Source organism: Lolium perenne, chromosome 2 (genome assembly GCF_019359855.2).
Source record: "Lolium perenne isolate Kyuss_39 chromosome 2, Kyuss_2.0, whole genome shotgun sequence".
NCBI classification, from domain to species: Eukaryota; Viridiplantae; Streptophyta; class Magnoliopsida; order Poales; family Poaceae; genus Lolium; species Lolium perenne.
This window is the reverse complement of record NC_067245.2, coordinates 115420955-115493043: the sequence shown is the minus strand read 5'-3', so window position 1 is coordinate 115493043 and position 72089 is coordinate 115420955. Positions and strand designations below refer to the sequence as shown.

The following is a 72089-nucleotide window of genomic DNA, read 5'->3' as shown; positions in this document are numbered from 1 at the left end:
TATCACCTGTGATTTGTGTCAATGTTTTATAGCTCATGAGGAAGTATGTGGTGTTTAGCTTTCAACCTTGTCATTTACTTTTGACGGACTCTCATATGGACTAGTGGCACATCCGCTTATCCAATAATTTTGCAAAAAGAGCTGGCAATGGGATTCCCAGTCCCAAATTAATTAACCAAAATAGACACTCCTCCATGGTATGTGATTGTTGGACGGCACCCGAAGGATTCGGTTAGCCATGGCTTGTGTAAGCAAAGGATGGGAGGAGTGTCATCATAATAAAACTAAAATAAAAAGGCACTCCTTCATGGTATGAGATTGTTGGCAGGCACCCGAGGATTCGGTTAGCCATGGTTTGTGTAAGAAAGGTTGGAAGGAGTGCCACATAAACAAGCAAATAATTCATGGGAGCCGCTCTTGAAAGTCCGGTTGGCGAGGTAGTTAGTGTACCCATTACCATTCGTTGACAACAACAAACACCTCTCAAAATTTTACTTTTTATGCTCTCTATATGTTTTCAAAACCAAAGCTCTAGCACAAATATAGCAATCGATGCTTTCCTCTTTGAAGGACCATTCTTTTACTTTATGTTGAGTCAGTATACCTACTTCCTTCCATCTTAGAAGCAAACACTTGTGTCAACTGTGCATTGATTCTTACATACTTGCATATTTGCATTCATCATATTACTCTATGTTGACAATATCCATGAGATATACATGTTGAAAGTTGAAAGCAACCGCTGAAACTTAAATCTTCCTTTGTGTTGCTTCGATGCCTTTACTTTGAATTTATTGCTTTATGAGTTAACTCTTGTGCAAGACTTTTGATGCTTGTCTTGAAAGTATTATTCATGAAAAGTTTTGCTATATGTTATCTATTTGTTAGCAACTATAGATCATTGCCTTGAGTCACTTCATTCATTTCATATGCTTTGTAATAGTATGATCAAGGTTATGTAAGTAGCATGTCACTACAGAAATTATTCTTTTTATTGTTTACCTGCTCGGGACGAGCAGGAACTAAGCTTGGGGATGCTGATACGTCCCCGACGTATCCATAATTTCTGTTGTTCCATGCTTATTTTATGACAATACTTACATGTTTTGCTTGCACTTTATGATGATTTCATGCGTTTTCCGGAACTAACCTATTAACAAGATGCCACGGTGCAGGTTCTGTTTCTGCTGTTTTTGGTTCCGAGAAGGCTGTTTGGGCAATATTCTCGGAATTGGACGAAATCAACGCCAAACCTCCTATTTTTCCCCGGAAGGCTCGAACACCGAAGAAGAGTCGGAGAGGGGCCGAGGGCCACCAGACCATAGGGCGGCGCGGCACGGCACAGGCTGTGCCACCCTATGGTGTGGAGCCCCCAGGTGCCCCCCTGCGCCGCCTCTTCGCCTATAAAATCCCTTTCGACCTAAAAACGCAATACCAATTGACGAAACTCCAGAAAGACTCCAGGGGCGCCGCCGCCATCGCGAAACTCCAATTCGGGGGACAGAACTCTGTTCCGGCACCCTGCCGGAACGGGGAAGTGCCCCCGGAAGCCATCTCCATCGACGCCACCGCCTCCGCCATGCTCCGTGAGTAGTTCCCCCATGGACTACGGGTTCTAGCAGTAGCTATGTCGGTATACTCTCCCCCATGTACTTCAATACAATTGTCTCATGAGCTGCCTTACATGATTGAGATTCATCTGATGTAATCGGTGTTGTGTTTGTTGGGATGCGATGGATGATACATTATGATTAGTCTATCTATAAAGTTTGTGAAGTTATTGTTGCTGCAATCTTGTTATTCTTAATGCTTGTCACTAGGGCCCGAGTGGCATGATCTTAGATTTAAGCTCTATATTGTTGCTTAGATTGTATCTACAAGTTGTATGCACATGTCACTGTCCGGAACCAAAGGCCCCGAAGTGACAGAAATCGGGACAACCGGAGGGGATGGTAGTGATGTGAGGATCACATGTTTTCATGGAGTGTTAATGCTTTGCTCCGGTACTCTATTAAAAGGAGTACCTTAATATCCAGTAGTTTCCCTTGAGGCCCGGCTGCCACCGGCTGGTAGGACAAAAGATGTTGTGCAAGTTTCTCATTACGAGCACGTACGACTATATACGGAAAACATGCCTACATAATTAATAAGCCTGATGTTCTTTCTTAATGCTTTAATTCCTATCAATTGCCCAACTGTAATTTGTTCACCCAACACTTGTTATTGGAGAGTTACCACTAGTGTAGATCGCTGGGAACCCCGGTCCATATCTCATCATAATATACTTGTTCTACATGTCATTGGAAGTAGTATCAACTATTTTCTGGTGCCATCGCTCTCATATTGCTATTCTTTGCCGTGTTACTGTTACTACTGCTCTCATATTACTGCTACTTTCACATCACCCCTGTTACTAGTGCTTTTCCAGGTGCAGCTGAATTGACAACTCAGTTGTTAAGGCTTATAAGTATTCTTTACCTCCCCTTGTGTCGAATCAATAAATTTGGGTTATACTACCCTCGAAGACTGCCGCGATCCCCTATACTTGTGGGTCATCAAGCCTCTACTAGCAACGGAGAGCATGCAAGATCATAAACAACACATAGATAGATTGATAATCAACATAGCATAGTATTCATTATTTATCGGATCCCAACAAACGCACATGTAGCATTACAGATTGATGATCTTGATCATGTTAGGCAGCTCACAAGATCTAACAATGATAGCACAATGAGGAGAAGACAACCATCTAGCTACTGCTATGGACCCATAGTCCAGGGGTGAACTACTCACACATCAATCCGGAGGCGACCATGGCGGTGTAGAGTCCTCCGGGAGATGATTCCCCTCTCCGGCAGGGTGCCGGAGGCGATCTCCTGAATCCCCCGAGATGGGATTGGCGGCGGCGGCATCTCTGGAAGGTTTTCAGTATCGTGGCTCTCGGTACTGGGGCTATTATCGACGAAGGCTTAAGTAGGCGAAGAGGTAGGTCAGGGGGGCTCACGAGGGCCCCACACCACAGGCCGACGCGGCCAGGGCCTGGGCCGCGCCGCCCTGGTGTCTGGCCACCTCGTGGCCCCACTTTGTATCTCCTCCGGCGTTCTGGAAGCTTCGTGGAAAAATAGGACCCTGGGCGTTGATTTCGTCCAATTCCGAGAATATTTCCTTACTAGGATTTCTGAAACCAAAAGCAATGAACAAAGAATCGGCTCTTCGGCATCTCGTTAATAGGTTAGTGCCGGAAAATGCATAATAATGACATATAATGTGTATAAAACATGTGAGTATCATCATAAAAGTAGCATGGAACATAAGAAATTATAGATACGTTTGAGACGTATCAAGCATCCCCAAGCTTAGTTCCTACTCGTCCCGAGTAGGTAAACGATAACAAAGATAATTTCTTAAGTGACATGCTATCATAATCTTGATCAATACTATTGTAAGCACATGTAATGAATGCAGCGATTCGAAGCAATGGTTAATGTAATGAGTAAACAACTGAATCATATAGCAAAGACTTTTCATGAATAGTACTTTCAAGACAAGCATCAATAAGTCTTGCATAAGAGTTAACTCATAAAGCAATAAATTCATAGTAAAAGCATTGAAGCAACACAAAGGAAGATTAAGTTTCAGCAGATGCTTTCAACTTGTAACATGTATATCTCATGGATATTGTCAACATAAAGTAATATAATAAGTGCAATATGCAAGTATGTAGGAATCAATGCACAGTTAACACAAGTGTTTGCTTCTTGAGATAGAAGGAAATGGGTAAACTGACTCAACAATGAAAGTAGAAGAAAGGCCCTTCGCAGAGGGAAGCATGGATTGCTATATTTGTGCTAGAGCTTTTGTTTTGAAAACAAGAAACAATTTTGTCAACGGTACTAATAAAGCATATGTATCATGTAAATTATATCCTACAAGTTGCAAGCCTCATGCATAGTATACCAATAGTGCCCGCACCTTGTCCTAATTAGCTCGGATTACCTGGATTATCATCGCAATACATATGTTTTAACCAAGTGTCACAATGGGGTACCTCTATGCCGCATGTACAAAGGCCTAAGGAGAAAGTTCGCATTGGATTTCTCGCTATTGATTATTCTCAACTTAGACATCCATACCGGGACAACATAGACAACAGATAATGGACTCCTCTTTAATGCATAAGCATTTAGCAACAAATAAAATTCTCATATGAGGTTGAGGATATTTGTCCAAAACTGAAACTTCCACCATGAATCATGGCTTTAATTAGCGGCTCAATGTTCTTCTCTAACAATATGCATACTCAAACCATTCAACTCATGGTAAATCGCCCTTACTTCAGACAAGACGAACATGCATAGCAACTCACATGATATTCAACAAAGAAATAGTTGATGGCGTCCCCAGGAACATGGTTATCGCACAACAAGCAACTTATAAGAAATAAGATACATAAGTACATATTCAATACCACAATAGTTTTTAGGCTATTTGTCCCATGAGCTATATATTGCAAAGATAAAGAATGGAAATTTTAAAGGTAGCACTCAACCAATTTACTTTGGAATGGCGGAGAAATACCATGTAGTAGGTAGGTATGGTGGACACAAGTGGCATAGTGTTTGGCTCAAGGATTTTGGATGCATGAAAAGTATTCCCTCTCGACACAAGGTTTAGGCTAGCAAGGTTGTTTAAAGCAAACACAAGTATGAACCGGTACAGCAAAACTCACATAAAAGACATATTGTAAGCATTATAAGACTCTATACCGTCTTCCTTGTTGTTCGACCTTTACTAGAAAATATCTAGACCTTAGAGAGACCAATTATGCAAACCAAATTTTAGCAAGCTCTATGTATTTCTTCATTAATAGGTGCAAAGTATATGATGCAAGAGCTTAAACATGAGCACAACAATTGCCAAGTGATACGCGTACAGCACGCGTCCGTTGGGAACCCCAAGTGGAAGGTGTGATGCGTACAGCAGCAAGTTTCCCTCAGTAAGAAACCAAGGTTTATCGAACCAGTAGGAGTCAAGAAGCACGTTGAAGGTTGATGGCGGCGAGATGTAGTGCGGCGCAACACCAGGAATTCCGGCGCCAACGTGGAACCTGCACAACACAACCAAAGTACTTTGCCCCAACGAAACAGTGAGGTTGTCAATCTCACCGGCTTGCTGTAACAAAGGATTAGATGTATAGTGTGGATGATGATTGTTTGCAGAAAACAGTAGAACAAGTATTGCAGTAGATTGTATTCGATGTAAAAGAATGGACCGGGGTCCACAGTTCACTAGAGGTGTCTCTCCCATAAGATAAATAGCATGTTGGGTGAACAAATTACAGTTGGGCAATTGACAAATAGAGAGGGCATGACAATGCACATACATGATATGATGAGTATGGTGAGATTCAATTGGGCATTACGACAAAGTACATAGACCGCTATCCAGCATGCATCTATGCCTAAAAAGTCCACTTTCAGGTTATCATCCGAACCCCTTCCGGTATTAAGTTGCAAGCAACAGACAATTGCATTAAGTATGGTGCGTAATGTAATCAATAACTATATCCTCGGACATAGCATCAATGTTTTATCCCTAGTGGCAACAGCACATCCACAACCTTAGAACTTTCTGTCACTGTCCCAGATTTAATGGAGGCATGAACCCACTATCGAGCATAAATACTCCCTCTTGGAGTTACTAGCAAAAACTTGGCCAGAGCCTCTACTAACAACGGAGAGCATGCAAGATCATAAACAACACATAGGTAATAGATTGATAATCAACATAACATAGTATTCTCTATCCATCGGATCCCAACAAACACAACATATAGCATTACAGATAGATGATCTTGATCATGTTAGGCAGCTCACAAGATCCGACAATGAAGCACATGAGGAGAAGACAACCATCTAGCTACTGCTATGGACCCATAGTCCAGGGGTGAACTACTCACTCATCAATCCGGAGGCGACCATGGCGGTGTAGAGTCCTCCGGGAGATGAATCCCCTCTCCGGCAGGGTGCCGGAGGCGATCTCCAGAATCCCCCGAGATGGGATTGGCGGCGGCGGCGTCTCAGTAAGGTTTTCCGTATCGTGGCTCTCGGTACTGGGGGTTTCGCGACGAAGGCTATTTGTAGGCGGAAGGGCAGGTAAAGGGGCGTCACGAGGGGCCCACACCACAGGCCGGCGCGGCCAGGGCTTGGGCCGCGCCGCCCTGGTGTGTCGCCACCTCGTGGCCCCACTTCGTCTCTCCCTCGTACTTCTGGAAGCTTCGTGTGAAAATAGGCCCCTGGGCGTTGATTTCGTCCAATTCCGAGAATATTTCCTTACTAGGATTTCTGAAACCAAAAACAGCAGAAAACAGCAACTGGCTCTTCGGCATCTCGTTAATAGGTTAGTACCGGAAAATGCATAATAATGACATATAATGTGTATAAAACATGTGAGTATCATCATAAAAGTAGCATGGAACATAAGAAATTATAGATACGTTTGAGACGTATCAAGCATCCCCAAGCTTAGTTCCTACTCGTCCCGAGTAGGTAAACAATAACAAAGATAATTTCTTAGTGACAATGCGACCAACATAATCTTGATCAATACTATTGTAAGAACATGTAATGAATGCAGCGATTTGAAACAATGGTAAATGACATGAGTAAACAATTGAATCATAAAGCAAAGACTTTTCATGAATAGTACTTAAAGACAAGCATCAATAAGTCTTGCATAAGAGTTAACTCATAAAGCAATAATTCAAAGTAAAGGTATTGGAGCAACACAAAGGAAGATAAAGTTTCAGCGGTTGCTTTCAACTTGTAATATGTATATCTCATGGATATTGTCAATGTAAAGTAATATAACAAGTGCAATATGCAAGTATGTAGGAATCAATGCACAGTTCACACAAGCGTTTGCTTCTTGAGGTGGAGAGAAATAGGTGAACTGACTCAACAATAAAAGTAAAAGAAAGGTCCTTCAAAGAGGAAAGCATCGATTGCTATATTTTTGCTAGAGCTTTGGTTTTGAAAACAAGAAACAATTTTGTCAACGGTAGTAATAAAGCATATGTATCATGTAAATTATATCCTACAAGTTGCAAGATTCATGCATAGTATACTAATAGTGCCCGCACCTTGTCCTAATTAGCTTGGATTACCGGGATTATCATCGCAATACACATGTTTTAACCAAGTGTCACAAAGGGGTACCTCTATGCCGCCTGTACAAAGGTCTAAGGAGAAAATTCGCATTGGATTTCTCGCTTTTGATTATTCTCAACTTAGACATCCATACCGGGACAACATAGACAACAGATAATGGACTCCTCTTTAATGCATAAGCATGTAGCAACAATTAATGTTCTCATATGAGATTGAGGATATATGTCCAAAACTGAAACTTCCACCATGATTCATGGCTTTAGTTAGCGGCCCAATGTTCTTCTCTAACATTATGCATGCTCTAACCATTAAATGAGTGGTAAATCTCCCTTACTTCAGACAAGACGGACATGCATAGCAACTCACATGATATTCAACAAAGAGTAGTTGATGGCGTCCCCAGAAACATGGTTATCGCTCAACAAGCAACTTAATAAGAGATAAAGTGCATTAGTACATATTCAATACCACAATAGTTTTTAAGCTATTTGTCCCATGAGCTATATATTGTAAAGGTAAAGAATGGAAATTTTAAAGGTAGCACTCAAGCAATTTACTTTGGAATGGCGGAGAAATACCATGTGGTAGGTAGGTATGGTGGACACAAATGGCATAGTGGTTGGCTCAAGGATTTTGGATGCATGAGAAGTATTCCCTCTCGATACAAGGTTTAGGCTAGCAAGGTTATTTGAAACAAACACAAGGATGAAGCGGTGCAGCAAAACTCACATAAAAGACATATTGTAAACATTATAAGACTCTATACCGTCTTCCTTGTTGTTCAAACTCAATACTAGAAATTATCTAGACCTTAGAGAAACCAAACATGCAAATCAGATTTTAGCATGCTCTATGTATTTCTTCATTAATAAGTGCAAAGTATAGGATGCAAGAGCTTAAACATGAGTACAACAATTGCCAAGTATCACATTATCCAAGACATTTTAGCAATTACTACATGTATCATTTCCCGTTTCCAACCATATAACAATTAACGAAGCAGTTTCAACCTTCGCCATGAAAATTAAAAGCTAAGAACACATGTGTTCATATGAACCAGCGGAGCGTGTCTCTCTCCCACACAAGCATTTATTCAAACAAAAACAAAAAATAAAAACAAACAGACGCTCCAAGTAAAGTACATAAGATGTGACTGAATAAAAATATAGTTTCAGGAGAGGAACCTGATAATGTTGTCGATGAAGAAGGGGATGCCTTGGGCATCCCCAAGCTTAGATGCTTGAGTCTTCTTGAAATATGCAGGGATGAACCACCGGGGCATCCCCAAGCTTAGACCTTTCACTCTTCTTGATCATAGTATATCATCCTCCTCTCTCGACCCTTGAAAACTTCCTTCACACCAAACTCGAAACAAACTCATTAGAGGGTTAGTGCTTAATCAAAAACTCACATGTTCAGAGGTGACACAATCATTCTTAACACTTCTGGACATTGCTCAAAGCTACTGGAAGTCAATGGAACAAAGAAATCCATCCCACATAGCAAAAGAAGCAATGCGAAATAAAAGGCAGAATCTGTCAAAACAGAACAGTCCGTAAAGACGAATTTTATTGAGGCACCCGACTTGCTCAAATGAAAATCCTCAAATTGAATGAAAGTTGCGTACATATCTGAGGATCACTCACATAAATTGGCATAATTTTCTGAGTTACCTACAGAGAATTTTGCCCAGATTCGTGACAGCAAAGAAATCTGTTTCTGCGCAGTAATCCAAATCTTATATGAACCTTACTATCAACGACTTTACTTGGCACAACAAAACACAAAACTAAGATAAGGAGAGGTTGCTACAGTAGTAAACAACTTCCAAGACACAAATATAAAACAAAGTGCTGTAGCAAAATAACACATGGGTTATCTCCCAAGAAGTTCTTTCTTTATAGCCATTAAGATGGGCTCAGCAGTTTTAATGATGCACTCATAAGAAATAGTATTTGAAGAAAAAGAGAGCATCAAGAGGCAAATTCAAAACAAATTTAAGCCTAACATGCTTCATATGAAAAGGAATCTTGTAAGTAAACAAATTCATGAAGCATAATGCAACAAGCATAGAGAGATAAAACAAGTGCAGCTTCAAGATTTTCAGCAAAAAGAGAGGTGTTTTAGTAACAGTAAAACTTCTACAACCATATTTTCCTCTCCCATAATAATATCCAGTGGCATCATGAGCAAACTCAACAATATAACTATCAAATGAAACATTCTTATCATGAGTCTCATGCATAAAATTATTACTACCCACATAAGCATAATTAATTTTATTAGATGTAGTGGGAGCAAATTCAACAAAGTAGCTATCAAATATAGGAGGCATATTGTAATCATAATCAAATTCATCCTCCATAACAGGCGGCACCAAAAGACCACTATCATTATAATCATCATAAATAGGAGGCAAAGTATCATCAAAGTGAATTTTCTCCTCAATGCTTGCGGGACTAAAAAGATCATGGTCATCAAAACCAGCTTCTCCAAGCTTAGAATTTTCCATATCATTAGCAACAATGGTGTTCAAAGTATTCATGCTAACATGTTCCATGGGTTTTTTAATTTTCGGATCAAACCATCCATGTTTTAAATCAGGAAATAGAATAAGAAGCTCATTGTTGTCCATTATGCCAAACTAGTGTAAACAAGAAACAAAAAGATGCAATTGCAGGATCTAAAGGAAATAGCTTCGAGCACAAACACAATGGCGCTGAGAAAATGCGTTACCTGGAACCGTAGTATGAGTGCCTTTTACCTTTCCTCCCCGGCAACGGCGCCAGAAAAGTGCTTAGTTGCCGGGGTTGCCGGTGTGTGAGTGCCGTTTACCTTTCCTCCCCGGCAACGGCGCCAGAAATTTAGCTTGATACGCGTACAACACGTGTCCGTTGGGAACCCCAAGTGGAAGGTGTGATGCGTACAGCAGCAAGTTTCCCTCAGTAAGAAACCAAGGTTTATCGAACCAGTAGGAGTCAAGAAGCACGTTGAAGGTTGATGGCGGCGAGATGTAGTGCGGCGCAACACCAGGGATTCCGGTGCCAACGTGGAACCTGCACAACACAACCAAAGTACTTTGCCCCAACGAAACAGTGAGGTTGTCAATCTCACCGGCTTGCTGTAACAAAGGATTAGATGTATAGTGTGGATGATGATTGTTTGCAGAAAACAGTAGAACAAGTATTGCAGTAGATTGTATTCGATGTAAAAGAATGGACCGGGGTCCACAGTTCACTAGAGGTGTCTCTCCCATAAGATAAATAGCATGTTGGGTGAACAAATTACAGTTGGGCAATTGACAAATAGAGAGGGCATGACAATGCACATACATGATATGATGAGTATGGTGAGATTCAATTGGGCATTACGACAAAGTACATAGACCGCTATCCAGCATGCATATATGCCTAAAAAGTCCACTTTCAGGTTATCATCCGAACCCCTTCCGGTATTAAGTTGCAAGCAACAGACAATTGCATTAAGTATGGTGCGTAATGTAATCAATAACTATATCCTCGGACATAGCATCAATGTTTTATCCCTAGTGGAAACAGCACATCCACAACCTTAGAACTTTCTGTCACTGTCCCAGATTTAATGGAGGCATGAACCCACTATCGAGCATAAATACTCCCTCTTGGAGTTACTAGCAAAAACTTGGCCAGAGCCTCTACTAACAACGGAGAGCATGCAAGATCATAAACAACACATAGGTAATAGATTGATAATCAACATAACATAGTATTCTCTATCCATCGGATCCCAACAAACACAACATATAGCATTACAGACAGATGATCTTGATCATGTTAGGCAGCTCACAAGATCCGACAATGAAGCACATGAGGAGAAGACAACCATCTAGCTACTGCTATGGACCCATAGTCCAGGGGTGAACTACTCACTCATCAATCCGGAGGCGACCATGGCGGTGTAGAGTCCTCCGGGAGATGAATCCCCTCTCCGGCAGGGTGCCGGAGGCGATCTCTTGAATCCCCCGAGATGGGATTGGCGGCGGCGGCGTCTCAGTAAGGTTTTCCGTATCGTGGCTCTCGGTACTGGGGGTTTCGCGACGAAGGCTATTTGTAGGCGGAAGGGCAGGTAAAGGGGCGTCACGAGGGGCCCACACCACAGGCCGGCGCGGCCAGGGCTTGGGCCGCGCCGCCCTGGTGTGTCGCCACCTCGTGGCCCCACTTCGTCTCTCCCTCGTACTTCTGGAAGCTTCGTGTGAAAATAGGCTCCTGGACGTTGATTTTGTCCGATTCCGAGAATATTTCCTTACTAGGATTTCTGAAACCAAAAACAGCAGAAAACAACAACTGGCTCTTCGGCATCTCGTTAATAGGTTAGTGCCGGAAAATGCATAATAATGACATATAATGTGTATAAAACATGTGAGTATCTTCATAAAAGTAGCATGGAACATAAGAAATTATAGATACGTTTGAGACGTATCACCAAGTATCACATTATTCATGATGTTATACCAATTACCACATGTAGCATTTCCCGTTTCCAACCATATAACAATTTAACGAAGCAGTTCAACCTTCGCCATGAATATTATGAGTAAAGCCTAAGGACATATGTGTCCATATGCAACAGCGGAGCGTGTCTCTCTCCCACACAATGAATGCTAGGATCCAACTTTATTCAAACAAAACAAAAACAAGAACATAAAGACGCTCCAAGTAAAGCACATAAGATGTGATGGAATAAAAATATAGTTTCACTAGAGAAACCTGATAATGTTGTCGATGAAGAAGGGGATGCCTTGGGCATCCCCAAGCTTAGACACTTGAGTCTTCTTGAAATATGCAGGGATGAACCACCGGGGCATCCCCAAGCTTAGAGCTTTCACTCTTCTTCATCATATTGTATCATCCTCCTCTCTTGATCCTTGAAAACTTCCTCCACACCAAACTCGAAACAAACTCATTAGAGGGTTAGTGCATAACCAAAAATTCACATGTTCAGAGGTGAAACAATCATTCTTAACACTTCTGGACATTGCACAAAGCTACTGAAAGTTAATGGAACAAATAAATCCATCAAACATAGCAAAACAGGCAATGCGAAATAAAAGGCAGAATCTGTCAAAACAGAACAGTCCGTAAAGACGTATTTTTCTGGGGCACCAGACTTGCTCAAATGAGAAAACTCAAAACTAATGAAAGTTGCGTACGTATCTGAGGATCACGCTCGTAAATTGGCATAATTTTCTGAGTTACCTACAGATACTACTGTTCAAATTTGTGACAGCAAGAAATCTGTTACTGCGCAGTAATCCAAATCTAGTTTCAACTTTATCATTAAAGACTTTACTTGGCATAACAATGCAATAAAACTAAGATAAGGAGAGGTTGCTACAGTAGTAACAACTTCCAAGACTCAAATATAAAACAAAAGTACTGTAGTAAAATAATGGGTTGTCTCCCATAAGCGCTTTTCTTTAACGCCTTTCAGCTAGGCGCAGAAAGTGTGTATCAAGTGTTATCAAGAGACGAAGCATCAACATCATAATTTGTTCTAATGATAGAATCAAAAGGTAACTTCATTCTCTTTCTAGGGAAGTGTTCCATACCTTTCTTGAGAGGAAATTGATATTTAATATTACCTTCCTTCATATCAATGGTAGCACCAACAGTTCGAAGAAAAGGTCTTCCCAATATGATGGGACAAGATGCATTGCATTCAATATCCAAGACAACAAAATCAACGGGGACAAGGTTATTGTTAACCATAATACAAACATTATCAATCCTCCCCAAAGGTTTCTTTATAGCATTATCAGCAAGATTAACATCCAAAAAACAATTTTTCAATGGTGGCAAGTCAAGCATATCATAAATTTTCTTAGGCATAACAGAAATACTTGCACCAAGATCACACAAAGCATTACAATTAAAATCATTGACCCTCATCTTAATGATGGGCTCCCAACCATCTTCTAACTTCCTAGGAATAGAAGTTTCAAGTTTTAGTTTTTCTTCTCTAGCTTTTATGAGAGCATTTGTAATATGTTTTGTAAAGGCCAAATTTATAGCACTAGCGTTGGGACTCTTAGCAAGTTTTTGTAAGAACTTTATAACTTCAGAGATGTGGCAATCATCAAAATCTAAACCATTATGATCTAAAGCAATGGGATCATTGTTCCCAATGTTGGAAAAAAATTCAGCAGTTTTATCACAGGCAGTTTCAGCAGTTTTAGCAGTTTCCGGCAATTTTGCAAGCTTTGCATTAGGAGTAAAAACATTGCCAACACCAATTATTTTACCATTGATAGTAGGAGGTGCAGCAACATGTGGAGCATTAGCATTACTAGTGGTGGTAATAGTCCAAACTTTAGCTATATTATCTTCTTTAGCTAGTTTTTCATTTTCTTCTCTTTCCCACCTAGCATGCAATTCAACCATTAATCTTATATTCTCATTAATTCTAACTTGGATGGCATTTGCTGTAGTAACAATTTTATTTTCATTATCCTTATTAGGCATAACTTTCAATTTCAAAAGATCAACATCAGCAGCAAGACTATCAACTTTAGAAGCAAGTATATCCATTTTCCCAAGCTTTTCTTCAACAGATTTGTTAAAAGCAGTTTGTGTACAAATAAATTCTTTAAGCATGGCTTCAAGTACAGGGGGTGTATTCCTATTATTGTTGTAAGAATTCCCATAAGAATTACCATAGCCGTTACCATTATTAAAAGGATATGGCCTATAGTTGTTACTAGAATTGTTCCGATAAGCGTTGTTGTTGAAATTATTATTTTTAATGCAGTTCACATCAACATGTTCTTCTTGAGCAACCAATGAAGCTAAAGGAACATTATTAGGATCAACATTAGTCCTACCACTCACAAGCATAGACATAATAGCATCAATCTTATCACTCAAGGAAGAGGTTTCTTCGACATAATTTACCTTCTTACCTTGTGGAGCTCTTTTCGTGTGCCATTCAGAGTAATTTATCATCATATCATCAAGAAGCTTTGTTGCTGCCCCCAAAGTGATGGACATAAAGGTACCTCCAGCAGCTGAATCCAATAGGTTCCGTGAAGAAAAATTCAATCCTGCATAAAAGGTTTGGATGATCATCCAAGTAGTCAGTCCATGGGTTGGGCAATTTTTAACCAAAGACTTCATTCTTTCCCATGCTTGTGCAACATGCTCAGTGTCTAATTGCTTAAAATTCATTATGCTACTTCTCAAAGAGATAATTTTAGCAGGAGGATAATATCTACCAATGAAAGCATCCTTACATTTAGTCCATGAATCAATACTATTCTTAGGCAGAGATAGCAACCAATCTTTAGCTCTTCCTCTTAATGAGAAAGGAAACAATTTTAACTTTATAATGTCACCATCCACATCCTTATACTTTTGCATTTCACATAGTTCAACAAAATTATTAAGATGGGCAGCAGCATCATCAGAACTAACACCAGAAAATTGCTCTCTCATAACAAGATTTAGTAAAGCAGGTTTAATTTCAAAGAATTCTGCTGTAGTAGCAGGTGGAGCAATAGGTGTGCATAAGAAATCATTATTATTTGTGTTTGTGAAGTCACACAACTTAGTATTTTCAGGAGTATTCATTTTAGCAATAGTAAATAAAGTAAACTAGATAAAGTAAATGCAAGTAACTAATTTTTTTGTGTTTTTAATAGAGAATGCAAACAAGATAGTAAATAAAGTAAAACTAGCAACTAATTTTTTTGTGTTTTGTTTTAGTGCAGCAAACAAAGTAGTAAATAAAAGTAAAGCAAAGCAAGACAAAAACAAAGTAAAGAGATTGGAAGTGGAGACTCCCCTTGCAGCGTGTCTTGATCTCCCCGGCAACGGCGCCAGAAAATATGCTGCTGACGTGGGAGTTGGATTGCAACGTCGCCAGAAAGTAGCTTCCTTGTGACGGTAAAGCACACGTCCGTTGGGAACCCCAAGAGGAAGGTGTGATGCGTACAGCGGCAAGTTTTCCCTCAGTAAGAAACCAAGGTTTATCGAACCAGTAGGAGTCAAGAAGCACGTTGAATGTTGATGGCGGCGGAGTGTAGTGCGGCGCAACACCAGGGATTCCGGCGCCAACGTGGAACGTGCACAACACAACCCAATTACTTTGCCCCAACTTGACAGTGAGGTTGTCAATCTCACCGGCATGCTGTAACAAAGGATTAGATGTATAGTGTGGAAGATGATGTTTGCATAAAACAGTCAAACGAGTATTGCAGTAGATTGTATTCGATGTAAAAGAATGGACCGGGGTCCACAGTTCACTAGAGGTGTCTCTCCCATAAGAAATAGCATATTGGGTGAACAAATTACAGTTGGGAAATTGACAAATAAAGAGAGCATAACAATGCACATACATGTTATGATGAGTAGTGTGAGATTTAATTGGGCATTACGACAAAGTACATAGACCGCTATCCAGCATGCATCTATGCCTAAAAAGTCCACCTTCAGGTTATCATCCGAACCCCCTCCAGTATTAAGTTGCAAACAACAGACAATTGCATTAAGTATGGTGCGTAATGTAATCAACAAATACATCCTTAGATATAGAATTGATGTTTTATCCCTAATGGCAACAACACATCCACAACCTTAGAGGTTGATGTCACTCCCCCAGATTTAATGGAGACATGAACCCACTATCAAGCATAATTACTCCCTCTTGGAGTTACAAGCAATGACTTGGCCAGAGCCTCTACTAGCAACGGAGAGCATGCAAGATCATAAACAACACATAGATAGATTGATAATCAACATAGCATAGTATTCATTATTTATCGGATCCCAACAAACGCACATGTAGCATTACAGATAGATGATCTTGATCATGTTAGGCAGCTCACAAGATCTAACAATGATAGCACAATGAGGAGAAGACAACCATCTAGCTACTGCTATGGACCCATAGTCCAGGGGTGAACTACTCACACATCAATCCGGAGGCGACCATGGCGGTGTAGAGTCCTCCGGGAGATGATTCCCCTCTCCGGCAGGGTGCCGGAGGCGATCTCCTGAATCCCCCGAGATGGGATTGGTGGCAGCGGCGTCTCTGGAAGGTTTTCCGTATCGTGGCTCTCGGTACTGGGGCTATTATCGACGAAGGCTTAAGTAGGCGAAGAGGTAGGTCAGGGGGGCTCACGAGGGCCCCACACCACAGGCCGGTGCGGCCAGGGCCTGGGCCGCGCCGCCCTGGTGTCTGGCCACCTCGTGGCCCCACTTCGTATCTCCTCCGGTGTTCTGGAAGCTTCGTGGAAAAATAGGACCCTGGGCGTTGATTTCGTCCAATTCCGAGAATATTTCCTTACTAGGATTTCTGAAACCAAAAACAGCAGAAACAAAGAATCGGCTCTTCGGCATCTCGTTAATAGGTTAGTGCCGAAAAATGCATAATAATGACATATAATGTGTATAAAACATGTGAGTATCATCATAAAAGTAGCATGGAACATAAGAAATTATAGATACGTTTGAGACGTATCAAAGCACCACATCCGTGGTATGGGCACCTTAAAGAGTTGTTACTAGACCGTGGATTTCAACTCGAGCTAATCTACCACACTCTTTTTACTAAGAGGGTTGATGGGGAGCTTTCAATTTACCAAATATATGTTGATGATATTATCTTTGGCTCTACTAATAAAGATTTCAATGAAGAATTTTCAAAGCTTATGACCGACAAGTTTGAGATGTCCATGATGGGAGAAATGAGGTTCTTTATTGGGTTTGAGATCAAGCAATTGAGAGAAGGAATATTCATTTGCCAAGCCAAGTACATTCAAGACATGCTCAAGAGGTTCAATACGAAGGACTTGAATAGTGCAAAGACTCCAATGGCAACCACTTGCCATCTTGCACTTGATCCCGGTTGTAAGGACGTGGATCAAAAGTTATATCGCTGCATGATAGGCTCCTTGCTTCACCTTTGTGCATCTAGACCGGATATTGTGTTGAGTGTAGGTGTATGTGCAAGGTATCAAGTCGCTCCTAAAGAAAGCTACTTGGTGGCGGTCAAAAGAATCTTTATATATTTGGTTCATACCCCAAGATTTGAATTGTGGTACCCAAAGGGTTATGGTTTCTCATTTGTTGGCTATACGGACTCGTATTGGGCGGGAGATAAGGATGGTAGGAAATCAACCTCCGGGGCATGCAAATTTATTTGTACGTACTTGGTGTGTTGGTCTTCTAAGAAGCAAAATTGCATATCTCTCTCTACCGCCGAATCCGAGTACGTGGCGGCCACTAGTGGGTGCACACAACTCTTATGGATGAGGCAAAATTTAATGGATTACGGTGTCACTTGTGACAAAGTGCCTCTTTTATGTGACAACCAAAGTGCCATCAAGATTGCATACAACCCCGTACAACACACAATAACGAAGCATATTGAGATTCACAACCACTTCATTCGAGATCATGTCTCCCGGGGTGATATTGAGTTGTCATTCATTGGTACCCATGACCAACTTGCGGATATATTCACGAAGCCTATTGATGAAGAAAGATTTTGTTACTTGAGGAATGAGCTAAATATCATAGATTCAAGGAGTTTGGCTTGAACACTTTGCATACATACCTATTCCTCAACTTTTATTTGGTAAAGGTGTGGGCATGGAAATAGGGGGAGTGTGGTTTAAATTATTGAGCTATCCCTCCCCCCATAATGCCAATAGTAAGAAATCATTCTCTTTATATCATATGTTGCTATGTGAGCTTCAATGATGAGTATTTGTTTTGGACCCGAGATATATCTTCGTGGTGCCATACCATAACACTCATACATGGTGGCCTAGGCCACCGACCTCTTCTTGTGAAGAGTTGATGTAAGTTGGATCTTATTGAGTTTTATTTGACTTATATGTTCTTATGGGAATTGGCTCAATTTTTGGATTTTCTTGTTTGATCCTTGCAAAGTTGAGTCCATAGTACCATATCCACTCTTAATAGTGTCTATCCTAAGCCATTTATTCATTCTTGAAACCTTCTATCTATGCACAAGCTCATTTTCAAAAATTCAAATCAAAACTCTTGTTGTCAAAGTCCACAATGTCTTTTCAAATTTTTTTTTTACCTCAAAACCTTTGTTTTTACAAAAAAGAAAAAACAGCCCATTTTTTTAAGGGGAGGTGGCTGGCCGACCGGGCACACTACGGGCCGGTAGTACCGCCGCCACCGGGCCGGTACCATCGCCTGGCCTGGGCCGGTAGTACCACCGAGGCCTGGCCGGTACTACCGCCAGCCTCAGGCCGGTACACATAACACGGGGCAGTCTGGGGTCGAGCGTAGCTCTTCCTCCCAGCTTCCCCCCCAACATGCACGCCTCACACCCCCTGCCGCCCGCCTAGGCCGCCGCCGCCGACCGCCGGTCCTGCGGTCACTCTCCTCCAGATCGGCTCCGTGGGGATCTTCCCCATCCCCACCTCCTCCATGGCCTCCGGTATTAGCATCTTTCACCGCATATTTTGGTCATCTGTTGCGTTTTTAGGTGCATGTTTCTAGGTGATATGTGCTCAGATTTTTGGCTAAATCTTGTTATGGAGCTAGTATCTCTTGTTGATCTATGCCTACACTAGTTTTCTGTACCCATATGACCTTTAATTTGTGGCAAAAAAATTATCATCTTCACGAATTGATTTTGGGTCAAGAATTTTTTTGCTTATAAAATAAATGAGCTTGTGCACTTATCCCATATGTCTCTCTATGCTGATCTATTAATTCATAAGTGGTAGTGGATCGGGTTCAGCGAGACCGCGCAAGAGAAGAGGGGTTCCGTCAGTTGAGGACGAGCTTGTTGAAAATGATGAAGTTTTGCCCCGTGCCACTACTGCTCGTGGTGTTTCTATGTACAATAAGAAGAACATAAAGAAGACTCTTGTGTCATATTCCGAGATGCGCCTTCATGAGTACATGGATCTTCGCTCCACTAACCCCTATGAGGGGCCACGGGCTGCTCGAGTCCGCAATCATCACTTCTACACCGAAGCTCAAGAGAGAATATTCAATGAAGTCTATCCTCCCAAGATCAAAGTGGTTCATCAATGGTATATCAACATTGGCCATATGGAGAAGGAGGCATACTTTCATGAAGCACTCGGGATTTGCCAGGAATTTGGTTTTCTTCCCATTATTACTCTCCAATGCAACTATGATGACTATCTTGTGACTCAGTTTTATGCCACGGTCTATTTTCATGACGATAAAGCTCGGTCCATTACTTGGATGACTCGTGATGAGGTACTTACTACCACTTGGAGCAACTTTGGACGCATTCTGGGATATACCATTCCGGAAGAATGTGATGAGGAAACTAGTGGTTGGAGGTTTCATGGAGAGAAAAATGCAAGCACCAAGGACGTACTTGAGCCGCTCTATATGCGTGATAAATGCAAGCTTGGGTTCACTTCCCGTATTCAACCCGTCTATGATATCATGCTTCACATCTATCAAGAGACTGTTGCCGTCAAAGTAGGTAACATTGATGAGATTCACTCATTGTCATTGATTTGTTGCTTCAGACACACCTCCAGAGGGGCAAAGGTGCGCAGATGGATGTGATGGATTGTTTGTGGAACCAGATTTATCTGCGTATGGTGGAAAATATGTCTCCTTCATTTGCTCACTATATCATGAAGCTCATTTGTGAAGTGTGGCATCAGAAATTTGATGGTTCATGCCTTGAACCTATTTCACACCTTACCGAGCATCATATCAAGAAGCTCCTTATCAAAGATCATGGGCTCCCAACTCCAGCCACAGCAACCTATACAGTAGCTCCTGCCACAGCCACAACAACACCTACATCAGGTTCTACAGGTCCTTCCGCTCCTGAGATCGATGGATTTCCTGTTCACATGGGACTTGGGGCTCCCAACTCCATGTATGACCCTATGCTCGAGCCATCTTGGTGCAAGAAGCTCAAGATAAAGGTGAACAAGACTTTCTGTCTCCAACTGGATATCGAGGAGCGTATGTATGAAGCCTATGTGGTCGAGAAGAAAGCTCGACGCCGCCAGAAGAGCATCATGATCAAGCTTGGTTTGGAAGTGTCTCCTCCAGGATCTGAAGAGAATATCATTCCTAAGCACCAGTGGATCTCTACTCACAGTCAGTGGAATGATGGTGCATACGGACCCTCTTACACTTCTCCCGAAGATATGAGTGACTTCCTTTGAGGCTCACGGGATTCTAGCATCGCTCTTCAACCTTTTTGGCGTCTTGATGCAAAAGGGGGAGAAGAGTTCTATTAGGTTACTCACGGGATTTGCATGGCAAGTCACAAGCTTGCGTTTTTTTGACTCTTTATGCTTGTGACTTATGGCTATCAGGTGTTGTGAACTATCTCGTTATGTTTTATAGACCTTATCTATGTGTGTGAGGCATATGCTATCTATTTGTGTGTGAGACATTTTCTATCTATCTAGCTATCTATGGTAAAGACTAAGTGGACTACTTGTGGTATGATCTCTAAACTCAACACTTGTCTTTACTCATATATGTTATGTCTCTACTTAAGTGCGAGATATGAATTTGATTGATTATTCTTTGCATCTTGCACTTGTTGGTTAGTGATACGTCTCAAACGTATCTATAATTTCTTATGTTCCATGCTACTTTTATGATGATACTCACATGTTTTATACACATTATATGCCATTATTATGCATTTTCCGGCACTAACCTATTAACGAGATGCCGAAGAGCCAGTTGCTATTTTCTGCTATTTTTGGTTTCAGAAATCCTAGTAAGGAAATATTCTCGGAATTGGACGAAATCAACGCTCAGGGGCCTATTTTCACACGAAGCTTCCAGAAGACCGAAGGAGTCACGAAGTGGGGCCACGAGGTGCCCAGACACCAGGGCGGCGCGGCCTGGGCCTTGGCCGCGCCGGCCTATCGTGTGGGGCCCTCGTGTGGCCCCCTGACCTGCCCTTCCGCCTACAAATAGCCTTCGTCGCGAAACCCCCAGTACCGAGAGCCACGATACGGAAAACCTTCCAGAGACGCCACCGCCGCCAATCCCATCTCGGGGGATTCAGGAGATCGCCTCCGGCACCCTGCCGGAGAGGGGAATCATCTCCCGGAGGACTCTACACCGCCATGGTCGCCTCCGGAGTGATGAGTGAGTAGTTCACCCCTGGACTATGGGTCCATGGCAGTAGCTAGATGGTCGTCTTCTCCTCATGTGCTTCATTGTCGGATCTTGTGAGCTGCCTAACATGATCAAGATCATCTATCTGTAATGCTATATGTTGTGTTTGTTGGGATCCGATGGATAGAGAATACTATGTTATGTTGATTATCAATCTATTACCTATGTGTTGTTTATGATCTTGCATGCTCTCCGTTATTAGTAGAGGCTCTGGCCAAGTTTTTACTCTTAACTCCAAGAGGGAGTATTTATGCTCGATAGTGCGTTCATGCCTCCATTAAATCTGGGACAGTGACAGAAAGTTCTAAGGTTGTGGATGTGCTGTTGCCACTAGGGATAAAACATTGATGCTATGTCTGAGGATGCAGTTATTGATTACATTACGCACCATACTTAATGCAATTGTCTGTTGTTTGCAACTTAATACTGGAAGGGGTTCGGATGATAACCTGAAAGTGGACTTTTTAGGCATAGATGCATGCTGGATAGCGGTCTATGTACTTTGTCGTAATGCCCAATTGAATCTCACAATACTCATCATGTCATGTATGTGCATTGTCATGCCCTCTCTATTTGTCAATTGCCCAACTGTAATTTGTTCACCCAACATGCTATTTATCTTATGGGAGAGACACCTCTAGTGAACTGTGGACCCCGGTCCATTCTTTTAATCGAATACAATCTACTGCAATACTTGTTCTACTGTTTTCTGCAAACAATCATCATCCACACTATACATCTAATCCTTTGTTATAGCAAGCCGGTGAGATTGACAACCTCACTGTTTCGTTGGGGCAAAGTACTTTGGTTGTGTTGTGCAGGTTCCACGTTGGCGCCGGAATCCCTGGTGTTGCGCCGCACTACATCTCGCCGCCATCAACCTTCAACGTGCTTCTTGGCTCCTACTGGTTCGATAAACCTTGGCTTCTTACTGAGGGAAAACTTGCTGCTATACGCATCACACCTTCCTCTTGGGGTTCCCAACGGACGTGTGTATACACGCTATCAAGCTCTTTTTCTGGCGCCGTTGCCGGGGAGATCAAGACACGCTGCAAGGGGAGTCTTCACATCGCAATCTCTTTACTTTGTTTTTGTCTTGCTTTATTTTATTTACTACTTTGTTTGCTGCACTAAATCAAAACACAAAAAAATTAGTTGCTAGTTTTATTTTATTTACTATCTTGTTTGCTATATCGAAAACACAAAAAAATTAGTTACTTGCATTTACTTTATCTAGTTTACTTTATTTACTGTTGCTAAAATGGGTACTCCTGAAAATACTAAGTTGTGTGACTTCACAACCACAAATAATAATGATTTCTTATGCACACCTATTGCTCCACCCGCTACTACAATGAATTCTTTGAAATTAAACCTGCTTTACTGAATCTTGTTATGCGAGAGCAATTTTCTGGTATTAGTTCTGATGATGCTGCTGCCCATCTCAATAATTTTGTTGAACTTTGTGAAATGCAAAAGTATAAAGATGTAGATGGTGACATAATAAAATTAAAATTGTTCCCTTTCTCACTAAGAGGAAGAGCTAAAGATTGGTTGCTATCTCTGCCTAAGAATAGTATTGATTCATGGTCTAAATGCAAGGATGCTTTTATTGGTAGATATTATCCCACTGCTAAAATTATATCTTTGAAGAGTAGCATAATGAATTTTAAACAATTGGATACTGAGCATGTTGCACAAGCATGGGAAAGAATGAAGTCTTTGGTTAAAAATTGCCCAACCCATGGACTGACTACTTGGATGATCATCCAAACCTTTTATGCAGGACTGAATTTTTCTTCGCGGAACCTATTGGATTCAGCTGCTGGAGGTACCTTTATGTCCATCACTCTTGGTGAAGCAACAAAGCTTCTTGATAATATGATGATTAATTACTCTGAATGGCACACGGAAAGAGCTCCACAAGGTAAGAAGGTAAATTCTATCGAAGAAACCTCTTCCTTGAGTGATAAGATTGATGCTATTATGTCAATGCTTGTGAATGATAGGACAAATATTGATCCTAATAATGTTCCGTTAGCTTCATTGGTTGCACAAGAAGAACATGTTGATGTAAACTTCATTAAAAATAATAATTTCAACAACAATGCTTATCGGAACAATTCTAGTAACAACTATAGGCCATATCCTTATAATAATGGTAACGGTTATGGTAATTCTTATGGGAATTCTTACAACAATAATAGGAATACACCCCCTGGACTTGAAGCCATGCTTAAAGAATTTATTAGTACACAAACTGCTTTTAACAAATCTGTTGAAGAAAAGCTTGGGAAAATTGATATACTTGCTTCTAAAGTTGATAGTCTTGCTGCTGATGTTGATCTTTTGAAATTGAAAGTTATGCCTAATAGGGATAATGAAAATAAAATTGTTACTACAGCAAATGCCATCCAAGTTAGAATTAATGAGAATATAAGATTAATGGCTGAACTGCATGCTAGGTGGGAAAGAGAAGAAAATGAAAAACTAGCTAAAGAGAATAATGTAGCTAAAGTTTGGACTATTACTACCACTAGCAATGCTAATGCTACACATGTTGCTGCACCTCCTACTAATAATGGTAAAAGAATTGGTGTTAGCAATGTTTCCACTTCTAATGCAAAGCGCGAAAAGCTGCCTGAAACTGCTAAAACTGCTGAAACTGCCTGTGATAAAACTGCTGAAATTTTTTCCAACATTGGGGACAATGATCCCATTGCTTTAGATCATAATGGTTTAGATTTTGATGATTGCCACATCTCTGAAGTTATAAAGTTCTTACAAAAACTTGCTAAAAGTCCTAATGCTAGTGCTATAAATTTGGCTTTCACGAAACATATTACAAATGGTCTCATAAAAGCTAGAGAAGAGAAACTAGAACGCGAAACTTCTATTCCTAGGAAGCTAGAGGATGGTTGGGAGCCCATCATTAAGATGAAGGTCAATGACTTTGGTTGTAATGCTTTATGTGATCTTGGTGCAAGTATTTCTGTTATACCTAAGAAAATCTATAATATGCTTGACTTGCCACCATTGAAAAATTGTTATTTGGATGTTAATCTTGCTGATAACTCTACAAAGAAACCTTTGGGGAGAGTTGATAATGTTCGTATTATTGTTAACAATAACCTTGTCCCCGTTGATTTTGTTGTCTTGGATATTGAATGCAATGCATCTTGTCCCATTATATTGGGAAGACCTTTTCTTCGAACTGTTGGTGCTATCATTGATATGAAGGAAGGTAATATTAAATATCAATTTCCTCTCAAGAAAGGTATGGAACACTTCCCTAGAAAGAGAATGAAGTTACCTTTTGATTCTATTATTAGAGCAAATTATGATGTCGATGCTTCGTCTCTTGATAATACTTGATATACACTTTCTGCGCCTAGCTGAAAGGCGTTAAAGAAAAGCGCTTATGGGAGACAACCCATGTTTTTACTACAGTACTTTTGTTTTATATTTGAGTCTTGGAAGTTGTTACTACTGTAGCAACCTCTCCTTATCTTAGTTTTATTGCATTGTTGTGCCAAGTAAAATCTCTAATAGAAGGATGATGCTAGATTTGGATTACTGCGCAGAAACAGATTTCTTTGCTGTCACGAATCTGGACCTAATTCTCTGTAGTTAACTCAGAAAATTATGCCAATTTACGTGAGTGATCCTGAGATATGTACGCAACTTTCATTAGTTTTAAGTTTTCTCATCTGAGCAAGTCTGGTGCCTCTTAAAAATTCGTCTTTACGAACTGTTCTGTTTTGACAGATTCTGCCTTTTATTTCGCATTGCATGTTTTGCCATGATTGATGGATTTTTCGATTCCATTGACTTTCAGTAGCTTTGTGCAATGTCCAGAAGTGTAAAGAATGATTGTGTCACCTCTGAATAGGTGAATTTTGATTGTGCACTAACCCTCTAATGAGTTGTTTTGAGTTTGGTGTGGAGGAAGTTTTCGAGGATCAAGAGAGGAGGATGATACAATATGATCAAGGAGAGTGAAAGCTCTAAGCTTGGGGATGCCCCGGTGGTTCATCCCTGCATATATCAAGAAGACTCAAGCGTCTAAGCTTGGGGATGCCCAAGGCATCCCCTTCTTCATCGACAACATTATCAGGTTCCTCCCCTGAAACTATATTTTTATTCCGTCACATCTTATATACTTTATTTGGAGCGTCTGTTTGTTTTTGTTTTTGTTTTGTTTGAATAAAATGGATCCTAGCATTCAATGTGTGGGAGAGAGACACGCTCCGCTGTTGCATATGGACAAATATGTCCTTAGGCTTTACTCATAGTATTCATGGCGAAAGTTTCTTCTTCGTTAAATTGTTATATGGTTGGAATTGGAAAATGATATATGTGGTAATTGGTATAATATCTTGAATAATGTGATACTTGGCAATTGTTGTGCTCATATTTAAGCTCTTGCATCATATACTTTGCACCTATTAATGAAGAAATACATAGAGCATGCTAAAATCTGATTTGCATGTTTGGTTTCTCTAAGGTCTAGATAATTTCTAGTATTGAGTTTGAACAACAAGGAAGACGGTATAGAGTCTTATAATGTTTACAATATGTCTTTTATGTGAGTTTTGCTACACCGCTTCATCCTTGTGTTTGTTTCAAACAACCTTGCTAGCCTAAGCCTTGTATCGAGAGGGAATACTTCTCATGCATCCAAAATCCTTGAGCCAACCACTATGCCATTTGTGTCCACCATACCTACCTACTACATGGTATTTCTCCGCCATTCCAAAGTAAATTGCTTGAGTGCTAACTTTAAAATTTCCATTCTTTATCTTTGCAATATATAGCTCATGGGACAAATAGCTTAAAAACTATCGTGGTATTGAATATGTACTTATGCACTTTATCTCTTATTAAGTTGCTTGTTGAGCGATAACCATGTTCCTGGGGACGCCATCAACTACTCTTTGTTGAATATCATGTGAGTTGCTATGCATGTCCGTCTTGTCTGAAGTAAGGGAGATTTACCACTCATTTAATGGTTAGAGCATGCATAATGTTAGAGAAGAACATTGGGCCGCTAACTAAAGCCATGAATCATGGTGGAAGTTTCAGTTTTGGACATATATCCTCAATCTCATATGAGAACATTAATCTTTGCTACATGCTTATGCATTAAAGAGGAGTCCATTATCTGTTGTCTATGTTGTCCCGGTATGGATGTCTAAGTTGAGAATAATCAAAAGCGAGAAATCCAATGCGAACTTTCTCCTTAGACCATTGTACAGGCGGCATAGAGGTACCCCTTTGTGACACTTGGTTAAAACATGTGTATTGCGATGATAATCCCGGTAATCCAAGCTAATTAGGACAAGGTGCGGGCACTATTAGTATACTATGCATGAGGCTTGCAACTTGTAGGATATAATTTACATAACTCATATGCTTTATTACTACCGTTGACAAAATTGTTTCTTGTTTTCAAAACTAAAGCTCTAGCACAAATATAGCAATCGATGCTTTCCTCTTTGAAGGACCTTTCTTTTACTTTTATGTTGAGTCAGTTCACCTATCTCTCTCCACCTCAAGAAGCAAACACTTGTGTGAACTGTGCATTGATTCCTACATACTTGCATATTGCACTTGTTATATTACTTTACATTGACAACTATCCATGAGATATACATGTTACGAGTTGAAAGCAACCGCTGAAACTTCATCTTCCTTTGTGTTGCTTCAATACCTTTACTTTGAATTATTGCTTTATGAGTTAACTCTTATGCAAGACTTATTGATGCTTGTCTTGAAGTACTATTCATGAAAAGTCTTTGCTTTATGATTCAATTGTTTACTCATGTCATTTACCATTGTTTCAAATCGCTGCATTCATTACATCTGCTTACAATAGTATTGATCAAGATTATGTTGGTAGCATTGTCACTAAGAAATTATCTTTGTTATCGTTTACCTACTCGGGACGAGTAGGAACTAAGCTTGGGGATGCTTGATACGTCTCAAACGTATCTATAATTTCTTATGTTCCATGCTACTTTTATGATGATACTCACATGTTTTATACACATTATATGTCATTATTATGCATTTTCCGGCACTAACCTATTAACGAGATGCCGAAGAGCCAGTTGCTGTTTTCTGCTATTTTTGGTTTCAGAAATACTAGTAAGGAAATATTCTCGGAATTGGACGAAATCAACGTCCAGGGGCCTATTTTCACACGAAGCTTCCAGAAGACCGAAGGAGTCACGAAGTGGGGCCACGAGGCGCCCAGACACCAGGGCGGCGCGGCCTGGGCCTTGGCCGCGCCGGCCTATCGTGTGGGGCCCTCGTGTGGCCCCCTGACCTGCCCTTCCGCCTACAAATAGCCTTCATCGCTAAACCCCCAGTACCGAGAGCCACGATACGGAAAACCTTCCAGAGACGCCGCCGCCGCCAATCCCATCTCGGGGGATTCAGGAGATCGCCTCCGGCACCCTGCTGGAGAGGGGAATCATCTCCCGGAGGACTCTACACCGCCATGGTCGCCTCCGGAGTGATGAGTGAGTAGTTCACCCCTGGACTATGGGTCCATAGCAGTAGCTAGATGGTCATCTTCTCCTCATGTGCTTCATTGTCGGATCTTGTGAGCTGCCTAACATGATCAAGATCATCTATCTGTAATGCTATATGTTGTGTTTGTTGGGATCCGATGGATAGAGAATACTATGTTATGTTAATTATCAATCTATTACCTATGTGTTGTTTATGATCTTGCATGCTCTCCGTTATTAGTAGAGGCTCTGGCCAAGTTTTTACTCTTAACTCCAAGAGGGAGTATTTATGCTCGATAGTGGGTTCATGCCTCCATTAAATCTGGGACAGTGACAGAAAGTTCTAAGGTTGTGGATGTGCTGTTGCCACTAGGGATAAAACATTGATGCTATGTCCGAGGATGTAGTTATTGATTACATTACGCACCATACTTAATGCAATTGTCTGTTGTTTGCAACTTAATACTGGAAGGGGTTCGGATGATAACCTGAAAGTAGACTTTTTAGGCATAGATGCATGCTGGATAGCGGTCTATGTACTTTGTCGTAATGCCCAATTGAATCTCACAATACTCATCATGTCATGTATGTGCATTGTCATGCCCTCTCTATTTGTCAATTTCCCAACTGTAATTTGTTCACCCAACATGCTATTTATCTTATGGGAGAGACACCTCTATTGAACTGTGGACCCCGGTCCATTCTTTTAATCGAATACAATCTACTGCAATACTTGTTCTACTGTTTTCTGCAAACAATCATCATCCACACTATACATCTAATCCTTTGTTACAGCAAGCCGGTGAGATTGACAACCTCACTGTTTCATTGGGGCAAAGTACTTTGGTTGTGTTGTGCAGATTCCACGTTGGCACCGGAATCCCTGGTGTTGCGCCGCACTACATCTCGCCGCCATCAACCTTCAACGTGCTTCTTGGCTCCTACTGGTTCGATAAACCTTGGTTTCTTACTGAGGGAAAACTTGCTGCTATACGCATCACACCTTCCTCTTGGGGTTCCCAACGGACGTGTGTATACACGCTATCAGTTAGTCTATAAAATGTTAGAGAGTATTGATCCTAGATGATGCGCTCTTTGTTTAAATGCAATGTTAAATGGATGCACATGTCTAGGGGGAGCTTATATCTATTTTATAAATTATGCTCAATTTCAATTCTTATGCAAATCTTATGTTGTCATCAAGGAGCCAAAAAGGGGGAGATTGAAATAACATATCTCCTTAAGTAAGTGGTTTTGGTGTTGAGGACAACTGTTATATTTAACTAATCATTTTGTATAAGAATTGAAGGTTGTTAGCAATGATAATATTTGCCCAAAAGTTGAAGAGCTTGAAGTTATTATGGCGGGATAATGAAATGATCATTACATATGGTGATTGGATGGAAGAAAGAAAAGAAGTGAAGAAATAAAGAAAGAAAGAAAGAAAGAAAGAAAGAAAGAAAGAAGAAAAGGAAGAAGAAAATGGAGGAAGAGAAGCCAGAGGCCGGAGGTACCGCCGGGCACGGCCGGTACCACCGCCCGACCACCACCGGAGGTACTTCTCCCGGTACCTCTGAGGAGGCCTTGATCTCAGTAGGTTTCTAGGGGAAATTGGCGCGCGACTGGTACCGCAACCGGTACCGCGACCGGAGGTACTGCCCCGGGCTCGGCCGGAGGTACGGGTCCCCTCATCCGGGCTGGGCTGCTCACCTCTCCGATGGCCATAGTCGCCACGCCGACAGGGGCCGGTAGTACCGGCCCAACCTGGCCGGTACTACCGGCCATGTGATCTCCAATGGCAGGATCCCCTCCACAGGGGTATAAATAACCCTTCCTTCCTCAATGGAACCCTACCCACGAAATTGCAAATCTTGGACCTCCATTGCTGAGCTCAAATCGCCTAGATCTATCTACTCCTCTACTCAAACTCCACCATACTTAAGGATTTGGTAGAGATGACCTAGATCTACTCTTCCATTAAAGGAATTTGTGTTTCATCAACATTCTTAGTGGATCTTTGTGAGGTCACCTCGAAGCTACTCTTCGTGTAAAGCTTCGTGGTTACATGTTGGGAGCCTCCAATTCGGTTGTGAATGTGTGCCCCAAGCTTTGTGTAAAGGTGTCGGTTGTGACCTCAAGGCAACCGCTTAGTGGAGAGTGGTCTAGGCCTTTGTGCCGTGGCTCGCTGGAGAACTGGTTGAGCCTTCGTGGCACCACACCCCTCCAAACATAGACATACTCCCCTTTACAAGGAAGGAACTAAGGGAATCATATCATCATCTCTCTGTGTGCTCCACCTCGGTTACCTCTATCAGAGCCATCATGAATCCTTGGTTGATCCTGTCCTTGATCTTGCACACTAGAGGGAGGGTCTTGTTCTTGTTCTTGGGTTGGTGCATCATTAGGTTCAAAAGTTGGAGCTTGTTGGTGTTGTGAGGATGAGGGATCCACAATAGTAGATCATAGTCCTTCCCGAGACGTCACACCGTGTCCCTCAATGGGGCGGAAAAATCCCACACCCATTCTTACTATGGCATCTTGAGGTATTTCATCACCTGCACAAACATCAACTTGCCCCACTTGGGAGCCATCATTTTCTTCGAACTTCACACTACAAGATTCAATGATAATCCCGGCGGCATTATCAAAGATTCTATAAGTGTGAGATTTGGCACCGTAACCAACAAATATACCCTCCAAAGCTTTAGGAGCAAATTTAGATTAAAAAAACTCCTTTGATTTTATAGAAACACTTACACCCGAAAACCTTGAAGTAGGAGATGTTAGGCTTATTACCGGTGAGTATTACATATAGAGTCTTGTTCAAGCCCTTACAGAGATAGAGCCGGTTAGAAGAATGACATGCGGTGGAGATGGCTTCGGCCCAAAAGTTGTAGCGGGACATGTACTCTGCCATCATAGATCTTGCCATATCCATAAGAGTCTGGTTCTTCCTCTCCACAACACCATTTTGTTGAGGGGTGTACGCAGTGAAATATTGATGTCTTATCCTCTCATCACTAAGAAAATTATTGAGTGTGTAGTTCTTGAACTCAGAGCTGTTGTCACTTCATATTGCTAATATAGTGAGGTTGTGTTGACATTGCACCTCGGTGACAAAGTCGATGAAGATTTGTTGAGTCTCATCTTTCTTTTTGGGAAAATAAACCCAAGTATATCTTGAATAGTCATCAACAATCACCAAGCAATGTTTCTTTGCACCAAGACTTGCATGAGTGGTAGGACCAAAGAGATCCACATGAAGGAGCTCCAAGATCCTCTTGGAAGAGATAATAGTCTTGCTTGGATGCGGAGAGTCATGCATTTTTCCTTCAACACAAGCCCGAAAAACATGATCTTTGGCAAAAGAAACATTGTCCACTAGTCCAACAATATGGTTCCCCTTGTGAAGACTTTGCAAAGTCCTCATGTTGACAGGGGTCAAGCGGCGATGCCACCACCAACCCACGTCCGCCTTTCCGAATAGGCACATCACATTTGTAGTGGTTTTCCTCAAAAAGTTCACCGCATACAAGTTGTTTTCGACGTACCCAACAAAAGCGACTTTTAGAGTCTTGCTCCACAAGATGACCACAATATCTCTATCAATAAAGATGGCGAAGCCCATCTTGCCAAGGCCGGAAACGAACAACAAGTTATAACCAAGCGTTTTGACAAGCATGACATCCACAAGACTAATGTTGTGTGCAACCACAACCTTGCCAAAAACCAATACCTCGGATGTTGAATTATCGCCAATGGAGATGATGATATCATGAATGTTAGGCCTCAACTCCTTGACGAGATCCTTGCTGCCGGTCATATGACTTGTGCATCAACTATCAAGCACCCATTGTGAACCTCTGGTGGCATAGTTCTACATGAGATCAATTCTTGGATTTAGTTACCCATTTTTAAATGGGTCCTCTTTTGTTAGCAACAAGGGTCTTTGGAACCCAAATAGACCAAGCAATATAACCATCATAAGGGCCAACATATTTTGCATAAACATCACCATAATAATCTTTAAATAAAACATAGTGAGAGTTAGCAATTCCCGCATCATCATCATTAATGGCTTTGCCCTTTGGGGCATCACCACTAATGACAACATTCTTCTTTTATTGTGCGGGAATGGCCTTCTCCTTGTTTTCCTTATTTGCCTTGGCATTATACCCAATGCCCTCCTTCCCCTTTTGACCTTTACTTACTCAAGAGGGGTCATCCAAAGATAGCTTATTTTGGGGAGAGGAGGCTTTAGCAAGTTCATCCTTCAACCTAGAATTTTCCTCAATAATATTTGCATGATCATAAGTAGAGGTAGAAGAGCTTGGAACATCATATTTAGCAAGCTTAATTTGAAGTTGCTCATTCGACTTGGACAGAAGAGAGTGATCACTCTTCAAAGCTTTGTGAGCCTTGTCTAGATCATCTATATCCTTCAAAAGTTTCTCATGATCAATACAAAATTTGGCCTTTTCCTTTTTAAGAACTTTTACCATAGCCCTAGCAAGATCTTTTTTTTATGAGTTTGGCAATTTCATCTTGAGGCTCTACAAGAGTTTCTAGTTTCTCTTCAAGAGAAGCTATAGTTTCTTGATCTTCCTCAAGAGCATTTTTTAAAGAGGCTATTTCAAGAGATTCATCTCTTTCTATTTGTATTTTTTCATCAAGGATATCTTCTAGTTGTGCTAGACGAGACATGAGAGCCCCAGCATGTTTTTTGTTGTCACCTTTCAAGTTAAAGATGAACTCATCGAACTCAAGCATTTCTTGTTTAATTTTTAAGCTAGAATAATCACCCATAGAGTATTTGGCATGTTAGGCATATAGGGGTTAGGGGATGATACCTCGGAAGATTTAGCCATGAAGCAATTTTCTTCCTTCATGTGAATATCCTCATTGGGGAATTCAATTGGTGATGAAGAGGTGGTGGAGATGGATGCAAGGAAACCAACCCATTGGAGGTTTCATCTTCTTCATCATCAACATCATCATCGTCATCATCATCATCATCCCCGGATGTGTATTATTCTTCTTGAGTTGAGAGCATAATAGATGTATCGAAGGAGGATCTTTCCATGAATCAATGTGCATTCTTGATGTGAGGGTTCTCATTGGGGGGTTCAAAGAGGGATGGAGATGGATTATTGGTAGTGGCACTAGCCGCCAACTCCTTTGTGGTTTCTTCATCACTATCGCTCTCGTTGTCATCGGAAGAATACTCCTCTTTAGTCATTAGCACAATCCTTGATGGCCTCTTATTCTTCTTATTCTTGATGAAGAGTTTCTTGTTGGGAGCCTTTGAATCTTTGCTCTTGTCCTTGGGAATGACCCTTCCACCACGAGTTTCTCTATTCTCATATGGGCACTCGGCGATGAAGTGGAACTTGTCACCACAATTGAAGCAAGATCTTGATCTTGGGCCCGAGATCTTGAACCCGCTTGGCTTTGTTTCTCTTGATGTTTTCTTCTTTTGCTTTGGATGTATCAACCCAAAAGGTTCTTGCATGGAACGCCATATGGTCATGGTAGTGGTATTCCAAATCCTCCGGATAGGACATGCTCCAAGAGGCTCTATATGGTTCTTGAGTGTCCACCTCTTCCACCGTATTGACATTCAAAGCAAGATTTGTACCTCTTGCCATCCCTATAGCCTGATTCCGAGAATCTTGAGAATTTTGTTCGGCCACCTTGAGAGCTTGCATCTCGTGCACCACTTGATAGGAGGTTAGCTTAGGATAGCTTTCTCTTTCAAGGAGACTCTTGACATCAATGGGTTCATAAGGCATCATGCAATCAATATACTTGTCCTTGATCCAAAATTCATCAATATGTTGGGCACCCACATTCCGAAAGGCATCGGCAATGAAGATAATCCTTCTATACATCTGATGATGATCTTCACCTGACAACCTCATGAACCCTTTAGCTTGGTTCCGAAGAGCACTATACTTGTTTCTTTTCATGCTTTCACTTCCCACAAAGATTTCATACAAACCATCCCAAGCTTCCTTGGCGGTGGTGAAGTTCCGAATATAAGCCAAGTCCTTTAACCCCACAGCTTGCTAAATCATGTTCAAGGCGACAGAGTTGAGTTGGTGATCAACCTCTTCTCTTCTATTCAATTTGTCGGGGTTGCTTTCAATAATGATTCTCCAAAGCTCATTGGAGACACTGTATACATGAGAGCGAAACTCAAATTCCACTTATTAAAATCTTCAACATTAAACTTAGGTGCATCACCCCTATTGTTTATATGAGGGTGGGGAACCGGGATATCGGGAGAGCGAAAAGGAGGAGGAACGACATTGTAGCTCTCACCAACACCCGCTTTAGGAGTAGTAATAGGGCTTTTAATTTTGTCTAAGTGTTCACCATCCAAGGGCTTTGTAGTAGAGGGTGAGCCCGAAGCATCTCCCACTACTAAAGAGTCCTTATCATTTTCCTCTGTGACGGGAATGACGAAAGGGTCCGGTTTTATTAGATTCCATGGAGGATCTCAAGGATGTTTCCATCAACTTGAGATCTTCCATGGAAGCCGGCTTTGCGACCTCTTTCGGATTCACATCGTCTGACATACTCTTAGGAGGTTAAGCCCGAAATAAGAGCCGAGGTTCTGATACCAATTGAAAGGATCGTATGCCGCACCTAGAGGGGGGGGGGGGTAATTAGGTGCTACCCAATTTTAGTTCTTTCTTCAATTTAGGCTTGACACAAAGGTAAATTATCTAGATATGCAACTATGTGAATTTACCTAGATGACAAGGTATACAACTAAGCAAGATATAGCTAGACAAGATATAATAATGCAATCAAGGATAGAGGTAACCGAGAGTGGAGCAACAACAACAACAACAACAACAGTAGCACCAGCAACAACCAAACAACTAGGGTTTCCAAATGGAACACTAGCAAAGGGGCCCTCAAGCGAGAGAGGGGAAACAACAACAATAACAATAACAACAACAACAACAACAACCAAACAACTAGGGTTTCCAAATGGAACACTAGCAAAGGGGCCCTCAAGCAAGTGAGGGGGAAATGCAAATCGCTTCGGTGAAGATGTAGAACGGGGTATTCTCTATTCTCCAAAGCTCAAGAGATTTGGGTGGTTGAGGGAGGAGATCTGATGATTTTCGAGTTCTTGGTGGCTCAGCAATGGTGAAGAAGACTTGAGGGTTTGAGCAACTTTCCAAGGTAGGGGAAAGGTCCTATTTATACCACCCAGCAGCTGACCGTTGGAGCATCTTCAGCGGCACTACCGCCGAGGACGAGTGGCAGTACCATTCCTGGCAGGAAGTCCAGAGCCTGCTCGATGCAGATGACCACGGACGACTGTGCCGTCAGAACCAGTGGCGGTGCCGCTAGTTCCAGCGGAAGTGCCGACCGCACCGGCGGTAGTACCGCCAGCAGGACTGTCCGAGCTCAAGTGCCGCCAGGGGCAGAGGCACTGCCGCCAGCCTTGGCGGTAGTACCGCCCAGATCAGGGGCAGTGCCGCCGTGAACGGCGGCAGTGCCACCCAAATTTGGCACATGCATGGAAAAATGGTGACTTTCATATTTTCTTCTCGGGGACTACCCGTCGATAAACAGTTACGTAATTTCTCTGTAACACTTAGCAACATATTAAACGATCACCGATGTTGTCATCAAACACACAAAATATTAGAGATCATGAAATGCTCTTTCACATGATCTCTGGACAACTCTTCTTTCCCTGTTCTAACTGCTTACATCTTCAGACCTACTTTGATGCTACTTTGTGTTAATTGATGGTTCTGTCTTACTTGGAAGATGAAGAAATAGACAGTGGTATCCCGTTTGTGTGCATAGGCTTAGCTGTGAGCTATGACTCTATTGACAGCGGAAGGGATTTGGTTACGCTGGTTAATGGAGAATTTTTGGTTTTTCTGCTACCACACCGACTCCTCTCTTATCAGATAGTACAGATGCCGTCAGTATTGCGTGTGACCTGGTGAAGGATCACCTAGCAGATGCGTGTTGATGTCTCATTTGCACATAATGATGTGCATGATCAGGTTCTCGCTCTTTAGTATGTGCTTTGTGATTTAAAATAGGCGGATTTGTTCACGAAGGGCGTATAATGTGTTTTTTCTCTCCAAACTCGGTGTTGTTTATCCACCATGGGTTTAAGTGAGGTGCTAGAGATGTATAGCCCTCTTTATTTTATATATATACATGTGTATTTTCATTGTACTGCACTTTGCTATAGATGTACATGTATTGGCCTTTGAACCTCCCTGTTGAAGAAGTAGGCCTTCGTCACAGCTGTACATGTATTTGTCTTTGATCCTCTATGAATGATAGTTGGTCATTTCCAACAACTTCGATATGGACTAGGACGCGATGCAATCTTACTTCGTATTGAAGAAGAGTGAGAGAAGACGAGAAATTAAAACACCACGAGCATGGGTACCATCGGGCTACTTGGTTAGCAGCGGAAGGTAAGTTGGCACTTTTTTTATGGAGATGGAAGATTGGTACTAGCGTAGCTAATGGATTAACTAACTAGAGTGGATTTTGTACACCCACGCATGGGTGTGGGTGTTTCCGTCACCGTTGATTGTGCTTTGACATTCGGATAAAAAGAGGAGAGAGAAAGGAATCTTTTCATATACTATGGTAATTTATGCCAATGTTGGAAGGCATGGGGGCACGAATCTCGAGGAATAAATGAATGGTGACGGAAACACCCACACCCATGCGTGGGTGTACAAAAGTATTTCCGTTAACTAATTAATCTCAATCAACACACTAACAAAATAATAATGTTTTAAAAAAATTTAGTGGCTAGGTTGGTAAAAATGTGTGTATAATTTGAGGAGAAACCAGGCATTGATTCATGGCACAACCCGGATTCATATCTACCAAAATTTTGGGATGTACGAATGAATGCACAAAAATAAAGAAGGAACAAGTCTGACTACTAGCAACTAAATTTGGACAAATGGTACTATTTACAGACGGATTCACCTTCATTTTTTCTCTCAGAATTTGTGTGTTGAGTTTGGGTCTAAACTTTATGATATGGTACATAGATATTGTGCAATAGTGGAGGGCGGACGAATGGCGCTCGGGCTCGTTTGCTCACGATAAAGTGTGTGGCTGTGGTGACTTCTTGGGCAATTAATGCTAGTCTTTAACAATTGTTTGAGTATCAATATACATTGCAATACATGCGTATATGGAGGAGGTGAAGCGTAGAAAATTTAATGTAACTGCTGGACAGGTGGTACAGGAATTAAATTTGGTCTGGTCTGTGCAGCTGGCCAGACGTGTACCACGAGCTTGAATCTCGTTTGACACATCCTGGACCGGTGATTAAGGGCACAACCCGGTCATTTGGTATTTTTTTTAAGAGAACGTATGTGCTTTATTAATCAACCAGAACAGAATATATGAAGTTTGAGATAAATTGAATATAGTTGTAGGACACATGCTCCTGCTAGTAAGAAACCCTAGCTCTCGCGTCGCGCTCGCCTGCGACCGAGAGCCCCTTGGCGGCGCCCCTCAACACCCTTCCTCTCACCTCCCCTCCCCTCGCCACCGTTAGAGGGCGTCGCCGGGCCTCCCTCTCCCTTGCGCGGTGCTGGCGGCGCGGGCCGTCCGCTGCCGGTGAGGGCGCCGCGCTGGGTGTCGGGCGTGGCGGCGCGGAGCTCCGACATCGGCATAGAGACGGCGCGCCCCTGGGCGTGCTCGTGGCGACGGCGGGTGGTCCCACTCTTCCATCATGGGGATGGCGTGGAGCGGGCGATGGGGGATCTTGGTGTTGGCATCATTTCGACTTTGCCAGCTCCCAGATCGCGATTCGAAAACCTATCTCGGGGGCAGCGGGCAGCTGAGTTCTCGGGCGTGGTGTGAGGATGCTTCCGAGCGAAAGCACAACGCCTCGATGCCAATGCTGGTGTTGTCTATGGGTGTCGTAACCATCTTGGGGGTGCTGTGGTGGGTATCCTCCCCGTGGTACCTCTCCGGGTGAAAACCCAGACCTCACGGTCTCGACGGCGGCGGCAAAGTGCATTGTTACCTCTTGGGGGCTTTGATCTTCTCCCCACCTTGTATCAATTCGGCCATTGCGGCTTTATTTATAAAGTGGGAGAGAAATCCTATTTTGAGGAGTTACAAATAATTTATTAGCGAAAATCTGTTCTAATATTATGCGGTTTTGTTAAAAGTTTTGTGTTGTTGATTCAATGCATGTTTAATATTGCTATAATTGGCATGGTTAATCGCATAACACATACCGGTTCGCTTGTTATTGATTTCAACAACTAGTATCGTGCAAAATTTAACTTGTAGATTTACAAAAATTGTTTTGAAAGAATGTAAAGATAGTATGTACATGGATAATATTAATTAGACCGATACTTTTGCGAACTTAACTGTCTTGATTTTTATAATTTAGGCATGTCATATGAACATTTTTTTATCGATACCCATTTGAATTGCAGACACGTCTGATTGGAATGTATGCAGCAAACATACACTTTACTGTTTAGTTTGCTACTGACCTGTAGTTTCTAGAATAATACGATAACGTGTGAACATAACTCTAATTTTTTTCCTTAATTATGAGGATTGTTGGTTGAAAAGGTAAATATCTACCCTCTGATCCATAATAAGTGTCGGGAACTTAGTACAAAAATTATAATAACTTAGTACTAAATCTCCGTCACTTATTATGGATCGGAGAGGGACTATTTTGTACTAATTGTCTAATTTTGTTTGCCTGAAGATATTCTTTGGAGGAAGAGGAGTAGTGATATGTACTCCACCGGTCCTAAAATATAGGCACTACATATTTTTAAGGTATAACTTTAACTAACAAATTGATCAACAAAATATGAGTTATATGTCATCAAAATTACACCATTTAATTTCTATTCAAAAGATGTTTCCGACAATATGCTTTTGGTATCATATAGCTTGCTCCCTCCATTCACAATTAGACCACGTTATGAGTTTAGTCAAAGTCAAATTTAATAAAGTTTGACTAAATATTTAGGAAGAAATATTAACACCTATAAAATAAAATCTATATTATTAGAATCGTCAACAATTCTACTTTCATATTATATACATTTGATATGATGGTTGTTGCTATTTTTCTATATTCATGATTAAATTTGATAAAGTTTTACTTTGACTAAACCTAAAATGCAAACTAAATAAAAACGGAGGGAGTAGCATTTTATTGATTAAGTTATTGGTCAAAATTTTGGCTGAAAATACAAAGTGGTCTTACATATAAAAACGGAAGGGGTACTAGGATTTAGAAACGAACCTCTTGACAACGTCTTGCATTTATTTCACACCCTAGGTGGTTGTCCGGTAGATATCAAGGCTGGCAGCTTTTGGATCTCCTTGTGGTAGGATGCATACGAGTAAGGTGGTTGGGGGCCTCACGGCTGTGTATTCATGTCCCTATTTACAGAACCATATACTTTTTTTTTTTTTTTTTGAGACCCCTCATCGTATTCAAATGAAGATCTCGAACTTATGCACTAACTCAACACCACACTCACACCACACACACGCACACCACTAGTGCACAAGTTAGACCCTAGAACTATACACACAGCACACATAATTTGGGTGTCCCTAGGAGCTAGTAGTTGTGGCACATATGTGTGGAGGGGATTTTATTGTGGAACAGTGTTCCTGGTGAGACATCCAAAATTCGTCCCAGCAGGGATCGAACCCAGGACGGGTAGTTAGGCCACTGCCTTTCGCTACCACCGCGCTAGCAGCGCGTTCTCTACAGAACCATATACTAAACGAGATCTGACATCACTGTAAGAAATGAACGGCTTGACAAGGGTGGGATAAAAGGAGCAACCAAGCTCGGGCACACTTCGAAGTTTTCGTGCAATAGTGGTGTTATTTTTTCTTTACCATGAATAACTCATCAATGGCCGCAGGGAGCAGATCGGGCCGGCAATCCGTGAGCCACACACGTGTCCGGAGCGTGCACTTTGCCATGGCCATCAGAGTTTTTGCGTTGAGTTTGAATCAAAAAGTTTATGATATACCAGTATATATATATATATATGTATCATTATATTTTGAATATTTCTAGAATTAAACGTTGAATTTAAGGCCTATGGTACATTGGTACTAGTACACCTCAACGCTAGGTGTTGTAGCACACCCAAAAATGTGTCGCTGTAAGCTGGCTGATAATTCTGTTCTGCTATATTGTTTGTGTGCCGGGTGAACTTATCTGTATCCACCAAATGTGTACTGGACAGCTAGCAATGCAGGAAAAGCCACTCGCGGCCTCCATTGCTAAAATCTGCAATCTGCAGTTATCATCTTACCATCTGTGTGTGCATGATTTTGATTCCTTTTCCCGTCTTGTTTCACACGAAAATCATCCAAAAATAAGTAAATTCCGGTGAGCTTTCCCCCGGTGGATCTGGCTGGGCTTTGATGGAGCCAACCCAACGAGACACACAGTGCGGAACAGACGCTACGTGTGCGGGTAGCGTGACAAGCCCAGAACATAAAGCGGAGCTGGCGGCCACGTCACACGCGCTGGACAGGAAGCCACATAAATCGCATCACGCTCTGTCTTGGTCTGCATAACAACCAGGACGAGGAGCTCCAGTCACCATTGTCAGTTGCACACGTAGGGAGGGACAGCTGGGAACGAAACAATGGCGGAGATCAATCGTTGCGGCGCTGCTCTCCTGCCACTCGCCGTCGCGCTAATCGGCTGCAGCCTCGTCGCCGACGGCGCCGTGACGGGCGGCGGCACCTCCCGCCGCCTCCTCGTCGACAACGGGCTCGCGCGGACGCCACAGATGGGGTGAGAACTCATCCGGCTGGCCATCTATTTCTCCACCGACAGAAATAGTCATCGTCCTTGCTGATGCTGAATTTGCGCCCGTTTGATCTGTGTCAGATGGAACAGCTGGAACCATTTCGGCTGCGACATCAACGAGACGGTCATCAGGAGCACCGGTAAGACCACTCCAACCAAATCATCTCTTGATTAAGGACAACCCTTATAGTATGCACATCGCATTCTTGGATAAAGCGACAAATCTTGTTTCATAATCTGCATTTGGGGAACAGTTGATGCGCTCGTCTCATCCGGCCTCACAAGCGCAGGGTACACATACGTCAACCTGGGTAAGTAGGTACACACATGTGGTATTTCTTTGTATGTGATCAAGCATAGTAATTAGTAGGTGTCAGCCAGAGAGCCTCGCTGACATTTTTTGCTACTACCTTCAGATGATTGCTGGGCAGATAACCAACGGACCAAAGAGGTACACCTGTTCTTCCCTGAATGTTATGCCCCGGCGTTCTCTCTCAAATACGGTACAGTATATATAACTGATGACGCTGGCTGATTGATCGTTAGGGTTACATGGCTGCTAATCCAGAGAAGTTTCCGTCGGGTATTAAGGCCCTCGCAGACTATGTGCACAGCAAGGGACTTAAGCTAGGCTTGTACTCTTCAGCCGGGTAAGTGTTGTTCTGGATCTGCAGTTCTTCACTAGTTCATTCGAAGATTAACACACACACACTGCTTGGGGAATTTCTTTTGCAATGTTCAGGACGAGAACTTGCAGCAACAGGATGCCAGGATCCCTGGGTCACGAGGACACCGACGCTAAGACATTTGCCTCATGGGTAACTTCTGGAACCACAGTAAAAAGAATCAGTCATCTAGATCGATCACCGAATATTCTTTTTTCAAAGAAAAGATCTTTGGGGATAAATGCCGAGATTTTGTTCCCCTTACACAGGGTGTGGATTACTTGAAGTACGACAACTGTTACCGTGATGACTCAAACGAGCTTGTCAGGTAAAATCATTTCGTCAGCTATGCCGTAAATAAGATTTCACCGCTTGGCTTCCAGCTATGTTTTGAACTTGGGACATTGACCGCAGATTTCCCAGAATGTCTCACGCATTGAGGAACTCCGGCCGTCCCATCTTCTACTCACTTTGTGAATGGTATGGTGACATATGAAGTTCATAACCATATATGTTCCTTTTGGGTACTGATGAAACATAAAAATTACCGTAGCTGTTTGATACTATGTGCCATTTAATTGCTGTTTCATCTTAGGGGCTACATGGACGTGGTAACATGGGGTGGCTCATACGGGAACAGCTGGAGGACAACCGGCGACATCAACGACACATGGACAAGGTAACAGTAGATCGGAATCCGATACACCGGTGAAAATCGCTACTTTGTGCAAACTTTCTTACTTGGTGCTTGCACGACTAAACAGCATACTGAATAACATCGATCAGAACGACGCCTACGCCAAGTACGCAAAGCCAGGAGGCTGGAACGGTTAGTGGATCACACCCAAACATCGTGATTTCGATGCGATCATCGTAATGCCCGATCACTCACTGTCGTTGTCACTCGTACAGATCCTGATATGCTCGAGGTCGGCAATGGTGGGTTGACACACGACGAGTACATCGTACACTTCAGCTTGTGGGCCATTGCCAAGGTACTACCTTGCCAATAGTTAAGAACTGACGTCACTGAATAAATAATACTGTACTAGTTCAAACGTAACGACTACTATTCTTGTTCAGATTGTTCACCAGTTTTTCGTGTACCGTTCTACAGGCTCCTTTGATAATCGGCTGTGATGTGACGAGCATCTCCAAGGATACTTTGGCGATATTATCAAATCCAGAAGTCATCGCGATTAACCAAGGTCAGAACAAGTGTTCGACCTGGCCATTCCAAGCAGATTATGTTGCTTAGGCACTTAGAATCATCTGACATGAATTCCTTATGAACGGAAAATGTGGCGCTCGCAGATCGTTTTGGTATCCAGGGAAGGAGAGTGAGGAAGTATGACAATGAAATCGAGGTACAGGATTTTAGCAGCTCACCGGGAAAAAAAATTCACTTCAAGAAAAGTCTACTCTTGTGCAGCAAAAAAATGAATCCGTTTTTTCTGAGTCAAATTTCGTTCCATGGCGTTCTTGTTTCTGCAGGTATGGGCAGGGCGGCTCTCGGGACACAGGAAGGCGGTGCTGCTGCTGAACCGAGGGGCTACAACCAGACGGTCGATCACCGCGACATGGGCCGACGTCGGGATCCGGCGAGGTGTGGCCGCTGAGGCGAGGGACGTCTGGAAGGTCAATATATGAACCCACATTCTTGCTCGATCGCTGCTAATTTTCCTGCTTAGGTTACAGATGAAATGGCTTTCCGGTGTGGTTTCCATTTTGACTGGTCTGTTTCTGGGTCGATATATGCAGCACGAGACGCTCCCAGGGAGGATCGCCGGCATGCTGACGGCGGAGGTCGGGCCACACTCGTGCAAGCTCTTCATCCTGACGCCGGTCGGCCGGTGAGGGTTGCTCCAGATTAGATCGACGATCAGGCACAGCTACCAGAAACTAGAGACTGAAGAGATGTATGCATGTATGAGAAGAAAGTAAAGTTATGCAGCTTGTGATGCTTGACCTGAAGCGAGCGAGAATATAGCAGTGTCTTTTGGTTCAGAGCACGCTGAATAAAATTGCGAATGGAATTGTACTGCATGCTCTGTTCCGTTAATCCATCTGTCTTGTCTGTTGATCGGGTTGTTGAGTCCGAAAGAAAGGCCACCGTCTGGGCAGCTAGCTAAGCAAACAAACCCATTTCTCAGCAGCTCGATGTCTTCTTGGCATCAGCAAAAACATGAGAATTCAGAAATTTGAAAAAAGTATACACTGTCGCACACCCCAAAGTCCCAATCTGGGAAGGGAAATAATATGCTACCAATCAATAACCATAGTTGAGGTATATCATCAGATTAACAGTACGCCTAAACATCATGAGATGCTTGAATCAGGATTGCTAGCATCTGGATGCCAACTGCAACTTATCACTTTGAAAGTTTGCCCAAACAGAGCAGCTTTTATTCGGTCCTTCTTGCCTTTGCCTCATCGCTCTCTTCTCGCAGTGGATCTTTTCTGCAAAGAATTCTTGGATTTCTACAGCCTCCTTTGGCAAGGGTGTTTCGTTCATTAGGATCTTGACGGCGAACTCGATGCACGTGTCTCTGTCAGATTCTCCATAGAGGGACGCCAGAGCAGATTCTGCACTTGAAAGATCAAACTCAACGTTCCCATTCTCTAGAACCAGGCCTGAAACTGTTTTGGAGTCAAAACCTGCTGCATCGTTTGCTCTGTCTTTCAGTTTCAGGGGATCAAAGTCATTATTTGTTTGAACGGCAGTCCTATGAAGTGCGTCGGCACCGGGACGGTTGCTCTCCTTGAGGTGAGGTAAAGTATCTGTTGCAGGGACAATGGTCTGCACAACAGAGTTTGCATATGTACCATTGCTCACCTTGAGCTCAGCTGCAACATTATCACCTCCATGATTCCTGCCCTTTGTATCAAGTGAAGTAATACTATCAGCTGCTACACTGAGCTGCTTGTCAGCACAGTTCGCACCTGCTCCATTGCCCTGCTCAATAGCCGCACCGCGGTTCTCCTCAACCTTAGCCGCGTCTGCGTCTCTAGGAGTCGACTCCATCTTCTCCGAGCCACCACTCTGAAGCGTGCTGCTTGCAGCCGTTCCAAGATTCAGAAACCCATCCAGCGACATTGCCCATGACGTGCCAGCAGGCTTGTTGCCCCTAGGCCGGACGGAGCGTCTCCCACGGTTCTTGGGGTCCAGGCATCCACGGAACTCTGTTTCTACTTCTTCCGAACTATACCTTCTTGGCTTCTTCTTTGTCCGTGTAGACGCACGGCACGGTGGCGTGCTGCAGCGTCCCTGGTCGGATCTCGTCCTCTTCCTCGAGCCGCCGCTGCCATCGTTCTCGGACCTGCTTGGCTCTTCTGTGGGATCGAGGAGGGTCTCGGCTGGCACTACTCCCCACGGCGCAGAATTCCGTCCCCTGGGGCGGGCTGATTGGCTTCTGTGATTCCTCGGATGCATCTTAATCTAGTTCATGCGCGTCGCGATGTCCCTTTCCAGTTTCGCTATTCAGTACCAAACTCCTGTAGTAGTTTCTTGTTGCGTAACAACTCGGTTTGTTTCCTGCAACAGAAGACAACGAAATTGGATGAGATGAATAATCCATTCCATCGATGAATTGAACTCCCCCTAGTATGTAACTGGAGCGAAACAGCAAATCCAAAAGCGCATGAGGAAAATCAATCGAATAAAGAAACATGATCCCCAATTAATCGTAATTAATTAACAGCAACTAGTAGGCGGATATTAGACATGGGAATGCACGATTCGTGATCAGTCTGTTACGAACCAGTTTGGCGTGAGTCCGAAGGAAAGTAGGAGATGGGCGGCGAAGGATCGATCGAGGTTGCTAGCAAGCAATGTCTCCGTCAGCCGCCAGCCGCCAGCGACAAGAGAGACAGAGTCTTCGAGAGGGAGATTTGTCCGTCGTTGTTACTGCTTCGATTGGAAGGTAGCCCTTTTTTCAGGAGAATCCGTGTCCGTCCGGACTCAAGTAGGACTCGCCGGCCGCCGCGACTGCGGGACCTCGCCGCCGCCTTTGTCTCTGATTCTGATCACGCGTGGTTTTTACCCTGTTAGGGTATCGCACGAAAGTTTTATATGTGCCCTATATACGCGTGGTTTTAGAAATTTGGCCACACCCGTTGTATTTCCTCGGTCTAAAATAAATGGCGCAGATTTTGTCTTAATTGAGCAAGCATGTAGATATATACGCATCTAGATCAAATCTTTGTCAATTAATTTAGACCGGAGACAAAAAAAAGTTACGTTTGAATAATGTGTTTTCACTTTTTTATTATTAAGATTTATCAAAAGTACCTTTTATGTAACTTTTTCCATATAAGGGGTCTGTGGACTTTTATCCAAATGGTGCATAAATTTTACATCAAGATATGAGTGGTAAATCTTAGTTGCAAGCAACACACAAGAAAATGGAAAAAAAACTTGAGTGTTTAAACGGACCTCCAAGCAATTCAAATAGAAAATATTTAGATGTGTACAAAAGGCAAGTGCTAGCACTCGAACTCAGCGGACAGAGATCCAGTGCCTTGCTGTGAACGAGTCACACCGTGCCTTGCCCCTATACATCTACCGTTCAAATCAATCCATGGGCTAAGCCTAGGTTCACCAACGCACAAAAAATGATCGTTCTATCTTTAGGTGAGCAGATAACTACAAAGGTGGTTTTACAATGATTGTATACTAAAAAAAAATTAGAAAAAGTTTCATATTTAGAGGGACATGTTCGCACGTAAAGTTTCACATAAAATCGACAATTTTATGCCCTGTGTAAAAGACAAAAAATGTCTAGAGAAATAGACTATTTTATCACAAAAATGTTGTCTTTTTTACACAGGGGCACAAAACATATCGGGTTTTGCTGAAACAACTTTCTAAGCATGTAACATGTCGGGATACACATGATTTTTTTTATATATTTTTTAACATTTTAAAATATGTTTAAAATGCATTTCAAATAAATGGTGCAGATGCACCTAGGTGCAGAAACACCCTGCCCAGAAAAGAATGCTCTATAATGGTAATAGTGCCTCTTCCTATTAAGCTAGTCTTTGGATATGAGAAGGGCCAATACCTTAAAGCATATTTTTTCTCTCCTGGTTGGTTGCATTTTGGTACTCCCAATGCTACCTACTCAGTGTGCTTCAAAATAATTGAAGTTTTAATTGTCTAAAGTCAAACTACTATATTAAGTTTGATCAAGTTTATAAGAAAATATATCAATATCTGAAAAATTAATTTAATTTTATCATATTCATCTATAATATGTTGTTTTTTGGACTCTCCTGTTTATTAACTAAAGCACACTTACATCTTCAATTAAACTCGCAACAATAAAACTCAGAGGAAACTCAAACCAAACATTTGGTTGAGTTCCACACTCATTTGCTAGATTATGAGCTACAAAATTAGACTCCCTAGGACAAAACTCATACTCAGCTCTTATAAAGAGAAGTAGCATGGATGCATATATCTTCTATAATTGGAGCTGTTGCACTTGCTGTGAAGCCACCTGCTTTCTGAACATTTATAACCTCCATACAATCACATTGGATTATAATTTTGTTGCACCCTAGTTGATTTACCAAATATAAACCATGTCTCGCATACAAAGCTTCAGTTGTTGCTGCATCAAAAGCAAAATAAACTTTATTATTGCTTGCTGCAAGAAAATTACCTTTACTGGATAACCGCTCCCGTTGATCATCACAAAGTTTTGGATCAAAAGCTGCATCAACATTGACTATAACGTAACCTTCTCTTGTCTTCCCATTTTCTCTTCCTTTTTGTGTTTGTTTTGGTTTAAATGCACGGACAAAATATACCGTTAATTCTTGAATTGACATAGCTATTTGAGGCAATGTTTGAATTGTTTCACCTTTCACTTTTTGTCTGTGTATCCACCAGATATACCAAGCAGTGATAATAAAGATCTCTCCGACATTTTCAAAAGCTTTAACAAGTTTCTTTATGAATTTAGCCATTATCAGAAAATCAAGAACCACACTACCTGAGCCGTCAATAGCACAAACTTCCTCGACAATATCCCACAGACCAAACTTCCTCCATATTTCTCTTGATCCTTCACATAAGAAAAGTGTGTGCTTTATATCTTCACAAAGATAGGGAAGTATTCCATGCAAACTTTCCAAGTAAATATTTTAATTTTTGTTGGTAAGCTACAATTCCACACCTCATCCCACACAGGGTTAGGTCTAGCAGAATCAGTGCCATCTATTCTTTTCAAGTTCTTGCCAAACGGGACTCCCATTCCATATGATATGTACTTCGGACAGAAAATAAACCATTTTTGTTAAACCTCCAAGCAATTAAATCATCCATCCCATTTTGGTTGAGTGGGATCGACATTATGTTGTTCACATCAATTGCTCAGAAATTTTCCCTTAAGAGTTCCTCGTCCCACTCGCCTGAATATGGATTAATAAGATCCTCAACATTATTCAACAGAATATTTCCTTTGGGGGTAAAAACCTTGCCTGTAGGACTTAGAGGCACCCAAGTATCTTCCGAAATATTAAACTGGTTTCCATCTCCCACACGCCATATTTCCCCTTTCTTGAAGGTATGCAGTCCCACCATTATACTTTGCTAAGTTAATAGGGACCTTTTTAAATTTTGCATCCAAAATTCTCCCATCTGAATAGTACTTGCTTCTTAGAACTCTTGCACATAAACTCAATGGCTTCGGTATTAGTCTCCAGATTTGTTATGCCAGCATAGCTTTGTTGAAACTGCGAGGGCCTCTAAAGCCCATCCCTCCTCTTTTTTGGGCACACACAACTTCCACCAGGCGAGCCAGTGCATTTTTTTTTGTCACATTATCACCCCACCAACATTGAGAGATTGCATCCGTGATCCCCTTTGCATATTTTCTTCGGAACCAAAAATACAAACATTGCATATGTCGGTGTAGCTTGAGCAACAACTTTCAACTTCACTTCTTTCCCTCCCATAGAAAAAGTCCTATCTTTCCGATCATGGCCGTGTTCAAAAACTATATCCCCAAATATTGGAAGCAATCGCTCCTGTCAGCATCCACTAATAAGGGGAGCCCAAGGTACTTATCTGATAAAGCCTCCACCATAATATTAAGAATAGTACATATTTCCACTCTTTTATCCACATGTGCGTTTGGACTAAAATATATGTTGCATTTCGGATCACTTACCAATGGACCTGAGGCTTTGCAATAATCCTCAAGAATCCTTCTCAAACAATTTGCATTTTGCTCATTTGCTTTCATTAGTATTAAAGAGTCATCTGAAAAGAATAAACGTGAGACGGATGGTGTTGGAGATATGCCCAAGAGGCAATAATAAAAGTGGTTATTATATATCTTTATGTTTACGATAAAAGTTTATATACCATGCTATAATTGTATTAACCGAAACATTGATACATGTGTGTTATGTAAACAACAATGAGTCCCTAGTAAGCCTCTTAACTAGCTTGTTGATTAATAGATGATTAGTTTCATAATCATGAACATTGGATGTTATTAATAACAAGGTTATATCATTATATGAATGATGTAATGGACACACCCAATTAAGCGTAGCATAAGATCACGTCATTAAGTTATTTGCTATAAGCTTTCAATACATAGTTACCTAGTCCTTTCGACCATGAGATCATGTAAATCACTTATACCGGAAAGGTACTTTGATTACATCAAACGCCACTGCGTAAATGGGTGGTTATAAAGGTGGGATTAAGTATCCGGAAAGTATGAGTTGAGGCATATGGATCAACAGTGGGATTTGTCTATCCCGATGACGGATAGATATACTCTGGGCCCTCTCGGTGGAATGTCGTCTAAATAGCTTGCAAGCATATGAATAAGTTCATAAGAGACCACATACCACGGTACGAGTAAAGAGTACTTGTCAGGAGACGAGGTTGAACAAGGTATAGAGAGATACCGATGATCAAACCTCGGACAAGTAAAATATCGCGTGACAAAAGGAATTGGTATCGTATGTGAATGGTTCATTCGATCACTAAGTCATCGTTGAATATGTGGGAGCCATTATGGATCTCCAGATCCCGCTATTGGTTATTGGTCAGAGAGAGTTCTCAACCATGTCTACATAGTTCGCGAACCGTAGGGTGACACACTTAAGGTTTGATGTCGTATTAGTAGAACTTGAATATGGAATGGAGTTCGAAGTTTTGTTTGAAGTCTCGGATGGGATCCCGGACATCACGAGGAGTTCCGGAATGGTCCGGAGAATAAGATTCATATATAGGAAGTCATTTTATAAGTTTGAAAATGATCCGGTGCATTTATGGAAGGTTCTAGAAGGTTCTAGAAAAGTCCGGAAGAAATCGCTTTGGAAGGCGGAGTCCCGAAGGGACTCCACCACCCATGGCCGGCCAACCCTAGAGGGGTGGAGTCCCAAGTGGACTCCACCAAGGGGGCCGGCCACCCCCCCTCATGGAAGGGTGGGAGTCCCACTTGAGGTGGGAATCCCACCTTGGGTAGGTTTCCCTACACATGGAAGGTTTTGGGTTGGGGTCTTATTCGAAGACTTGTAGTCCAACACTTGGGGGGTTCCACCTACATAAAGAGGGGCCAAGGGGAGGGGGTCGGCCACCACAACACCACCACCTTGGCCGCACCCCAAGGAGGCCGGCCACCCCCTCTCCCAAACCCTAGCCGCCCCACTCCTCCTCCTCTCCCGCAACGCTTAGCGAAGCTCCGCCGGAGATCTCCATCGCCACCGCCACCACGCCGTCGTGCTGCCGGATTCAAGGAGGAGCTACTACTTCTGCTGCCCACTGGAACGGGGAGAAGGACGTCGTCTTCATCAACACCGAACGTGTGACCGAGTACGGAGGTGCTGCCCGATTGTGGCACCGTCAAGATCTTCTACGCGCTTTTGAAAGCGGCAAGTGATCGTCTACCGCAGCAACAAGAGCCTCATCTTGTAGGCTTTGGAAATCTTCAAGGGTGAGTCTCGTTCATCCCCTCATTGCTCCCGTCTTCTAGATTGCATCTTGGCTTGGATTGCGTTCTCGCGGTAGGAATTTTTTTGTTTTCTATGCAACGAATCCCTACAGTGGTATCAGAGCCGTGTCTATGCATAGATGGTTGCACGAGTAGAACACAATGGTTTTGTGGGCGTTGATGCTTATGTTGTCTTTAGTTTGAGTACTTTGCATCTTTGTGGCATAGTGGGATGAAGCGGCTCGGGCTAACTTTACATGACCGCGTTCATGAGATTTTCTCCACGCTCGACATGCAACTTGTATTGCATAAGTGGCTTTGCGGGTGTCTGTCTCTCCTACTATAGTGAAGATTCAATTTACTCTTCTATTGACAACACTAGTATCACCGTTGTGGTTCATGTTCGTAGGTAGATTAGATCTCACTCGAAAACCCTAAACCACGTAAAATATGCAAACCAAATTAGAGAACGTCTAACTTGTTTTTGCAGGGTTTGGTGATGTGATATGGCCATAATGTGATGATGAATATGTATGAGATGATCATTATTGTATTGTGGCAACCGGCAGGAGCCTTATGGTTGTCTTTAAATTTCATGTTGAGTAGTATTTCAAAGAAGTTGTAATAGTTGCTACATGGGAGAACAATCATGAAGACGGCGCCGTTGACCTTGACGCTACGCCGACGATGATGGAGATCATGCCCGTTGATGATGGAGATCATGTCCGTGCTTTGGAGATGAAGATCAAAGGCGCAAAGACAAAGGGGCCATATCATATCACATATGAACTGCATGTGATGTTAATCCTTTTATGCATCTTATTTTGCTTAGATTGCGACGGTAGCATTATAAGATGATCCCTCTCACTAAAATATCAAGATAATAAAGTGTTCATCCTTAGTAGCACCGTTGCCAAGACTTGTCGTTTCGAAGCATCTCGTGATGATCGGGTGTGATAGACTCAACAAGTGCATACAACGGGTGCAAGCCAGTTTTTGCACATGCGGATACTAAGGTGGCCTTGACGAGCCTAGCATGTACAGACATGGTCTCGGAACACGTGATACCGAAAGGTAGAGCATGAATCATATGATTGATATGATGAACACTTTGAGTGTTCACCATTGAAGTTACATCTTGTCTCGTGATGATCGGACTTGGTGTGGTGGATTTGGTTCGTGTGATCACTAAGACAATTCGAGGGATATTGTTTTGAGTGGGAGTTCACCTAGTTTTTAATTTTGTTGAATTAAAATTTGAACTCAATTTGTCATAAACTTAGTCTAAACTATTGCAAATATATGTTGTAGATATGGCGTCCCCAATCAATTTTAACCAGTTCCTAGAGAAAGAAAAGCTTAAGAGCAACGGTAGCAACTTCACCGACTGGTTCCGTCATGTGAGGATTTTCCTCGCTGGCGGAAATCTGCAATATGTGCTTCATGCACCGCTAGGTGACCCTCCTGCAGAAACTGAAACCGATGAAGTAAAGAATGTTTACGAGACTCGGAAAACTCGGTACTCTCAAGTTCAGTGTGCCATCCTATGCGGTCACGGAAGCCGATCTTCAAAAACGTTTTGAGCACCACGATCCTCATGAGTTGGTCAATGAGCTGAAAGCTATCTTTGAAACTCATGCGGCCGTGGAATGCTATGAAGCATCGAAACACTTCTTCAGCTGCATGATGGAAGAAGGCAGCTCCGTTAGTGAGCACATGCTCGCTATGACCGGGCATGCGAAGAAACTCAGTGACTTGGGAATAGTAATTCCTAACAGACTGGGGATTAATCGTGTCCTTCAATCACTGCCACCTAGTTATAAGAACTTTGTGATGAACTACAATATGCAGAACATGAACAAAGAGTTACCTGAACTCTTCGCCATGCTAAAATCTGCTGAGATTGAGATCAAGAAAGAGCACCAAGTGTTGATGGTCAACAAGACCACCAGTTTCAAGAAACAGGGCAAGTCTAAGGGAAAATTCAAGAAGGGTGGCAAGAAAGCTGCCACGCCTCCTGTGAAACCTAAGACTGGCCCTAAGCCTGATGCTGAGTGCTATTACTGCAAGGAGAAGGGACACTGGAAGCGTAATTGCTCCAAGTATTTGGCGGATCTGAAGAGCGGCCTTGTCAAGAAGTAGAAAGAAGGTATATATGATATACATGTTATAGATGTTTATCTTACTGGTTCTCGTACTAGTACCTGGGTATTTGATACTGGTTCGGTTGCTCATATTTGTAACTCGAAACAGGAACTAAAGAATAAACGAAGACTATTGAAGGATGAAGTGACGATGCGCGTTGGAAATGGATCCAAAGTCGATGTGATCGCTGTCGGCACACTTCTCTACATCTACCTTCGGGATTAGTTTTAAACCTCAATAATTGTTATTTTGTACCCGCGTTGAGCGTGAACATTATATCTGGATCTTGTTTAATGCAAGACGGTTATTAATTCAAGTCTGAGAATAATGGTTGTTCTATTTTTATGAATAATATCTTTTATGGTCGAGCACCTGAAAAGAATGGTTTATTTCTGTTAGATTTCGATAGTAGTGATACACATATTCATAACATTGATGCTAAGCGAATTAAATTGAATGATAATTCTACTTATATGTGGCACTGTCGTCTTGGTCATATTGGAGTGAAACGCATGAAGAAACTCCATACCGATGGATTACTTGAATCACTTGACTTTGAGTCACTTGATAGATGTGAAGCATGTCTAATGGGAAAAATGACTAAGACTCCATTCTCTGGTATTATGGAGCGAGCTACAGACTTATTGGAAATCATACATACCGATGTGTGCGGACCAATGAGTGTAGCCTCGCGTGGTGGTTATCGTTATGTTCTAACCTTCACAGATGATTTGAGTAGATATGGGTATATCTATTTCATGAAACAAAAATCCGAAACTTTCGAGAAGTTTAAGGAATTCCAAAGTGAAGTAGAAAATCAACGTAACAAGAAGATTAAATTTCTACGATCTGATCGCGGAGGTGAATATCTGAGTTATGAGTTTGGCATGCATTTAAAGAAATGCGGAATACTTTCACAATTGACACCGCCGGGAACACCACAACGAAACGGTGTGTCCGAACGTCGTAATCAAACTCTCTTAGATATGGTTCATTCTATGATGTCTCTTACTGATTTGCCGTTATCATTTTGGAGTTATGCATTAGAGATAGCCGCATTCACTTTAAATAGAGCACCATCAAAATCCGTTGAAACGACACCGTATGAATTATGGTTTAATAAGAAATCTAAGCTGTCGTTCCTTAAAGTTTGGGGTTGCGAAGCCTATGTAAAAAAGTTACAACCGGACAAGCTAGAACCCAAAGCGGAAAAATGCGTCTTCATAGGATACCCTAAGGAAACTATAGGGTACACTTTCTATCACAGATCCGAAGGCAGGATCTTTGTTGCTAAGAACGGAACCTTTCTTGAGAAAGAATTTCTCACTAAAGAAGTGACTGGAAGAAAAGTAGAACTCGATGAGATTGATGAATCTTCACTCGTTGATCGAGTAGCGCGATGCCGGAAGATGTTCTGTGCCGCCTACACCGGCAACAGAGGAAGCTAATGATAATGATCATGAAACTTCAAACGAGATAGCCTCGAACCTCGCAGATCGACAAGGGAACGTGCCACTCCTGATTGGTATGATCCTTGTCTAAATGTCATGATTGTGGACAACAATGATGAAGACCCTGCGACGTATGAAGAAGCGATGATGAGCCTAGATTCCAACAAATGGCAAGAAGCCATGAAATCCGAAATGGGATCCATGTATGATAACAAAGTGTGGACTTTGGTAGACTTACCTGATAGCCGCAAGGCTGTCGAGAATAAATGGATCTTCAAGAGAAAAACAGATGCTGATGGTAATATTATTGTCTATAAAGCTCGACTTGTCGCAAAGGGTTTCTGACAAATTCAAGGTGTTGACTACGATGAGACTTTCTCACCTGTAGCGAAGCTAAAATCTGTGAGGATTTTGTTAGCAATAGCTGCATTTTTCGATTATGAGATTTGGCAGATGGATGTCAAAACGGCGTTCCTTAATGGAGACATTGAGGAAGAGTTGTATATGGTACAATCCAAAGGTTTTGTCGATCCTAAAAATGCTGACAAAGTATGCAAACTTCAGCGTTCAATTTATGGACTGAAGCAAGCATCGAGAAGTTGGAATCGACGCTTTGATAAAGTGATCAAAGACTTCGGGTTTATACAGTGTCATGGAGAGGCCTGTATTTACAAGAAAGTGAGTGGGAGATCTGTAGCGTTCATGATATTATATGTAGATGACATATTATTGATTGGGAATGATATAGAACTATTAAGCAGTGTAAAAGGTTATTTGAATAATAGTTTTTCAATGAAAGACCTTGGTGAAGCATCGTATATATTAGGCATCAAGATTTATAGAGATGGATCAAGACGTCTAATAGGGCTATCACAGAGTACATACCTGGACAAGATTCTAAAGAAGTTTAGAATGGACAAAAGTAAGAAAGGATTCTTACCTATGTTACCAGGCAAGGTCTTGAGTAAGACTCAAGGTCCGGCTACGGCAGAAGAAAGAGAAAGGATGAGTCAGATCCCCTATGCCTCGGCAGTAGGCTCTATCATGTATGCCATGCTATGTACTAGACCGGATATAGCACATGATGTTAGTTTGACTAGCAGATATCAAAGTGATCCAGGAATGGAACACTGGACAGCGGTCAAGAATATCCTGAAGTACTTGAAAAGAACTAAGGATATGTTTCTTTGTTATGGAGGTGACCAAGAGCTCGTTGTAACAAGTTACACCGATGCAAGTTGGAACACCGATCCTGATGACTCTAAGTCACAGTCTGGGTACGTGTTTATATTGAATGGTGCTGCAATAAGCTGGGCAAGCTCGAAGCAGTGCACGGTGGCGAAGTCTTCAACAGAATCGTAGTACATAGCGGCTTCAGAGGCTTCATCAGAAGCGGTATGGATGAAGAGGTTCATTGTAGAGATCGGTGTGGTTCCTAGTGCATTGGACCCACTAGTCATCTACTGTGATAACATGGGTGCCATCGCCAATGCACAAAAACCAAGGTCACACAAGAGGCTGAAGCATATCAAGCTGCGTTATCATTCGATTCGCGAATACATCGAAGATGGAGAAGTAAAGATTTGCAAAGTACACACTGATCTGAATGTAGCAGATCCGTTGACTAAAGCTCTCCCTAGGGCAAAGCATGACCAACACCAGAATGCCATGGGTGTTAGGTACCTTACAATGTAATCTAGATTATTGACTCTAGTGCAAGTGGGAGACTGTTGGAGATATGCCCAAGAGGCAATAATAAAAGTGGTTATTATATATCTTTATGTTTATGATAAAAGTTTATATACCATGCTATAATTGTATTAACCGAAACATTGATACATGTGTGCTATGTAAACAACAATGAGTCCCTAGTAAGCCTCTTAACTAGCTTGTTGATTAATAGATGATTAGTTTCATAATCATGAACATTGGATGTTATTAATAACAAGGTTATATCATTATATGAATGATGTAATGGACACACCCAATTAAGCGTAGCATAAGATCACGTCATTAAGTTATTTGCTATAAGCTTTCGATACATAGTTACCTAGTCCTTTCGACCATGAGATCATGTAAATCACTTATACCGGAAAGGTACTTTGATTACATCAAACGCCACTACGTAAATGGGTGGTTATAAAGGTGGGATTAAGTATCCGGAAAGTATGAGTTGAGGCATATGGATCAACAGTGGGATTTGTCCATCCCGATGACGGATAGATATACTCTGGGCCCTCTCGGTGGAATGTCATCTAAATAGCTTGCAAGCATATGAATAAGTTCATAAGAGACCACATACCACGGTACGAGTAAAGAGTACTTGTCAGGAGACGAGGTTGAACAAGGTATAGAGAGATACCGATGATCAAACCTCGGACAAGTAAAATATCGCGTGACAAAGGGAATTGGTATCGTATGTGAATGGTTCATTCGATCACTAAGTCATCGTTGAATATGTGGGAGCCATTATGGATCTCCAGATCCCGCTATTGGTTATTGGTCAGAGAGAGTTCTCAACCATGTCTACATAGTTCGCGAACCGTAGGGTGACACACTTAAGGTTTGATGTCGTATTAGTAGAACTTGAATATGGAATGGAGTTCGAAGTTTTGTTCGAAGTCTCGGACGGGATCCCGGACATCACGAGGAGTTCTGGAATGGTCTGGAGAATAAGATTCATATATAGAAGTCATTTTATAAGTTTGAAAATGATCCGATTCATTTATGGAAGGTTCTAGAAGGTTCTAGAAAAGTCCGAAAGAAATCACTTTGGAAGGCGGAGTCCCGAAGGGACTCCACCACCCATGGCCGGCCAACCCTAGAGGGGTGGAGTCCCAAGTGGACTCCACCAAGGGGGCCGGCCACCCCCCCCTCATGGAAGGGTGGGAGTCCCACTTGAGGTGGGAATCCCACCTTGGGTAGGTTTCCCTACACATGGAAGGTTTTGGGTTGGGGTCTTATTCGAAGACTTGTAGTCCAACACTTGGGGGTTCCACCTATATAAAGAGGGGCCAAGGGGAGGGGGCCGGCCACCACAACACCACCACCTTGGCCGCACCCCAAGGAGGCCGGCCACCCCTCTCCCAAACCCTAGCCGCCCCACTCCTCCTCCTCTCCCGCAACGCTTAGCGAAGCTCCGCCGGAGATCTCCATCGCCACCGCCACCACGCCGTCGTGCTGCCGGATTCAAGGAGGAGCTACTACTTCTGCTGCCCGCTGGAACGGGGAGAAGGACGTCGTCTTCATCAACACCGAACGTGTGACCGAGTACGGAGGTGCTGCCCAATTGTGGCACCGTCAAGATCTTCTACGCGCTTTTGAAAGCGGCAAGTGATCGTCTACCGCAGCAACAAGAGCCTCATCTTGTAGGATTTGGAAATCTTCAAGGGTGAGTCTCGTTCATCCCCTCGTTGCTCCCGTCTTCTAGATTGCATCTTGGCTTGGATTGCGTTCTCGCGGTAGGAAATTTTTTGTTTTCTATGCAACGAATCCCTACAGATGGGGCATCTCTACACACTTGTACGCCTTGGATTTTACCATGTCTCTCCGCCTCTAGAAGTAGAGCCAAGCGATCCTCGACTACTAGAAGGAACAAGTACAGACTTAAAGGATCACCTTGACGTAATCCGCGTGTAGGCACAATTCTTTCCATCTCTATCCCATTAAAAAAAATTGTGTACCTCACTGATCAAACACACTCCATTATCAGTTTGAGCCAATCCCAATCAAAACCCATCTTCAGCATGATCCCTTCGAGAAACACTCACTCGGCCCTATCGTAAGCCTTGTGCATATCTAATTTAACTGCACATAAGTCATTATTTCCCGTCTTCTTCTTTATTGCATGAATGCTCTCGTATGCCACCAAGACAATGTCCATAATTAAGCGCCCCGGAACAAAAGCACTTTGAGTTTCGCCAACAATCTCAGGTAAAATCCTTTTCAAATGGTCAGCCAGCATTTTACTTATTACTTTGTAGACCACATTGCATAAACTAATTGGGCGATATTGCCATATCTTATCTGGATTATCAACCTTTGGTGTGAGCAGTACTGCCGCATCATTCCATCCTTCTGAAGTTACAGCTGAGTTGATCGCGTCTAGCACATCTTTAACAAGTTCATCTTCAAGCATAACCCAAAACCTCTTATAGAACAAGGCATGCAAACCGTCAAGTCCGGGTTCCTTTAGATCCCCAATCCCAAACAATGCTTTTTTTTCACTTCTCCTAGTGTGTAAGGCGCCAATAACATCTCGTTCATCGCATGTGTTACTTGGACATGAACTTTACCCAACACTGAATCATCTATTGAATACAGTTCTGAAGTAAACAGATTAGCAAAATAATCTCTAATAAAAGGGGCTACATTGTTGTTGCCTTCCACTCTTCCCCCATTATCATTAGCTAGGGATTTTATCATGTTCTTTTTCTTCCTTATAGTAGCACAATGATGAAAAAAACTGTATTTTGGTTACCGTGTCTTAGCCAGTTTGCGCGGCGTCTTTGTAGGGATTCGTAGCATAGAAAATAAAAAAATTCCTACCGCGAGAACGCAATCCAAGCCAAGATGCAATCTAGAAGATGGGAGCAACGAGGGGATGAACGAGACTAACCCTTGAAGATTTCCAAAGCCTACGAGAGGAGGCTCTCGTTGCTGCGGTAGACAATCACTTGCCGCTTTCAAAAGCGCGTAGAAGATCTTGACGGTGCCACCATCGGGCAGCACCTCCGTACTCGGTCACACGTACGGTGTTGATGACGACGTCCTTCTCCCCGTTCCAGCGGGCAGCGGAAGTAGTAGATCCTCCTCGGAATCCCGGCAGCACGACGGCGTGGTGGCGGTGGTGGTGGAGAACTCCGGCAGGGCTTCGCCTATGCGCTGCGGGAGTATTATGTGGAGGAGGAGAGGCTAGGGTTTGGGGAGAGGAGGTGGATAGGGCGCCGGCCATGGGCAGCCCTAGGTGGTGCGGCCAAGAGTGGGCAGCCCCCTCCCTCTCCTCCTCATTATATAGGTGGAAATCCCCAAGTGTTGGTATCCAAGTCTTCGAATAAGACCCGAAACCAAAACCTTCCATAGGGACAAAACCTACCCAAGGGGGGAATCCCACTCAAGGTGGGACTCCCACCCCTTCCTTGGGGGGTTGGCCGGCCACCCTTGGGGAGTCCACCTTGGACTCCTCCCCTTTAGGGTTGGCTGGCCATGCAAGGTGGAGTCCCTCCGAGACTCCACTTTCCATGGTGATTTCTTCCAGACTTTTCTAGAACCTTCTAGAACCTGCCATAAATGCACCGGATCATTTCCAAACTTGGAATATGACTTCCTATATATGAATCTTATTCTCCGGACCATTCCGGACCTCCTCGTGATGTCCTGGATCCCATCCGAGACTCCGAACAAAACTTTGAACTCCATTCCTTATTCCATATCTACTTAAACGACATCAAACCTTAAGTGTGTCACCCTACGGTTCGCGAACTATGTAGACATGGTTGAGACCTCTCTCCGACCAATAACCAATAGCGGGATCTGGAGATCCATAATGGCTCCCACATATTCAATGATGACTTAGTGATCGAATGAACCATTCACATACGATACCGATTCCCTTTGTCACGCGATATTTTACTTGTCCGAGGTTTGATCATCGGTATCTTTATACCTTGTTCAACCTCGTCTCCTGACAAGTACTCTTTACTCGTACCGTGGTATGTGGTCTCTTATGAACCATTCATATGCTTGCAAGCTATTTAGACGACATTCCACCGAGAGGGCCCAGAGTATATCTATCCGTCATCGGGATGGACAAATCCCACTGTTGATCCATATGCCTCAACTCATACTTTCCGGATACTTAATCCCACCTTTATAACCACCCATTTACGCAGTGGCGTTTGATGTAATCAAAGTACCTTTCCGGTATAAGTGATTTACATGATCTCATGGTCAAAAGGACTAGGTAACTATGTATCGAAAGCTTATAGCAAATAACTTAATGACGTGATCTTATGCTACGCTTAATTGGGTGTGTCCATTACATCATTCATATAATGATATAACCTTGTTATTAATAACATCCAATGTTCATGATTATGAAACTAATGATCTATTAATCAACAAGCTAGTTAAGAGGCTTACTAGGGACTCATTGTTGTTTACATAACACACATGTATCAATGTTTCGGTTAATACAATTATAGCATGGTATATAAACTTTTATCATAAACATAAAGATATATAATAACCACTTTTATTATTGCCTCTTGGGCATATCTCCAACAGTCTCCCACTTGCACTAGAGTCAATAATCTAGATTACATTGTAAGGTACCTAACACCCATGGCATTCTGGTGTTGGTCATACTTTTCCCTAGGGAGAGCTTTAGTCAACGGTTCTGACACACTCAGAAACGTATGTATTTTGCAATTCATTTGCGTCTTCGCGCATCAATCATTTTCCAAATGAGTCGGCATTAAATATGTTTCGTCTTCTGGTGGAACCTTAATTCCGCGGTCTGAAATATGTCACTAATATTGTCATACACAATATAGCTTCAAAGTTCTGACACTATCGGAACTAGACCAAGTTCTCAAAGAACCTCTTGACTTAACATCCTCAGTCATTGTCAAAACAATGACATATTCTGCCTTCGTTTGTAGAATCCGTCACAACATTTAGAACTTATCTAAATCTAGCATAGACAACTTCTAGCTCATTGTGCTACTTTTTAAACAACACTTAGCCTAATTCGAGATTGAAATTTTTATTTTTATATGTGACCAAACTAATATCGGTGCAACACCTTACAGCGATTTGTTTATCATTACTCATACAAAACTATATATCCTTGGTTCTTCTAAAGCACTCAGGGATATTCTTACTGTTTATCCAATGATCATCACATGAATCATTCTGGTATATGCTCCTAACATTTTAGAGTACAGGACATACTATTGTGTACATATTATTCGTGATCCATAATCACTCATGTGTTTTTACTCATTGAGTGTCAGATACACTCAAGTCTTGTTAAAACTTCACATGAAAAGAACACCTTCTTAATATTTCTATATTGAACTACTTCAATATCCATTCTATGTACTTTGACTTAAACTTATTATGTGTTTCAATCTATCTTCATAGATCTTGACACTAAATATGTTTCTGTCCATATTCTTTCATTGAAGTTAATTCTCAATGAAACCTTTTATAATCAAGTATATAATTACATCATTTATAACCAACTATATGTCATCTACATAAAGTATTATAAATATGTCTCAGCGCTCCCACTTAATTTCTTGCAAATGCAAGCATCTTCATCGTTTCTGATGAAATCCAAAACTCTTTGACTATTTCATCCGGTGAAGATTCCAACTCCGCGATACTCACTTCATCCAATTGAAGTTCGTATACCTATCTAGTATTCCACGGACTAGCAAAACAATTGGTTGTATCTTGTATACACCTTTAATACACACTTCTGTTAAGTAATGTATTTTGCCATCCTACTATCATATCTCATGAAAGAAATATGTAGCGATTACTAGAATAATCCACATAGACTATAAGCATTGCTACGGAAGATCTAATCTTATCGTAGTCAACTCTTTGAACTTTGTCGTAAACAACTTTTCGACAAGTCTAGCTTATTCAAGGATATTCCATCCAAGTTCATCAATTTTATAGATCCATTTACTTTCAAAAAGTATTCATCTATCTTGGATTTCATGTCGTATAGCCATTTTAACGGAGTCAGGGCCCATCATAACTTCTTTGTTTGTAGTTGGTTTATCATTGTTCAAAAACAATCCTTTGTTCACAAATCATTTATTTGATCACAAAGTAAATCATACCTACAAGGTTCAATAAGTACTTTGATCTCCATGACTATAACATTTTGTAGACATGGGAGCCATGATCGTCGTGGCCGCTGATGTCTACGGGTGCTTCTATTCTTGTAGACAGTGTTGGGCCTCCAAGAGCAGAGGTTTGTAGAACAGCAGCAAGTTTCCCTTAAGTGGATCACCCAAGGTTTATCGAACTCAGGGAGGAAGAGGTCAAAGATATCCCTCTCATGCAACCCTGCAACCACAAAGCAAGAAGTCTCTTGTGTCCCCAACACACCTAATAGGTGCACTAGTTCGGCGAAGAGATAGTGAAATACAGGTGGTATGAATATATATGAGCAAAGGGCAACGGCACCAGAAAAGTGCTTTGCCCAGGACAGTAAACAAGCAGTAGTAATGCAGTAGTAGTAACGCAGTAAAACAGTAAACAAGCAGCGATAGCAGTATTTAGGAACAAGGCCTAGGGATCAGACTTTCACTAGTGGACACTCTCAACATTGATCACATAACAGAATAGATAAATGCATACTCTACACTCTTGTTGGATGATGAACACCATTGCGTAGGATTACACAAACCCTCAATGCTGGAGTTAACAAGCTCCACAATTCAATGTTCATATTTAAATAACCTTAGAGTGCATGAAAGATCAACACGACTAAACCAAGTACTAACATAGCATGCACACTGTCACCTTCACACTATGTAGGAGGAATAGATCACATCAATACTGATGGCGTGTAACTCACACGTTCGTTGGGAACCCCAAGAGGAAGGTATGATGCGCACAGCAGCAAGTTTTCCCTCAGAAAGAAACCAAGGTTTATCGAACCAGGAGGAGCCAAGAAGCACGTTGAAGGTTGATGGCGGCGGGATGTAGTGCGGCGCAACACCAGGGATTCCGGCGCCAACGTGGAACCTGCATAACACAACCAAAGTACTTTGCCCCAACGAAACAGTGAGGTTGTCAATCTCACCGGCTTGCTGTAACAAAGGATTAACCGTATTGTGTGGAAGATGATTGTTTGCAGAAAACAGTAGAACAAGTATTGCAGTAGATTGTATTTCAGTATAGAGAATTGGACCGGGGTCCACAGTTCACTAGAGGTGTCTCTCCCATAAGATAAACAGCATGTTGGGTGAACAAATTACAGTTGGGCAATTGACAAATAAAGAGGGCATGACCATGCACATACATATTATGATGAGTATAGTGAGATTTAATTGGGCATTACAACAAAGTACATAGACCGCTATCCAGCATGCATTTATGCCTAAAAAGTCCACCTTCAGGTTATCATCCGAACCCCCTCCAGTATTAAGTTGCTAACAACAGACAATTGCATTAAGTATTGCGCGTAATGTAATTAGTGACTACATCCTTGAACATAGCACCAATGTTTTATCCCTAGTGGCAACAGCACATCCATGACCTTAGAGGTTCTTGTCACCCCTCCAGATTCACGGAGACATGAACCCACTATCGAGCATAAATACTCCCTCTTGGAGTTACTAGCATCAACTTGGCCAGAGCATCTACTAATAACGGAGAGCATGCAAGATCATAAACAACACATAGACATAACTTTGATAATCAACATAACAAGTATTCTCTATTCATCGGATCCCAACAAACGCAACATATAGAATTACAGATAGATGATCTTGATCATGTTAGGCAGCTCACAAGATCCGACAATGAAGCACAATGGGGAGAAGACAACCATCTAGCTACTGCTATGGACCCATAGTCCAGGGGTAGACTACTCATTCATCACTCCGGAGGCGTCCATGGCGGCGTAGAGTCCTCCGGGAGATGATTCCCCTCTCCGGCAGGGTGCCGGAGGCAATCTCCTGGATCCCCCGAGATGGGATCGGCGATGGCGGCGTCTCTGGAAGGCTTTCCGTATCGTGGCTCTCGGTACTGGGGGTTTCGCAACGGAGGCTTTAAGTAGGCGGAAGGGCAGGTCAGGAGGCGGCACGAGGGCCCCACACCACAGGGCCGCGCGGCCAAGGGGGGGCCGCGCCGCCCTAGGGTGTGGCCCCCTCGTGGCCCCTCTTCGTCTCCTCTTCGGACTTCTGGAAGCTTCGTGGCAAAATAGGACCCTGGGCGTTGATTTCGTCCAATTCCGAGAATATTTCGTTACTAGGATTTCTGAAACCAAAAACAGCAGACACCAGCAACTGGCACTTCGGCATCTTGTTAATAGGTTAGTTCCAGAAAATGCACGAATATGACATAAAGTGTGCATAAAACATGTAGATAACATCAATAATGTGGCATGGAACATAAGAAATTATCGATACGTCGGAGACGTATCAGCATCCCCAAGCTTAGTTCTGCTCGTCCCGAGCAGGTAAAACGATAACACAGATAATTTCTGGAGTGACATGCCATCATAACCTTGATCATACTATTTGTAAAGCATATGTAGTGAATGCAGCGATCAAAACAATGTATATGACATGAGTAAACAAGTGAATCATAAAGCAAAGACTTTTCATGAATAGTACTTCAAGACAAGCATCAATAAGTCTTGCATAAGAGTTAACTCATAAAGCAATAATTCAAAGTAAAGGCATTGAAGCAACACAAAGGAAGATTAAGTTTCAGCGGTTGCTTTCAACTTGTAACATGTATATCTCATGGATATTGTCAACATAGAGTAATATAACAAGTGCAATATGCAAGTATGTAGGAATCAATGCACAGTTCACACAAGTGTTTGCTTCTTGAGGTGGAGAGAAATAGGTGAACTGACTCAACATTGAAAGTAAAAGAATGGTCCTCCATAGAGGAAAAGCATCGATTGCTATATTTGTGCTAGAGCTTTGATTTTGAAAACATGAAACAATTTTGTCAACGGTAGTAATAAAGCATATGTATCATGTAAATTATATCTTACAAGTTGCAAGCCTCATGCATAGTATACTAATAGTGCCCGCACCTTGTCCTAATTAGCTTGGACTACCGGATCATCGCAATGCACATGTTTTAACCAAGTGTCACAAAGGGGTACCTCTATGCCGCCTGTACAAAGGTCTAAGGAGAAAGCTCGCATTGGATTTCTCGCTATTGATTATTCTCAACTTAGACATCCATACCGGGACAACATAGACAATAGATAATGGACTCCTCTTTTATGCATAAGCATGTAACAACAATTAATAATTTTCTCATATGAGATTGAGGATATTTGTCCAAAACTGAAACTTCCACCATGGATCATGGCTTTAGTTAGCGGCCCAATGTTCTTCTCTAACAATATGCATGCTTAACCATAAGGTGGTAGATCGCTCTTACTTCAGACAAGACGAACATGCATAGAAACTCACATGAAATTCAACAAAGAGTAGTTGATGGCGTCCCCAGTAAACATGGTTATCGCACAACAAGCAACTTAATAAGAGATAAAGTGCATAATTACATATTCAATACCACAATAGTTTTTAAGCTATTTGTCCCATGAGCTATATATTGTAAAGGTGAATGATGGAATTTTAAAGGTAGCACTCAAGCAATTTACTTTGGAATGGCGGAAAATACCATGTAGTAGGTAGGTATGGTGGACACAAATGGCATAGTGGTTGGCTCAAGTATTTTGGATGCATGAGAAGTATTCCCTCTCGATACAAGGTTAGGCTAGCAAGGCTTATTTGAAACAAACACAAGGATGAACCGGTGCAGCAAAACTCACATAAAAGACATATTGTAAACATTATAAGATTCTACACCGTCTTCCTTGTTGTTCAAACTCAATACTAGAAATTATCTAGACCTTAGAGAAACCAAATATGCAAACCAAATTTTAGCATGCTCTATGTATTTCTTCATTAATGGGTGCAAAGCATATGATGCAAGAGCTTAAACATGAGCACAACAATTGCCAAGTATCACATTACCCAAGACATTTATAGCAATTACTACATGTATCATTTTCCAATTCCAACCATATAACAATTTAACGAAGAAGAAACTTCGCCATGAATACTATGAGTAGAAACTAAGGACATACTTGTCCATATGCTAAAGCGGAGCGTGTCTCTCTCCCATAAAGTGAATGCTAGGATCCATTTTATTCAAACAAAACAAAAAAAACAAAACAAACCGACGCTCCAAGCAAAGCACATAAGATGTGATGGAATAAAAATATAGTTTCAGGGGAGGAACCTGATAATGTTGTCGATGAAGAAGGGGATGCCTTGGGCATCCCCAAGCTTAGACGCTTGAGTCTTCTTAGAATATGCAGGGGTGAACCACCGGGGCATCCCCAAGCTTAGAGCTTTCACTCTCCTTGATCATGTTGCATCATACTCCTCTCTTGATCCTTGAAAACTTCCTCCACACCAAACTTAGAACAACTCATTAGAGGGTTAGCGACAATAAAAATTAACATGTTCAGAGGTGACACAATCATTCTTAACACTTCTGGACATTGCATAAAGCTACTGGACATTAATGGATCAAAGAAATTCATCCAACATAGCAAAAGAGGCAATGCGAAATAAAAGACAGAATCTGTCAAAACAGAACAGTTCGTATTGACGAATTTTATCGAGGTACCAGACTTGCTCAAATGAAAATGCTCAAATTGAATGAAAGTTGCGTACATATCTGAGGATCACTCACGTAAATTGGCATAATTTTCTGAGTTACCTACAGGGAAAACAGCCCAGATTCGTGACAGCAAAGAAATCTGTTTCTGCGCAGTAATCCAAATCTAGTATGAACTTTTCTATCAACGACTTTACTTGGCACAACAAAACACTAAACTAAGATAAGGAGAGGTTGCTACAGTAGTAAACAACTTCCAAGACACAAAATAAAAACAAAGTACTGTAGGTAAAAACATGGGTTGTCTCCCATAAGCGCTTTTCTTTAACGCCTTTCAGCTAGGCGCAGAAAAGTGTGCATCAAGTATTATCAAGAGACGGTGTATCGTTATCACAAGCTCCCCCATCCGTGGTACTAAGGGCTTTATCAATTTTAGGCCTATAGTAATATTTCTTTGGTTTAGGCACTTTAGAGACATACATAAACTTTTGCTCCTTACCCACATAAGCTTTCTCCTTATATTTAAGAGAAGAAAATGTTGAACCCAAGGTTCCCATAGCTTTTTCAAGTTCGTCAATCCTATTAATTTGATCATCATGGATAACACAAGTTCCTAGGACACTAATTCTTTCATCAATTCCTCCTAAGGATTTATCAAGTTCATCAGTTTTATCAAGTAACATTTCCAATTTAGTTTCAACACTTGGAAAAATTTTCTCTATGGTTTCCAATTTTTTCATAACATCTTCAAGAGAGATTTCAGTTTTAACTTCATCAACAGGGGGTATTCCAAATAGACTCTCAATAATGCAGCTAGCTTCTAATGCAGGAGTACTTAAGAAGTTACCTCCTGCGAGACAATCAAGAACATACCTATTCCAGCTAGAGATACCAACATAAAAATTCCTGAGTAAAATAGTGGTGGAGTGTTTCTTAGTGCACCTATTATGGGCATTACTAATTCTATACCAAGCATCTCTTAAACATTCTCCCCCTTGTTGCTTAAACGAACGAACTTCAACTTCAGGATTACTCATTTTAGCAATAGTAAATAAAGCAAACTAGATAAAGTAAATGCAAGTAACTAATTTTTTTGTGTTTTTGATATAGCAAACAAGATAGCAAATAAAGTAAAACTAGCAACTAATTTTTTTGTATTTTGATTTAGTGCAGCAAACAAAGTAGTAAATAAAACTAAGCAAGACAAAAACAAAGTAAAGAGATTGAGAAGTGGAGACTCCTTGCAGCGTGTCTTGATCTCCCCGCAACGGCGCCGAGAAAAAGAGCTTGATGGCGTGTAACTCACACGTTCATTGGGAACCCCAAGAGGAAGGTATGATGCGCACAGCAGCAAGTTTTCCCTCAGAAAGAAACCAAGGTTTATCGAACCAGGAGGAGCCAAGAAGCACGTTGAAGGTTGATGGCGGCGGGATGTAGTGCGGCGCAACACCAGGGATTCCGGCGCCAACGTGGAACCTGCACAACACAACCAAAGTACTTTGCCCCAACGAAACAGTGAGGTTGTCAATCTCACCGGCTTGCTGTAACAAAGGATTAACCATATTGTGTGGAAGATGATTGTTTGCAGAAAACAGTAGAACAAGTATTGCAGTAGATTGTATTTCAGTATAGAGAATTGGACCGGGGTCCACAGTTCACTAGAGGTGTCTCTCCCATAAGATAAACAGCATGTTGGGTGAACAAATTACAGTTGGGCAATTGACAAATAAAGAGGGCATGACCATGCACATACATATTATGATGAGTATAGTGAGATTTAATTGGGCATTACGACAAAGTACATAGACCGCTATCCAGCATGCATCTATGCCTAAAAAGTCCACCTTCAGGTTATCATCCGAACCCCTCCGGTATTAAGTTGCTAACAACAGACAATTGCATTAAGTATTGCGCGTAATGTAATTAGTGACTACATCCTTGAACATAGCACCAATGTTTTATCCCTAGTGGCAACAGCACATCCATAACCTTAGAGGTTCTTGTCACCCCTCCAGATTCACGGAGACATGAACCCACTATCGGGCATAAATACTCCCTCTTGGAGTTACTAGCATCAACTTGGCCAGAGCATCTACTAATAACGGAGAGCATGCAAGATCATAAACAACACATAGACATAACTTTGATAATCAACATAACAAGTATTCTCTATTCATCGGATCCCAACAAACGCAACATATAGAATTACAGATAGATGATCTTGATCATGTTAGGCAGCTCACAAGATCCGACAATGAAGCACAATGGGGAGAAGACAACCATCTAGCTACTGCTATGGACCCATAGTCCAGGGGTAGACTACTCACTCATCACTCCGGAGGCGACCATGGCGGCGTAGAGTCCTCCGGGAGATGATTCCCCTCTCCGGCAGGGTGCCGGAGGCGATCTCCTGGATCCCCCGAGATGGGATCGGCGATGGCGGCATCTCTGGAAGGTTTTCCGTATCGTGGCTCTCGGTACTGGGGGTTTCGCAACGGAGGCTTTAAGTAGGCGGAAGGGCAGGTCGGGGAGGCGGCACGAGGGCCCCACACCACAGGGCCGCGCGGCCAAGGGGGCCGCGCCGCCTAGGGTGTGGCCCCCTCGTGGCCCCTCTTCGTCTCCTCTTCGGACTTCGGAAGCTTCGTGGCAAAATAGGACCACAGGCGTTGATTTCGTCCAATTCGAGAATATTTCGTTACTAGGATTTCGAAACCAAAAGCAGCAGAAAACAAAGCGGCACTTCGGCATCTTGTTAATAGGTTAGTTCCAGAAAATGCACGAATATGACATAAAGTGTGCATAAAACATGTAGATAACATCAATAATGTGGCATGGAACATAAGAAATTATCGATACGTCGGAGACGTATCAAATACCATCATAGCAATAGTTAACTTCATAATCTACAAGAGATCATAATCATAGCCTACGCCAAGTACTAACACGGATGCACACACTGTCACCATTACACCGTGCAGGAGGAATAAAACTACTTTAATAACATCACTAGAGTAGCACATAGATAAATTGTGATACAAAACACATTGCAATCATAAAGGGATATAAATAAGCACTTCACTATGCCATTCATAACAGTGAATAAGTATTCTGTGAAATATAGCCTAAGAGACCCACACGGTGCACACACTGTCACCTTTACACACGTGGGACAAGGAGTCTCTGGAGATCACATAAGTAAAATTCACTTGACTAGCATAACGACATCTAGATTACAAGCATCATCATATGAATCTCAATCATGTAAGGCAGCTCATGAGATTATTGTATCGAAGCACATAGGAGAGAGATTAACCACATAGCTACCGGTACAGCCCCGAGCCTCGATGGAGAACTACTCCCTCCTCATGGGAGACAGCAGCGGTGATGAAGATGGCGGTGGTGTCGATGGAGAAGCCTTCCGGGGGCACTTCCCTGTCCCGGCGGCGTGCCGGAACAGAGACTCCTGTCCCCCAGATCTTGGCTTCGCGATGGCGGCGGCTCTGGAAGGTTTCTCGTACCGTGGCTTTTCCGTCTCGAGGTTTTAGGTCGAGGACCCTTAAATAGGCGAAGAGGCGGCGTCAGGAGGTCAACGAGGCGACGACACCATAAGGCGGCACGGCCAGGGCCTGGGCCGCGCCGGCCTATCATCTGGGGCCCCTGTGGCCCCCCTCTGGCGACTCTCGGGTGTTCTGGATGCTTCCGGGGATTCTAAGATGCTGGGCGTTGATTTCGTCCGATTCCGAGAATATTTCCTTACTAGGATTTCTGAAACCAAAAACAGCAGAAAATAGCAACTGGCACTTCGGCATCTTGTTAATAGGTTAGTTCCAGAAAATGCACGAATATGACATAAAATGTGCATATAACATGTAGATATCATCAATAATGTGGCATGGAACATAAGAAATTATCGATACGTCGGAGACGTATCAGCATCCCCAAGCTTAGTTCCTGCTCGTCCCGAGCAGGTAAACGATAACAAAGATAATTTCTGGAGTGACATGCCATCATAACCTTGATCATACTATTGTAAAGCATATGTAGTGAATGCAGCGATCAAAACAATGTAAATGACATGAGTAAACAACTGAATCATATAGCAAAGACTTTTCATGAATAGTACTTAAAGACAAGCATCAATAAGTCTTGCATAAGAGTTAACTCATAAAGCAATAATTCATAGTAAAGCATTGAAGCAACACAATGGAAGATTAAGTTTCAGCGGTTGCTTTCAACTTGTAACAAGTATATCTCATGGATAGTTGTCAACATAGAGTAATATAACAAATGCAATATGCAAGTATGTAGGAATCAATGCACAGTTCACACAAGTGTTTGCTTCTTGAGATGGAGAGAAATAGGTGAACTGACTCAACATAAAAGTAAAAGAATGGTCCTTCAAAGAGGAAAGCATCGATTGCTATATTTGTGCTAGAGCTTTGATTTTGAAAACAAGAAACAATTTTGTCAACGGTAGTAATAAAGCATATGTATCATGTAAATTATATCTTACAAGTTGCAAGCCTCATGCATAGTATACTAATAGTGCCCGCACCTTGTCCTAATTAGCTTGGACTACCGGGATCATCGCAATGCACATGTTTTAACCAAGTGTCACAAAGGGGTACCTCTATGCCGCATGTACAAAGGTCTAAGGAGAAAGCTCGCATTGGATTTCTCGCTATTGATTATTCTCAACTTAGACATCCATACCGGGACAACATAGACAACAGATAATGGACTCCTCTTTTATGCATAAGCATGTGGCAACAATTAATTTTCTCATATGAGATTGAGGATATATGTCCAAAACTGAAACTTCCACCATGGATCATGGCTTTAGTTAGCGGCCCAATGTTCTTCTCTAACAATATGCATGCTCCAACCATATGGTGGTAGATCGCTCTTACTTCAGACAAGACGAACATGCATAGCAACTCACATGATATTCAACAAAGAGTAGTTGATGGCGTCCCCAGGAACATGGTTATCGCACAACGAGCAACTTAATAAGAGATAAAGTGCATAAATACATATTCAATACCACAATAGTTTTTAAGCTATTTGTCCCATGAGAGATATTGTAAAGGTGAAGAATGGAAATTTAAAGGTAGCACTCAAGCAATTTACTTTGGAATGGCGGAGAAATACCATGTAGTAGGTAGGTATGGTGGACACAATTGGCATAGTGGTTGGCTCAAGTATTTGGATGCATGAGAAGTGTTCCCTCTCGATACAAGGTTTAGGCTAGCAAGGTTATTTGAAACAAACACAAGGATGAACTAGTACAGCAAAACTCACATAAAAGACATATTGAAAACATTATAAGACTCTACACCGTCTTCCTTGTTGTTCAAACTCAATACTAGAAATTATCTAGACTTTAGAGAGACCAAATATGCAAACCAAATTTTAGCATGCTCTATGTATTTCTTCATTAATGGGTGCAAAGTATATGATGCAAGAGCTTAAACATGAGCACAACTATTGCCAAGTATCACATTATCCAAGACATTTTTACCAATTCCTACATGTAGCATTTTCCGATTCCAACCATACAACAATTAACGAAGCAGTTTCAACCTTCGCCATGAAAATTAAAAGCTAAGAACACATGTGTTCATATGAACCAGCGGAGCGTGTCTCTCTCCCACACAAGCATTTATTCAAACAAAAACACAAACAAAAGCACACAGACGCTCCAAGTAAAGTACATAAGATGTGACCGAATAAAAATATAGTTTCAAGAGAA

General features: G+C 42.0%; 2 protein-coding genes across 2 annotated transcripts; one reads left to right on the top strand and one right to left on the bottom strand.

Annotated features, from left to right (window-relative positions):
• Positions 1–40474: 40474 nt before the first annotated feature.
• LOC127333586 (alpha-galactosidase) lies at positions 40475–43432 on the top strand. The gene is made up of 15 exons (XM_051359963.2): positions 40475–40690; positions 40787–40845; positions 40960–41016; positions 41122–41156; positions 41252–41355; positions 41448–41523; positions 41640–41698; positions 41785–41850; positions 41966–42049; positions 42135–42199; positions 42283–42365; positions 42488–42578; positions 42685–42737; positions 42865–43008; positions 43132–43432. Exons 1-15 carry the CDS (start codon positions 40539–40541, stop codon positions 43225–43227), a joined length of 1224 nt encoding a protein of 407 aa, XP_051215923.1. The 5' UTR covers positions 40475–40538; the 3' UTR covers positions 43228–43432.
• A 129-nt stretch (positions 43433–43561) lies between these two features.
• Positions 43562–45443, bottom strand: LOC127333587 (uncharacterized). The gene is made up of 2 exons (XM_051359964.2): positions 45132–45443; positions 43562–44905 (listed from the first exon to the last, which is right to left on the bottom strand). The coding sequence occupies exon 2, from the start codon at positions 44801–44803 to the stop codon at positions 43715–43717; it is 1089 nt and encodes a 362-aa protein (XP_051215924.1). The 5' UTR covers positions 44804–44905; positions 45132–45443; the 3' UTR covers positions 43562–43714.
• Between the last annotated feature and the right edge of the window lie 26646 nt (positions 45444–72089).

What these genes read in the sequence shown, in the direction of transcription:
- LOC127333587 (XM_051359964.2), bottom strand. Translation starts at nt 44,803, where the DNA reads ATGCATCCGAGGAATCACAGAAGCCAATCAGCCCGCCCCAGGGGACGG.
- LOC127333586 (XM_051359963.2), top strand. Translation starts at nt 40,539, where the DNA reads ATGGCGGAGATCAATCGTTGCGGCGCTGCTCTCCTGCCACTCGCCGTC. An exon ending in GGCTTGTACTCTTCAGCCGG is followed by an intron (nt 41,356 to 41,447) that starts GTAAGTGTTGTT and finishes TGCAATGTTCAG; the next exon opens with GACGAGAACTTGCAGCAACA. An exon ending in AGTCATCGCGATTAACCAAG is followed by an intron (nt 42,579 to 42,684) that starts GTCAGAACAAGT and finishes TGGCGCTCGCAG; the next exon opens with ATCGTTTTGGTATCCAGGGA.